This window comes from Oryctolagus cuniculus, chromosome 3, assembly GCF_051225735.1.
Source record: "Oryctolagus cuniculus isolate XC-2025 breed Fujian yellow rabbit chromosome 3, ASM5122573v1, whole genome shotgun sequence".
Lineage (NCBI taxonomy): Eukaryota > Metazoa > Chordata > Mammalia > Lagomorpha > Leporidae > Oryctolagus > Oryctolagus cuniculus.
In genome coordinates, this window is record NC_142869.1 from 166,219,582 (window position 1) to 166,287,055 (window position 67,474).

A 67,474-nucleotide genomic window follows, 5' to 3' on the forward strand; every position below is an offset into this window, starting at 1 on the left:
TGGGGACGCGAAGATGCATCATTAACCTCTGCCTTTTGGTTTTGGTCTTCTCTCTAAATCCCAAGAGAATGATAAACCAAGATAATCCTGTGATTTCTTAAGCCAGAAACATCATATGTATACTTTTTCTTTTAACCAGGGACTTGAGAATTTTAAGCCTGGGATTTAAAGTGAGTGTGGATGAAGGATTGGACACACAGAGGATGGGTGAAAACATTTTTTTGTAGCTGTTTGTGGTTGGTTCTTGTCGGGCTTAATATAATGTGTATGGGTGACCAAATATTATTAAGTATGATTCCTAAAAATACAGGTTCTTTTTTTAAATAAAAGAGATTTATTTATTTAGTTGAAGGGCAGAGAGAGAGAGAGAGAGATCTCCCATTCCCTGGTTCACTCCCAAAATGCCCACAATAGCCAGAATTGAACCTGGCTGAAGCCAGGAGCCAGGACTTCTGTTCTATGCAGGTCTCTCACATGGGTCAGGGACCCAAGCACTTGATCCATCATCTGTGGCCTGTAGGTGCATTAGCCGGAAGTTAGATCAAAATGAGAAGCAGGACCGAATCCCAGGCACTCCAGTATGGGATGTGGGCTTCCCAAATGGCAGTTTGACCAGCGGGACTGCAACACCTGCCCCACATGTGTTTTCTTGTGTAGTAAACAGCAGTGGCTGATTAATGTGGATCTAGGAAAGATTACTTTAAAAAAAAAAAAACAACTCTTTGCTTAAAAAGCAATATGTGTGAAAAAATACTCTGGGGCAGGCATTTGGCACAGAGGTTCAGATGCTGCTTGGGATGCCGTGTCCCATACTGGAGTGCCTGGGTTCAAGTTCCAGCATGCCCCTGACTCCAGCTTCCTGCTGATCTACACCTTAGGAGGCAGCAGGGGACGCCTCAAGTACGTGGGTCCTCATCATCCGAGTAGGAGACTTGAACTGAGTTCCGGATCCCTGGCTTCAGCCTGGACCAGTCCCAGCTGTTGTAGGCATTTGGGGAGTGAACGAGTGGATGAAAGATCTCTGTCTCTCCATGTCTCTGCCTTTCAAAGAAATAATAATAATAAATAAAGTCATGGCTTCTTTGAAAAAAATACTGTGAAATATAGAAAGACATTTGGAAAGGCATCCTCCGATTGGTGATGACACAAAACACTTCTTTTTCATCCAAATTTTCTATAGCAAGGACCGTTATTGTTACACCCAGAGAGACATTTTCATTTTTGGGAAAAACACAGGGATATCAATTAGGTGCAAATGCAGATGGATCACGTTAAGAGACAGAGCAAAATTGACTATTCAAAGGGCTGCTGTCTGGTTTACTATAGAGTGGGGGCTGGAATGGGCCATATCTACAGGGACCTTCAGCAGATGTGGCCTCAGTGATTGTGGTGTTTCAGGGTAAACATTAGAAAAATAAACAAACGAGCGAACTAATGGAATGTGATAGACAGGGTGCCTGACTAATTGCCATAAGTGCTCTGCGCCCCCTCCACCATTTTTCCCCCCCATCAGAGGCCCAGAAAGGACTTTCACCTCCAGGTCTGTTACTCTGCCTTCTCTCACTGCGCAAAGCCGGTGTTCTGAATCATGAATATGATTTGCCCTTGGCGTACTCTGGCAGCGCTGTTTTCTTTCCGACCAACTTTGTTATCGCACTCAAGCAATGGCAAACGGACAGCTGGGTGATATCAAGCAGGTGGATTTCTGCAGCCTTGAGACTTTCCCATGCAGGTGGGAATTTGACCATTTGGGAGTTTGCTTGAGTTCTCAGCGGGCCAACAGATCAGCCTCAGCTGTGTACCCTATAAATAAAGTTCAGGAAGGACTGAATCCTGGACTCTGGGAAAGCCTTGACCATGAGGTTCATCCTGTTTTTTGGTGCACTGTTTGGGCACATCTACTGTCGAGAAACATTTGTGGGGTAAGTTAACTGTTTCTGGTGCTTGTTTGAATTTTACTTAACTGATGCACAGGACTCTCCCTGTTTGTAACCTAATAAGGGCTGAGTGTGTTCAGAATTTTCAGAGGTGTTCCCTTAGATTGAAGGGGAGGGTAGTGGGGAAGGTAGGAGCAAGTGATCAAAAAAGAGATGCATGACATTTAAAGGGGAAAAAAGGTGAAAACCATCAACGTCAAATACAGAGACAAATCCCCAGTGGAGGAACTTTGATTTGGAAATAAAAGACCAGGATTGCAATCCAGGACATACATGCACAAGCCAGGCGGGCTCTGGGATGTCCTGAGAACAAAGGAAAAGTGAGGGGTTTGGTTAGGTCAGAGAAATCTATAAGTTATTCTGAATGACAACTCATTGCCACTTTCAGGGCTGGCCCATGCTGGCCAGCTCCGATTGGCAAGCCGTTGCAATTATTACGTGAGGTTAGACGTAGGGCATAGCTGCAGTTTCTGTTGGCCGTTGCTAAGGGAAAGGAGCCCTGAAGAGAGGGCTGGCTGCTTTGCTGGTCTGTGAGGGGTCTCTGTGTTTGAGTCCTTTCTTCCCCATGGCCCCTCGACTCCAGGTCAGTGGGTGTGACGGGACTGACTCCATTTTGTATCCCGCATCTTCATGAGACAACACACACACAGCCCTATTTCTCTCCGGGCTTCTGCATTCTTCCCTCTGATCAGAATGCCATGATGAGAGACACCAGGGAAAGTCAAGCTGGCCCCTGGCCTCTGGGGGTCACCAGGCTACTGTCCCACTGCCTCTGCAGGCCCCTGGGCTGTGTCCTCCAGGTTGGCCCTGGGCCTTCCCTGTCTTCATAGCCAGCGGCTGCACGGTGGGACCTTGGCAGTGGGAAGGCCAGGGTTGTTAGCAGACCAGCTCTTCTCTTCCTGGCTTTGAGGGCACATCCTTGTGAAGTCCTGTGGTCCCGCAAGCTGTGAAGGACCTTAGGCAGCATTTCTTTCTTCATAATTGAAATACAAACTCCATTTTATTTATTTATTTGAGATAGATAGAGAATCTCCCATCTACTGGTTTCATTGTCCAAATGCTCGCAACAACAGGGGCTGGGCTGAAGCAAGGGAGCTGGGCACTCGGTCCAGGTCTCCCATGTGCGTGCCAAGAGCCCAGCGACTTGAGCCATCACTGCTGCCCCCAGAGTCCACATTAGCAGGAAGCTACTAGAATCAGGAGCCAGAGTCAGGAACTGAACCCAGGCACTCCGATAGAGGAAGCAGGTGTTTTAATGAGGGTCTTAACCGCTAGGCTAAACATAAAGCATATTTGTAAGGAACTAAAGAAACTGAAGAAAAAAAAAAACTGTCTTAAAAAACTGAGTAGTCAAATTTGGGAGCAGAGGGACATAAATATTGTAGACTTTCTAGGAACTTGGACTAGATTAGGGTGCTTCTGTAAGAGGTGCGCTAGGTCACAGCATGGACCCCAGGTTTTTTTTTTTTTTTTTTTTTTTTAATCATGAAACTCCTATCTCTTTTTATCTTTTTGCTGAGCAACTTAAAGGACTACTTACCGAGCTTCAGAGCACACACCTGGAACATTAGCCTAATGTACTGCTTTTCCCAGGGCTTTCCCTTTTTAAAAGAGGACTCCAGGGAGCCCATGCATTAACCAAAAGTAATAAGACTCCAGTGGAAGACTTTGCGGAGTATTTACAGCAGATGGATGCGTGCAGGCAGGAGAGCCTGGAAGAGCGCATGCTCTCTCCTGTGTCTTCTGCTGTGCACTGGAATCACACGGGGCTTGCTTTCAGAAGACCAGGACTCTGGTTCCTGTGTAAGGCTTATTACACTGATTCATTCCCCCACTGCACACATGGATGCGGCAGGGACTTGGGAAGCTAGCGGCTTAGAGAAAGGGATGGAGGAAACTGGTGCCAAGAAAAGTCTGTGGGATGCACCCGGTTGCCTCTCTAGGATATGTCTGCTTGTTTTGAGAGGTCTTTTCCTGCCCAGGTGTCCTTAATATCCTTTATTCCGTGTGTGTGTGTGTTTGGGCCATGTGAATGTGGGTTTGGATACAGAGCCCTCCTACATTGTCAGTCGACAAAAACAAAAGCAATAAAAATAAAAGATCTACCTAAGTATGAATTGATTTACGAGCACTAAATTGATGATTCCACTCTCCCTTGGTATTATTTCTGAAAAATGGAGATAAGTTTTAAAAGCCATTGCTTTATAAACAGCAGGCGTTGTTTGACAAATACTCTTTAGCTAAAGGAGAGGCAAGGAGCAGGTGTACCTCTTACTGGTTATTTTCCTAACCCTGTCTTGGAGGAAAGAGAGCCATGGCGTGACCTCCTCAGGTCTGGGGATCTGGGTGAGTATGCTCATGAGTTTTTGGACCATCAAAGAGCTGATGGACTATTGCATTCACCTCTTCCAAGCAGACACTGACCGGAGCAGGAAGCTACTGAACACAGTGTTCAAGCTCCGTTCTGAAGTCATATTTGTGTTCGCTGTGTTTTAGAGACCAGGTTCTTGAGATCATACCAAGCAATGAAGACCAAATGAAGAGTCTGGTGCAGCTGGAGGCTGAAGAGCATCTCCAGGTATCCGTCCTCGCGGGGCTCTCTGCCTCCCGCAGCGAAAACTGCGGGCAGACACGACGGTTGGGATCGCTTCTGCATTGCATGCTGACCTCTCTGACATGGCGTGGAATACGAACTTGTGAAATGGGATTCTGAAAACCTGGGCTCCAGTCCCCGCTGCCTGCCAGTTAGAAGTCCCCTACTGGCTTGAGTTTCATTTTGCCATTCAGAAACACGGGCATAAATATACCATTCACCTGTCGCTCAGATTTATTGTAAGAATGAAAAGAGTTCAAATGTGAAGGTTACCTCAAAACACTACTGGGCACTTCGAGCACATTATTTCCTTCCTAAAACATTTCATAGTGTTCACATCTTATGATGAAATGAGGCAGCTTTTTAAAAAAGTGCCCTCATTTTAAATCTTTTCCTTCAGTCCATTTTAATATCTAGCTGTAGGGGAAAACAACACAACACCTTTGCTAATGCTTGATTATTGAAAAACCCTTGCCCTGTTATAGCAAAAACAGATACAAAAGGATTTCTTGAAACCTTTCCATGCTGAGCCGTCCATGTCCCCAGAATAACCCACTCATTGCCTTGGCTTGGCCTTTTATCCTTTTCAGCTGGACTTTTGGAAACCAGCGACCATACCAGGGGCAAGAGCCCACGTCCGCGTCCCCTTCGGCAGCGTGCAGGCCGTCAAAGCTTTCCTGGAGTCCCAAGGAATTGCTTATTCCATCATGATTGAAGATGTTCAGGTAATTACAGCACAGATCAGCCTCCCCGAGCTAGCTGTTCTCCGTGAACTGGCGGTCCAGCCTGGGGGCCCTGCGGGTGTCACCAGGGCCTCCCAGCAGCCTGGGTTACAGCTGCAGGGGGGCAGAGGGAGATGCCACCTCCTTTGCGTTTGGCACAACTGGAATATGGTGACAAAGAATGTAAGGGAAAGGACAAAAATCAAGCTACAGTATGCAATAGGAGTGCATACCGAGGGTATTAGTCAAAATAGGAAAAAGCAAACTGCTATTCATTTCTTTCTTTGAGAGTCAGAACGAGAGAGTGCTTCTACCTGCTGGTTCACTCCCCAGATTCCTGCGACAGCTGGGGCTGGGGCAGGCCAGGCTGAAGCTGGGAGCCAGGAAATCAGTCCAGCTGTCCCACATCGGTAGCATAGACCCAACTACTTGAGCCACTACCTGCTGCCTCTCAGGGTCTGCGTTAGCATGAAGACGGAGTGAGGAGGTGGAGTATGAATTGAACCCAGGGACTCCTGTCTGGAACATGGGTGTCTTGTTGGCTGCTGTTTAGTTTTTAATCAGAAGTCAACTTGGGCCAAGAGTTCCCAGAAAGGCAGGATGAGCCATAGGAGTGTGCCATCTGCCACGGGACTGCGCGTCTGTGTCTGCAGCATCCGACTAGCTGGAAGTCCAGTTAGTACCATGTTCCCTTTCAGAGGGCTGCCAGAATAAGGACAAGATATGACCCTAAGGCCAGCAGGACAGGAAGGGGAAGGCTTGGTACGGGGACCTAGGAGTCACTTCTTTCAAAACTATAGACTGAAATGCATGGCTATACAATGACTATCCCTAGAATTGGTTTATCTTAGGTTCTGTTGGACAAAGAGGATGAAGAAATACTACAGAATCGGCGAAGAGAACGCAGCGGGAACTTCAACTTTGGGGCCTACCATACCTTGGAAGAGGTAGGTGTTTCAAAATGGGTATTTCAACATGAACACCAGAGAAATGGGCCACTCTCTCCTCTGCTGATAAGGACTATGTGGGAAGTGATTTGATGACTTAGAAAGTAGTCTCCAATTACTTCCCGAACCTCTCCAAGTTTCCCTAGGATTTCACAGCCAGTGTCACGGTCACTGACTTAAGGCAGGACCTAAAGTCTCCCTGCCCATCCGGCAGCCACCCAGGGTTGTGGATGGTCTTACGTGAGTTCATAGGCAGCTGCTGTTCACCAAGCCAATGGAGAGCTGTGCCTTAGCACTGCCACCGAGGATGGAATCCGGGGTCACCACGACACCTCTGACTTCCAGCCAAGGTTGGGGTCTCCCAGCCAGCCCAAGCCTCATGGTAGCAAAGTCTTACTTGAGTGCCATGAACCATGCCCCCTACCTCCATGTGGGTCACCTGGTGCTGCCTGGGTTCCTGGGTGGTGCTGCATTTAACTGTGACACAGAGCACTTCTTGGGGGCCACTGGGGTCCACCTGCACTTGGGAATCGGGTGGGTGAGGGAATGGTCATGGGGGGTTAAGAAGTGGGAGGGTGGGGGTGGGGTAGCAGCTGTAAAGAAGGCACAAGTTTCCAAACCAGTAATTTAAACATTTGCAAGTGTTCTGAAAAAAATTGTTTGTGGCACAGCACAGTGTGATCTAGACTCATTTGGGGGACAAAATCTGATCTGACTGACTTGCTAACTTGTTTCACCACCGGAAATACTCAGGTGCCCGAGTATGGAGCAAGGTCATGTGTGTGCGCCATACAGTATACTTCCAATTACTCATATAGAACTCCCTCTTCAAACACAAAAGTCTGAATCTGAAACACATACGGCCCCAGAGGTTTCAACCCGGGACTGCCTGAGGAAGGCAAGGAGCGGAAGGGTGCAGCCTGGGCTGCTGGTACAGCCGGACCTGCCATTTCCCAAACGCGTGCTGCAGGTGCCTGCACGGGCTGGCTCCCAGCGTGGGCGCAGGCGGGCAGCGTCTCCCCGGACAGGAGCGAGGTCACCCATGGCTTTGGGGTCTCCGGGCAGACTCGTGTCCCAGGCCCGAACTAGCCCGGCTGCGTTCTACAGCATCTGCCTTTGTGGGTGCCGCTGCCATTTGTGTCCCTCTGCGGGCAAAGGCGAGCAGCTTTAAGGCCGGGGCAGCGCTGCCCGGAGAGGGGCCGAGGAAAACCCCAGGCAAACCACATCTGGCCGTGTTAGCTTTGCACCCAACTGCCAAGAGCCGGCTCTGCTGCGGCAAGATGGCCTCTCCCTCCCAGCCCTGTAGGCGCCGCCTGGCTCGGCCTCCGGCAGCGGGGGGCCCCAAGTCTTAGCCCACCCGGCCCTTGCCATGGGGTCCCCGGGGTCAGGGATGGGGAGAGGGAGAAGTCATTAATGTTAGGATTAGCTCATTCATTTGCAAATACCTTTTTTTTTTTTTTAACATTGCAGATTTCCCAAGAAATGGACAACATCGTGGCCCAGCACCCTGGGCTAGTGAGCAAAGTGCGCGTTGGGGCTTCCTTTGAAAACCGGACCTTGACCGCACTCAAGGTAACGGCCGCGCGGAGCGGCTCTCGCTCTGGATGCTTCTAGAACCCAGCTCCTCCCAGCTCAGCCGGCTAGCTAGCTGGTCTTTTTTTTTTCCTTCCTTCCTTCCTAACCGGTCCTTGCTGGTTTTGAGCACCCCTCCCCCCACCCCAACCTGCAAACCCTCTTTCTCTTTTTCTCTTGCGCAGGCTGACGCAGGCGGCAGCAGGGAATTAATGCGCACGTACTGATGATGGTTGCGCTCCCAGGGACCAGGGCAAGGGGGCTCACCCACGGAGCCGGGGCGGGGGCGGGGGCGGGCCCCGGGGAGCCAGGAGGGGCGGGGTACATTGTGCAATAATTAAGGTGGGCGTCCTTTGCCTCTCTCTCTCTCTCTCTTTTTCTGTATCTTTGCCTTTCTTTTCTAACAGAAAAAACACACACACACACACACACACACACACAAAATGACAACACCGAGAAATTGCCCAAGCTGCATTAAAATAAAAGACTCAGCGTGCGGGATGAGCGCCAGCTACACCACGAGGGCAAATAGATGCCTTGCACCGCAGGCAGGCGGGTCTTAGGTGATCGCCTGGAAGGAGGTCAGGGTTTTACTCCAACTTGTAACCTCTAACCGCCGCTAAGTGCTGATCACTTCACATTTTTGCACTTTGCCCTGAAAAAGAGTGAAAATTATTTCCCCAGATTTCCTAGAAAGAGTTTGTTAAAAAAAAAAAAAAAAAGGGAGCGAGAGGGAATGTCACAACTGGGCTAAATTTGGAAGCGTGTGGCTGGGAACCAACTGAGTAACTGGGGCAGATGGATTTCTCCCGTGTTTTTCCTCCAGCAGGCCTGGCAGGAGTGTTTTGCCTGCTTTATGGAGCCGGGGTACGGTTGTTCACGTTTACTCCTCTCTCTCTATCTCCTCTTCTCTGCTCCTTCCAGCCACGCGGGGCCAGGATTCTCTGCTGTGGATTTTCCTGGGCCTGCCCTCTTCCAGGTGTTCTGGTGGTTGGGGATGTCGCATGGTTTTGGAAGTTCTCTACTTTTTACGTTTGAGCTTTTTTTGGAGGAAGAGGCATAGAACACTTTGAACCAAAACTCTCCAAACCCGTGAAATGTAATTTTTTAGCAAGGATTTGCATTTCTCATTTACCTTATCTGCTATGTTTAGAATGCTGCGCCGCGATAGAAGTTGATGGTGCAAAAATAATCTTTTCCTCCCCATTTACTGATCCAATTGGCCCAGCCACTGTTCCAGATAAAACCAAGTCACTTAGATCATAAAATTTCAACTCTGGAAAGCACTCCAGAGCCTGATGTCCTGCTTTTGGTGAAGGACTCGAAAGGTTATCACAGGCGTTTTTCTAACAAAAATTCACAAGATCATTACACAAATTTGGAACAGAGAGAAAAAAAAAAAAAAACAAAAAATTGAGAAAAGGAAAAAAAAATCCCCATCATTTTAATTCTTTTACAGGATGATAGCTGGGACTATTTTGTTGTCTCTTTTTCTGCTTCTGTCTCTTTTCTTTTTCCTTTTCTCTTTCCGTCTCCCTCTCCCTCCGTTTGTATGGATGTATACATATGTGAGCATTTACGTGAAGTAATATTTTTAAAAATGAGGATATCCTGTTCTGTAACCTGGCTTGTTCCAATTTACTGCTTGTGAATGTATTTTCATATCATTACACTCTCTGCAAGAATTTTTCTTTTTTTAACAGACGTCAAAGGAGAAAAAGCCTGTGCCCTCTTGTTAGCCTGTATTTAAACTCATTTTAAAAGGGGGACAGAAAACACTCAACTTTGGGGAGAAGACACTGACAGTGTCAGCTGCCTGTGTCTCTTCCTTCTCCCTTCTCCATCGCATCGGGAACAGAAGGTGGGGGGAGGGCAGAGGAGGAGACAGAGGTGGAAAGGCTGGGGGGCACGAGGTCGGTCACATTCTTGCACCTGTCTTTCAGTTCAGCACTGGAGGTGACAAGCCAGCCATCTGGCTGGACGCGGGGATCCATGCGCGAGAGTGGGTTACCCAAGCTACCGCACTCTGGACAGCAAATAAGGTTATCTTGTCCCACATTTCTAACTTATTCTGTCTGTCTGGGGTCAGGCCCACTAAGTGTGCAGTAGTCCCTACGGTCCCAACAGCCGGCGCTCTCAGCCAAGCCTCCTCTTACCACACGGGCAGGAAATAAACCCATCCAACCCCTTTTGGTATTGCCCCATCTGGTGCCCTGGCGCACTGACCCTGGCCCGGCCACTGTGAGCTCTGTTGAAAGACACAGGGAGCTAGACAAGATCAAGATCGAAAAGGTGGCGGAGAAGGGCCCCGGAGGGTCAGAGATTTCAGCATTAGATTCCAGAGAGGTCGCTTTGCTGCCTGACTCAGAGGGCTGAGGCTTCATGTACCAGGAACCTATAAAATGGCAAAAGGGGCTCGGAGGGGAAATAGAAACAGGTGCGAAAGCAGCTTACTTGGACCTACAGGTCCAAAGTGAAATCAGTTAAGGGTGTTTGGGTTGCTCTGAAAATTTCCCAAATCTGATTTTGAAGTCAGGATGTAGCAATCGCTCCCTTCCACATGTTCCTTGGCATTGGAGTCAGGACATGGGACTGGGTGGGACCTAGTCTGGCATTTCTTAAGTAATTCCGAAATGACATGCTATAAATCAGAATGTTAATTCATGAGCGAAGGAAATCAATCCACATCAGATTATTCAAGCATGTACAACCACGTGCATACCGAGTGACACATTTTTCCCTTCAATTAAAATGCGGTTACCTTTAGGGTATTATGAAATGGATATTTAACAGTTGAATAATAATGCCTTAGGATGGCTGAGCACAGGAAATGAATAAATTTTAATCCAGCAGAAACTCCAACTCTACCGCAATTGATGGCTAGTGAAAAAAAAAATCTAATTCCCTGAATGGAATTTAAGCAGTTGTCTATATCTTTAGCAAAGTCTATACGTATTTCAGTAAATCTGATATTGGTCATGAGCTCTTTTGGAAAACCTCTATGTGGGGGAATTAAGGAATATTAAAGAATATTCCACAATATATATAAAAAATTTCTCTTCGGCTCATAGATCTATATGAGTGACCATTGCCCATCACTGCAAAATGCCTCAGTAGAGTTCGTAGGCAGACGGGAGAAGAACGGATGTGAGAGCTCTGAGTTTTACTTCATACAAGTGAATTATGCTGACCGAAGATAAAACAGGCCCAGGCCTGTTAAACTCGTTAATGTTACAGGAGACTGGATGGCTGTGTATCCAGAAAGTTCTCGTTGATCGGTAGTGGTTCCTAGCTCACATTTGGAAAAATCGCATTGCCTTAACATTTTGCCCTATGTCCCCCCCCCCCCCCCCCCCCGGCGAACGGGGAGGGGGAGGGTGATGTATGTGTTGTCACTGTTCAGATCGCCTCCGACTATGGAAGGGATCCATCCATCACTTCCATCCTGGACGCCGTCGATGTCTTCCTGCTGCCGGTTACAAACCCCGATGGATATGTGTTCTCGCAAACCCACGTAAGCCTGGACTTTTCCTCTTCTGGCCCCGGGACCTAAGATATGTAGGAACTTGAAAAACCAAATAAAAGTAGTCTTCCTGCCCTGGATTTACTCCAAACAGAATGCCTAATCTCACAGTGGTGGCCCCGAAATGAGGCCTGGAGGAGTGTTCTAATCACTTCTTAGTGCAGCCCGCGGTGTCGGTCCACGCTGCCTCAGTTGGAGCCCACTTCAGCTGTTCCTGGGCTGGCAGAGCCCAGCGTCGGCTGTGAGTCACCTGGGAGATTTGTTCCAGTTATCTTCATGTTCCTTGTGTTGGGATGGGTAGGAGAGCGGAGGTGGACGTTACCTGCCGACAGTTAGATGGCAGTAGGACCTAGGTAGGCAGGACAATGCAGCTAGCATTTAACTTCCTGTTTGTGGTAGAAGTCCTCTGTAATGTCACTAAAAAGGAGCTATGCAATGCCCCCCCCCCACCTTCAAAATCTCATTACAAAGTGCCATTGTGGCAACCGTGACCCTGCGTATATTGAAAATGAATCAGAGCTTCCAGCTTTGTATCTGGAGAGAGCTGACGACGGCGGCGGTGCTTTCAAAGAAACTCAGTAATAACCAGTGCTGGGGAGGGGGAGCTGCCGCCCCCCCGCATCAGGATTCCACAGTCAGGAGTAGGAACCACCGCCCCCTGTATCCCTTTCCCAGAGGTTCATCAGAAGCGTGACCGTACCGACAACCCTTGCGGGTTCTGAAGTAGATTTACCAACTCAGCCCCGTAGTTCCCCCAGTAGTGCCCTCTTGCAGAAACCCCCCCCCCCCCCGCCCCGGTCTTCCCTCTTGCGCTTTGTCCCCGTTGAGAGCACTTAACAGAATGGAGCTCTTTGGAACCTGGTGGGGCAGGCACATAGTTGAGGCGATGGGGGAAACCCCTACTTCTCGCCCAGGTGAGAGGCGCAGAGAAGCCCAGGCAGAACCCTGCAGGTGGGACGGGGGGAGCCCTCTGCGAACAAGGGGAGTGGGTGCAGTTCCGCAGGGGCCTTGGGACAAGGGAATGGACAGAATTCCAAAGGGCCCCTCCCATCAGGCCGAATGACCAGCATTCTCTCCCCACCCTCCACCCCCATATTCCTTTTGGGATGGATGTTAAAGAATCGCATGTGGCGCAAGACGCGGTCCAAGGTGTCTGGAAGCCTTTGTGTCGGAGTGGATCCTAACCGGAACTGGGACGCAGGATTCGGAGGTGAGCAGGGGCCCGGCCCCCAGGGACAGTCAGACCTTTGTCTGGCCAGATAGCCGGTCTGCAAGGCGCCGTAGTGCGTCAGCCCGCTGAGCCCATTCAGGATCCAAGGCATTTAAAAAGCTATTTGAAAAACACTTAACTAAATTCTCTTCACAGGAGTGCAGTGCTGTCACAGAGCTCTGAGCAGCGTTTAATAGGTTTGGTCTCACGTCTTGGTTTTCCCACAAGCTGCAGCCCGGGTTCCCCAGCAAGACTGCAATGGCGGGAGCCTCAGGAAGATCTTAACCAGCCACTAGAGGGGGTTAGGACCTATTCGGAGGAGAAGAATTACATCATCCGTGGATGCTTCGAGAAAGAAAACTGAAACGAAGTACAAATAGGATTAAGAACTGATTTTCAAAATAGTTCCAAAAGATAAACTATTAGCTTGCTTCCCTGGCTTTGTTGTCTGGGTGCTCCTAAGTGTAGGAGTTTGGTGGTAGGTGAGGTGGGAGGGCCCACTTGTTCTCAGGACCAGTTAAAACCCGATATGTTACAGTGGTTGCAGAGTGGAAATTCGTCTGGGTTTTCCTTACTGGGCCACTGTGCCAACGAGGTCAGGAGCTGTGTCTTTGTCACTGTCCTATTCCTGACGCCTGGTGCAGCATCCACAATGTAGAAGGCAGTCGCTAAGTATTTGTAAAGCAAATGAATTACTGAGAGTTAGGGAGACAGGACACACTGGGGAATTGTGACAGGATGTGGATGAGTGGCAGCTTCCTTCATTACTGTTACAATTTTTTTTTAAGGATAAGGGGAAAAAAAAAATCAAAGCTCCAGACTCAAAATACTGAACAAAGCCTACCAATTTAATGACGCTTTTTGTCCTGAAATGTTACCCTATTAAATAATTTTAACATAAGGCAACAGAGGTAGTATTTACACTTGCTGTCACTGAAATTTGGGGACTCCCGGCCCTCACCCTGCTCTCAGGGGTTCCGCAGCCCCAGAGCCCCACCAGGCCTATGGCGGCCCCACTGCAGAGTCTTGGAGCAACTACAGGGGCCCTTGTCACATGCATCCCTCATGCAGAGGATGGCGGAGGCTCCTTGCGTTTGTGGCTTTGTGACTTGGAAGTACAGATGCACACGATCTTCTACTCTTGGACTCTATGACTTGGAAGAGGTCCCAGAAAATGAACTTACTAAACTCCCACCCAGTGCAGGAATTCCATCTATAAAATTAAACCTAGCTGTTCTTCCAACAACTCTCAGAGAGAGGAGATGATCTAATTTGATAGCCCTCCTGTCATATGGAGGTACTATAATTGTTTATTAATTTTTCATTTTATTGGAAAGGCGGAGAGATAGATGGAGAGGTTTCCCATTTGCTGGTTCACTCCCCAAATTCCCCTAACAGCCAGGGTTGGGATAGATTGAAGCCTGGATCACTTCTCGGCCTTTTGGCTAAGATCAAGCATGTAGATTGAAGCCTGGAGCCCAGAACTCGGTGCAGGTCTTCCATGTAGGTGGCAGAGACCCAAATACGTGAGCCACCACCTGCTGCAGCCCGGGATATGCTTCAGGAGGAAGCTGGAACGAAGAGGAGTAGCTGGGACTTGAACTAGGCACTCTGATTTACGGTGCTGGCATCCCAAGCAGCAGCTTAGCCACAGTCCCACATACCCAGGACAATTTTTTTAAGGAAAAGAGATTTGTCTAGGTTCACTTCAGTTAAGCTTCCCGACTACGCCCTTAGGAAGACGCAGGATCCAGCACCATGACCGTCTCGCTCTGGTTTCCAGAGGGGGAGCTCAGTGGTGTGCATAACCTCCTCCCTGTAGTGTCTCCTTGAAAGCTCCTGGTCCTCACTGGGCTCTTCTGCATCCCATCAGGCCCTGGAGCCAGTGCCAGCCCTTGCTCTGATTCGTACCGCGGATCCAGGGCCAACTCCGAAGTCGAAGTGAAATCCATAGTGGACTTCATCCAGAGTCATGGGAAGGTCAAGGCCTTCATCACCCTTCACAGCTACTCCCAGCTGTTGATGTTCCCCTACGGGTACAAGTGTACCAAACCAGAGCACTTTGAGGAGCTGGTGAGTCCCCGAAATTTAACTTCAGCTCAGCCACGAACATCCGCTGGCTGTGTGGACGAGTAAGTTTCAGTCAGTAGGTGGGCCCTGGGGAGGGGGCAGGAGAGGTGGACCAGCACAAGTCACACAAACGAGTGACACGGTGGTGAAGCCCCAGTCCACGCCGCCGAGATCATGTGGCTCTCTGCTGAGTGGCGGCTTCCAGCAATTAGCCCAGGGGTACCTGGGGCCTTTGGCTGTGGGACCTCTCCCCACCACGCGCTGGTCTATGACTTGAGGGCGAAGCCCTCTCCTCGCTAACTGGGACCCTTCCATCCTCTTCCTGCTGGTGACAGCCTTGGGTCAGCTGATGACACAAGCGAGGAGCTGTCCACAGCTGAGGAGATGTGCAGCTATATCTAATTTGGCTTGAAGGCCTGGCTTCTGAATCCTGTCATTAGGGATAAGCCCTTAATTAGGACCTTTGGATCAGTTTACCTTCAAGTAGATGATCTTCAGCAGCCCCAGGCAGAAGTGGTGGTGCTGATTCCGATTAGATGTCTCTTTGGCCTCATCAGTTGAATTTCGGTCCCGTAGGACAGCTTTTGGAGTTCTGATGGTGAGTGTTACCGTGTCGGGGCCGGAAGCTACCTGAAGTGTTCTTCCAGCAGACCTAGCTGACCTCACATTATGCAAACCTGGTGCTCAGATCTGGCTGCATCCCGGCCTTCTGGGGAGCCCATTCCTTGCGGGCAAGTTTCTGTGTTAGGGCTTCTTCTAGCCAGCCAGTGAGGAGTCCTGCTTAAGGTTTTCCCAGCCAGCCCGGGTTTATCATCCGGTTTTACTGAGCAAGTTTATTTTCCTGTGAGAGGTGAAGCTAACAGTTACTTGAAGGCAGTAACCTGCCTTCTCCTAGGTCTTTCTCTGTTCCTCCCAAATCACCCCAGTTCCTTTAAGTATTCACAGCGTGGACCCCCGCTCGCTCACCATCCTGGCCCTTGCTTTCTGCACATGCTTTGCTTTGTGTTTTTCTAGGGTGGCTCGCACAGGGCCGAGCGTGACCACTGCTGCCCTTGTCCACGCCAGGCATTTGTGATAGCCCTTGAGGGTCACATTAGTTCTTTGGCAGTAGCAGAGCAGCGCCGTTGACTCACGTTGGGCTCACTGACAACTGAAACCCCCAGGCTCTCCCAGGCTTCTGCAGAGCCAGGTTTCCCCCATCTGGTGATTGTACATTTGTTTCCCTGGACCCAAGTTCATGACCTCCCATTTATCCCTAGCAAGGACGGTAAAGCCTCAGTCAGTCAACATTGGAACCCTCAAGTAACAGAAAATATTTTGCTGAGCTCCACTTCTTGGAAAAAGACAATCACAGGGAAATGGGCCAATGTAGGGATATAACAAAAAAAAAAAAAAAAAAAAAAAAGTCAACTTCCTAGACACCTCCTGGAGTCAGCACACATTCTCTTAGATGGTCCCATTATAGCCAGCTTCTTTCCATCCGCACTCCTGAGCTGGGAGAGCCCATGGCAGAACAATGGACCCTAGAGTATTGCACACACCTGGGTGATCAAGTAGACAATGGGGACTCCATGCTGTGTTTGCAAATGTGCTCATTTCTCAGTGAAGTCCTTGAGACAAAATAGGGCATGCCCCTCCACCTGGAGTAACCAGAGTCTAGCTAGCCAGGACTTTTCAGTCCAGGTTCTGTTATTGGGCAGCCCATCTCCTGGGAGACAAGTGTTAACCCTTCACCTTGCTTTGGTTTCCCCACTCTAGAATGAAGTAGCCCAAAAGGCTGCCCAGTCGCTCGCGAGCCTGCACGGCACCAAGTATGAAATAGGACCCATCTGCTCGGCCATTTGTAAGTACCTGATGTGCAGGAAGTTTTTACAAAGGATCCACTAAGATGGTAAGATGGCAGGCACCCTGGGAGTCCAATGAAAGCTTTTTTTTTTTTTTTTTTAAGATTTATTTATTTGAAATGCAGAGTACAGAGAGAGAGGGAGAGACAGAGAGAAAGGTCTTCCATCTGCAGGTTCACTCCCCAAATGACCACAACAGCCACAGTTGGGCCGGTCTGAAGCCAGGGGCTGGGAGCTTCTTCTAGGTCTCCCACGTGGGTACGGGGGCCCAAGGACTTGGGCCATCTTCCTCAGCTTTCCCAGGTACATCAGCAGGGAGCTGGATCAGAAGTGGAGTAGCCAGGACTTGAACCCGTGCCCATATGGGATGCTGGCACTGCAGGTGGCTATGTCACAGAGCCAGCCTCCACATCAAAGCTTTCAAATGCCTTGGTCTGAAAGAGATAGGCCTTCATGCCTGGAATCCAAGCTTACTGAGTTTCCCTCAGTAACTCTAGACTCCTCCATGAGATACTTACTATGGATGTCTAGAACGAAGAACTTCTTCGGTAGATGAGTTTGAGAGCTTTCTTAGGCTTGTCCAGACCCTTACAACTAACTCTCACCATGTGAAATTTCTTTACTTAAAAAATGAGTTCTTTATCAAGACCTGCTTCTAAGCCATGCTCTCTTACTAATTTTTTTCTTTCCTGGCCAAGAAGATCTCGTGTCCTGAACAATCCAATGGACTGTGCTAGGGGACACAAAGGGTGTGCCTCTTCAGGAGGACCGGATGGCTCTGTGGGTGCACTGTGACAGCCATTTGTCCATGCCGTGTGTGGGGAAACAAGGAGAGGGCAAATCAGGGGTCCTGAGTGCGGGGAGGCTGCCGTCAGATGGCAAGATGTCCTCCTCCCCGGTGGGCGGGAATAAAAACAGGAAGTGTTGTAGTGTGGGAAATCCCAGTGCACACTTGTGCGGATTCTGAATCCCACAGAGGCACAGTCCCTTTCTGGTGGACAAAGCCGGAAACTGAGGCCCACACAGTCGAATGAACAGGAGTTCCCTAGTGCTGCCATGTTCAAGGATCCTTCAGAAACCAGTGTCTCTAACAGGCATTTGTTCTGCTCAACACACTATCATGCCAAATACTAAGAGAGATACAGAATGATCCCACAAAGAAGTCACTTTTTAGTTGAGGTGCACAGAGAGAAGACTTTTATATGAGCTGTGCAATGGTAGGCTATACGTTTTACAGAAGTATTAGAAAGTTAAGGGGATTTGATGTGGCTGGGTCAGGAAAGGGTTCAAATAGGAAGAAGGCTGAGGCTTAGGGTTGATCACCTTGTAGCTGGGGGAAAGGGGTGGGCATTCTGGCTACTCAACAGCACGGGCGAAGGCCCAGTGTAGGAAACTGCGCATGAGCTCTGGAACTGCCGGTCGGTTTGGAATTGCTGGAAGGAAAGAGGGAAGAGGGGAGAGTTGGGGGAGTTCAGGCTTTTGTGTGCCGTGGGAAAGAGTTTAGATTTGACCCAAAGGATTCTGGAAGCCACCGCCAGTTTCAGCAGGGCAGGGAGTGAGTTGAGGCACGGTGTGGAGATACACACGCTACCTGCATGGAGGATGGAGTGAAGCTGGCCAGGAAGTAGGGACGTCTCCTAGGAGAGTAGGAGAAACTGAGCGGAAGAAGATGGGCTGAGCTAGAGTGTGGCCAGTGAGGGTGCAAGGGGCTGAGGAGGTAATGCCAAACGGCCTTTGGCATTTACTGGATGTGGACATTTTCTCACTAGAGGCCGTGAAGATGAGCCACTAATGGAGAGAATCCAGGACAGTGGCAGAGGGGTGGAGTTGGAAAGATCACAAATCAATTGTAGACCTACTGAGGTTGAAATCCATATTAGGTGAAAGTGGACATGGCCTGTGGCCTTTGAGCTACATGGCCTGAGATTCTGCAGAGACAGATGTAGGAAGAATGGACCGAGAGAGTGTGGTTAGAATGGAAGAGCAAGGAGATACTGGGAGTGGGGCAGCAGTGGGGAGCAAGGTGTCAGACAGCAGAAGGGGTTAAGAGCAGACAGTGAAGCTGAGAACCTTGGATTTCAGTAAGTGGAGAAGTTGCAATTGTTAAAAAGGAGGCCGTGGTTAATAGTGATGAAGGCCATGAAAAGGACAACTAAGGCAAAGATCAAATGTGTTCCATTGGATTTTCACCACTAGTTTATTGGTGCCTGTAACAGAGCAGTTTCAGGAAAGTGGATTAGAAGTCAAATGGGAAAGAAAGAAACGGAAGGCTTTGCTGTTCTTTCTTTCTCTCCTTTCTTTCGAGATAAGAGATGTATTTGTTGACTGTGGGAAAAGAACCAACAGAGAAGGAGAGGTGGGAGAAGCAGGAGAGAGAAATGATCAATGAAGCTTGATTCCCCAGCAGGGGAAAGACGGGGTCACCCACAGGTGCAGAGAAGCGCGATCAGGCTTGATCAGAGCACGGTGTCTTTGGACATGCTGTGGGCCTGGACATAGCTAGAGCCACAGGAGGGGTGGTGGGAGTGGCGGGTGGAGGGCGCAGTGGTGACATGCATACCTCTTAGTCATGGTTTCCTTATCAGGGGTCTTAGAGAGAGAGGAGAAACATTTCACTCACGAGATCCAGAATGTCTCATAGAAATGCAAAAATTACTCATTTAATAACCTACATGTCACAAAGGTTTCTCTATTCCCAGGATATAATTGTTGTTTTTGTTTACATTCTATTTATGATGCATTTTAAAAACTGTGGGAAAAAATATCCAGGGATCATCATGTTTTACTTTAATTTGCAATCACATTGGTGATTTTTGTCAAGGAACCCACCTTATCTAGAGGCATTTACAAATCAAGTAGACCTTGGAAGGCTGGGATTGAGTGTTTTCCTTGGTGAGGTCAGAGATATTGCAGCTATTTCCAATAAGCAAATATCACACAAGTATAGGGTTTGCTATCTGATCTTTTGGAAACTGCCCATCAATCGCCAAGCAGGTTCTGGCTACCTCTCTGTCCAGAACTGATCTTGTTATCCTGCCTCATTGCAGCCCGGACAAGCAGTGCCCTAAGTACCTTGTGCCTCTTGCCCCAGGCCGGTGTGCTGCTCTGCAGGTAGCACCTGTGCCTCTCCACCCGGGAGGTGGCTCATCTGTCGGGGGTGAGACATTTCCGGGAGAGCTTCCCACACAGAGAGCTTGGCCCAAGAGGAGTTGTTCCTGGAGTTCATTCTCAGGGAAGTGTAATGGAAAAAACCTAGACCTTGAGGCTAGAGGCTCAGCTTTGGAACTGAGTCACCTTGGGCAGCTCACTTCTCCTCCCTTGATTTCTTCATCTGTGAAATGGGTTGTCAAGAATTTTAAAAGATAGTATATGGACTAAAAGTGTTTGCTAATGCTCATGCACTTAGAAACATTGTTAGTTTCCTGGTGAACTGCTCTGCTCTCGATAGCGCTGATCTGTAATGTGATCCAACTTTTTGGATAGGATCCTAGTCATTTATTGATAATGATATTTATAATCATAACTGATGCTTATTGAATGCCTACTGAACATCATGTTATCCCAGCTCCTTTACTTAATCTCTCTGAATCCCAACTGACTCATTTTTTAAATATTTATTTATTTACTTGAAAGTCAGTTACACAGAGAAAGAGAGGCAGAGAGAGAGAGAGAGAGACAGACAGACATCTTCCATCCGCTGGTTCATTCCCCAGAAGGCTGCAATGCCTGGAGCTGTGCTGATCCGAAGCTAGGAGCCAGGAGCTTCTTCCGGGTCTCCCATGTGGGTGCAGGGGCCCAAGGACTTGGCCATCCTCTACTGCTTTCCCAGGCCACAGCAGAGAGCTGGATGGGAAGTGGAGCAGCCGGGACTCAAACTGGTGCCCATAGGGGATGCTGGCACTGCAGGCTACGGCTGTATCTGTTACGCCACAGCGCCAGCCCCCCAACTTCCTCATTTGTAAAATGGGAATACCACGAGGAGACTTCAAAAACTTTATGGGAAATGTAAATAAAAGATAAGCTTATTTTGGTGCAAAAAAGTTTGAAACCCATGAATAGCTTTGTCATAGTACACATTTTCTTTGAATTTGTTGAAGATGCTCCCTTAGCCCCCACGCGTGTTAGCAGTTGATCATGCCTGTTTGCCGTATGATGCATCTGGAACTCAGAGCAATAAATGACTCGCCGTGGGTCACCCAGCTGACCCAGGCAGGGCCAGGATTTAATCTGGAGCCTGTGTTATGTCCTTTGGGGAACCTCATAGTGGGACTGGCTGTGGCAGAGGAATTGGCTCTAGCCAAAGTTAGTAATTCTGGTACCCAGGGAAGATTCAGTCCAGGGGTGCAGCCATTTAGTCTTTGTTATTCACCAGGTGCTACCATAGCCATCGTGAGTGAAGGCAAGGTCTTGGGGTTCCTCAGCATTACAGATTGAGGACCCCTAACCCCCAAATCCAAAATGCTCCAAACCCTGAAACCGTGTGTGCCAGTGTGACTCCATGAGTGGAAAACTCCATGCCTGGTCATGTTGCATGCAGGTGCCTGGAAAGTATTATATAAAATTACCTTCAGCCTTGGGGTGAAAGTTATCTGAACCATAAATGAATCTTGTGCTCGGACTTGGGTCCCATCGCTGGATGTCTTGCTAAGTAAATGAAAGGACTCCAAAATCTGGAAAAATTCGTAATTCAAAACACTTCTGGTCCCAGGCATTTCTGTTTAGGGGTGCTCATCCCATAACTCACAATATGTTTTTTTTTTTTAGTCTATTTTTTAGACACTGAGAGAGAGAGACAGAGAGAAAGGTCTTGCTTCCGTTGGTTCACCCCTGAAATGGCTGCTCTGGCTGGCGCACTGCGCTGATCCAAAGGCAGGAGCCAGGTGCTTCTCCTGGTCTCCCACGGGGTGCAGGGCCCAAGCACTTGGGCCATCCTCCACTGCACTCCCAGGCCACAGCAGAGAGCTGGACTGGAAGAGGAGCAGCCGGTACAGAATCTGGTGTCCCAACCAGGACTAGAACCTGGGGTGCCGGCGCCGCAGGTGGAGGATTAGCCTAGTGAGCCGCGGCGCTGGCCCATAACTCACACTATTGACCTCAAGGCCTACTCTCCTCTGGCCTAGTCTCCTTGCCCGCCCAGCCCTGTTCCTAAGAGCCAGGTGGCTCCCTCCAACTTTGCCCTTGCCAGGTCCTCCATGTGACCTCCACCTGCCCTCCCTGGGAGGGGCCTCAGGGCAGACTTCTGAGTCACACCTGCCATCATCCTTCATCACTGTCATGTCAGCAGCCACACGTGTCTCAGGTGTGCATTACTGTGTAGGTCTAAGCCACCTGCAGAGGTGTCAGGCGTGCTACTTGTGTCAGAGCAGAGTCTGCTCCACCCTCTGGCTGAGGGTCGTCTGAGGGCAGGGACTTAACCTGCGCTCCATTTGCAAGCCCCCCTCTCCCACTACACATCCCCCTCTGAGCTGGAGGAGACGCGAGTCAGGAGCGCAGGCAGAGTTCCGGGCGGGTGGGTGGAGCAGAGACCACCAGAGGAAGAGGAAGCGTAGTGGCCACGTGCAGACACCTTTTGTTTTTCAAATTATCAAGTTTCTCACGAGCATGACTTTCTCCTAAACTCTGTTGTCTGAGTCCACGCATGTAGGGGCCTGCCTTACGTTTGATGATAGAGAACTTGACATGGGGGCCATGTGGCCGTGAGCGGCCGTGGGAAAACATAACCGGACTTTACTCCCATGTGCCCTTCAGACCAAGCCAGCGGCGGAAGCATCGACTGGTCCTATGATTCTGGCATCAAATACTCCTTTGCCTTCGAGCTGAGAGACACAGGCCGCTACGGCTTCCTCCTGCCGGCCTCGCAGATCCTGCCCACGGCCGAAGAGACCTGGCTTGGCCTGGAGACCATCATGGGGCATGTCCGGGACCATCTTTATTAGGGCTCTGGGGACGCGCGAACACCATTAAAGTCTTGTTGGTTTGAAGCAGAGCTGGGTTGTGCTGGTTTCTGTTTTGAATCCTCATCTGGGGGCAAGCCCCTGCCCCGTCCCCCTTCATTTTCCAAAACCAAAAAGATTCATCCTAAGCAAAATGTTCCCAATTTCCTTTAACATTTTTTTATTGTGATAAATTATACATAATATAAACTTGATCATTTTGATCACTTCGCATGGGCTGGCATTGTGGCATACAGGGTGAAACCCCTTCCTGCAATGCCAGGATCCCTTATGGGCACAGAATCAGGTCTTGGCCGCTCCACTTCAATCCAGCTTCCTGCTAATGGCCTGGGAAAGCAGCGTAAGATGGTCCAAGTGCGTGGGCCTCCACACCCACGTGGGAGACCTGGAGGAAGCTCCTGGCTCCTGGCTTTGACTGGACCCAGGCCTGACTGTTGTGGCCATCTGGGGAGTGAACTAGTGGATGGAAGACTTCTCTCTAGAACTATTTCAAATAAAATAAATGTAATTTTTTAAAGAGCATTTGCAATGTCACACCACTGTTCATCTCTAGAACGTTATTGTCATCCCAAACTGAAACTCTTTCCCCATTAAACAGTAACTCCCCTTGCCCTCTCCCTCCTGCCTGCGGTTAGGACGGCTGCACTTTCTGCCTGTCTCTGAATTTGCCTGTTCTTGGTGCCTCTTAGAAGTGGGATCATACAGTTTGTCCTTTTGTGTCTGGTTTATGTCTCTAGGCATAATGATTTCAGGATTTCAGCCTGGTGGTATGCAGCATAGGTCAGCTCCTTCATCCTAAAGTTGATGAGCAGCGTTTTAGAGCAAGCAATGCACTTTTGAGTTCACTTATTGGATAAATACTAATGAATCCAGCACAGGTACCAGGCATTACATTCTGTGCCGCCTCCTCTGGGTCCATCGTTGCCACTGGCTTTTCCATTTCTGGAATGCTGCATTGTGAAAACTGGTAGGAACCCAGACCTACAATCTTCCTGTCTTTATTTTTTAAAAAGATTTATTTTATTGATTTGAATGACAGAATTACAGAGAGAGAGGGAGAGACAGAGAGAGAGGTTTTCCATCTGCTTGTTCACTCCCCAAATAGCCATAATGGCTGGGGCTGGGCCAGGTCGAAGCCACGAGCTTGGAACTCCATCTGAGTCTATCACATGGGTGGCAGGGGCCCAAGTACTTGGGCCATCTTCTTTGCCTTCCCAGGTGCATTAGCAAGGAGGTGGATTGGAAGTGGAACAGCCAGGACTTGAACTTGCACTGTGATACAGATGTTGGTGTCACAGGTGGCAGCTTAACTCTCTGTGCCACAATGTCAGCATTATTTATGATGGTGATTTTAAACACGACTCAAGAGGCTTCTTGTCGAGTCAGAGAGTCAATTTTTTAATGTTTATTTGTTTTATTATTTATGAGAGAGAAAGAGAGTTTGTATTCGCTGGTTCATTCATTCCCCAAATGCTCACAACAGCTGGGGTTGGGCTGAGCCAAAGCCAGGCCTAGGAGCCGGGAACTCAATCCTGGTCTCCCACAGGGGTGGTAGGGACCCAACTACTTGAGCCATCACTGTTGTCTCTCAGGAGCTTGGGCATCTTAGCTGCTAGGCCAAATGTCCACTCCGCTTACCATTCTAACAAATGTCAGAACAATTATTTGTTAATGCTTCCAACAGTGGCCCTCAGTTTTACCCACTCCCCTTAGGTAACTATGGAAAGAACGGAACAGCGAGAGGGGGAGTTCTCGTGGAACTCCCAGGACAGACTCAAAGGCCCCAGATCTGCCTGAAGAAATCATGGAGATCAAGGATTTCTCCCATGTGTTCTGCTGTGGCTCGGCAAGGACACCAGACTCGCAGTCTAGCAAACCTAAGAAAATCTTATCAGTGACTCCATTAAGCCTTAGCCGTACTTTTGACCCCAAGGAAAACTGATGGTTTATTCAGAGTAACAGGACCTTCCTATCATGTTTATCTCATATTTCTGTTTTCTTAGAGGAATCATTAGAATTGGGCCTGAGATCCACAAATGCTCCCCATCACGACCCACACTGGTGGGCTTCTCTGACGAGGCTTGGCAGGTGTGCGGTCTGGCACTCGCTCTGCTGGTCACCCCAGAGGTATCTCCATCCTGGGTCGGCACGGGGCCTCTCCCATCGGTGCAGATCCCACCCAGCTCTCTGGGACTGTCTTACTTACGGAAGCCACACGACTGAGAGGCCAAGAGATGGCCCCCTGAAGCAGCAGACGTTCCCAGCTCGTGGAACAAGTTCCTGACCTTGTAGATCAGGACGCCCAGCCTTGATCACTGGAAAGGAATGGGAGAGGCTTAGCTAGGGGCCCGCCTCCTGTGCCCTCAGAGTCGCAAGGGTGCTTGGGAATCACGTTAGCATTGCTGAGGACGTGAGTCTGCCTCACGCTCCCTATAAATACAGCTTGACTCAGCCGCAGGGTGACCGACACCTTGGGACATGAGGTGGCTCCTGCTCGTCGCGACCCTCATCGGGTCCAGCATCTGTGGCCGAGAGAAATTTTTGGGGTAAGTTCCTTTGGACTTATTAATTGGTTGTTTCAGAAATGTGGGAGCCAGTGGAAATGAGGGCAGATGATGCCTCGGGTAGTAGGGCCTAGGGAGAAGAAGCCTTGGGTTTTCGACCTGGCTTTGCCTCCGTGTCGTCCTGGACAAGTCGCTTCCACTCTGAGCCCTGCTTTCATCTGTGAGATCTGGACAAGGTGGTCCCCCTTGCCTCCTCCCCACCTCCCCGATCTCCTGTCAGTTCTTCTTCCTGATTCTTATTTGTCAGTGTCGGGTATCTCTGACGCCCTTAGTCCTGTATTTGTTATTGTTGCTGCTCTTTGCCATGTTCAAGGGGAAGACCTGGGTGATGGGCTTCCTGGCTTCACTTGGTTTTCTGGGACGTGAAGATTTAGTAGGTCCTGCCCAACTACAGTCACAAGAACTGACATGAGGGGACGCAAGCCGGGCCACCTGTGCACACGGAATGCTCCGAGGTTTGCAAGAGAGACGGTGCGCAGGTCGCGGAGACGAACGCATGGCATGGCAGGGTGTGCTGCGGGCAGACTGAATGCTGACTGCTCAGCACTGCCTAACACGGTGCCATTTGCAAGGTGCTTCAACTTGTGGTTCACGCAACAACTCTGCCTGGCAGGGCTGTTCTTTTCCTCCGCGTAAACATGAAAAAACTCAGCCTTAAAAAGGCTAAGGAACCCGCCCAAGGCTACTTAGCTGGTAAGCAGGGGACCAGGAACTCTGAATGCAAACCCTGTTCTCCTGCTGCAACCCAAGTTCACCTCCACATAGAAGCCTCTATCTCCCGGGTCTGTGCCTGTCTGTTAGCCTCCAGTATACCACCTGGCTAAAGGGACTTGGGGTTGTTTATTGAGGTAATTACTTAGATGAGATTGAGTAATTTTCATGGGGACGACTTCTGTTCACACCTGTCTCTCTCCTGCTAAACAGCTCGGAGGGGTGAGGCGTAGCCCGTGGCCAGGGAGGGACAATTTTTCGCTGGCAGCTCAGCAGTAGGTGCGTCATAACTACACCTGCCGCTGCGTGGGCCGGAGCACGGAGCTGTCAGCTCCCGCCGCAGCTTCTCACGCAGCTCCACAACCTCTGTTTCTCAGGATTCCTGCCCGTCGTACGAGGTTGCGGCCACCTGGGCTGGGCCTTCGAGTTGACCGCAGAGGTTTTGAACAGAAAGAGCTGAGGGCCTGAGTGGATGATTTCACCCAGTGGCGTCATCCTTACCCCGCATCTCTTCTCACTCCACAGTCGTGGACCTAGCAAACGTGGTGGCATCCTCCCTGGGGCCAGGGACGTTTCAGTGAGCAGTCGGGGCGAGGGGAAGCACCCGCTGAGCACTCAGGTGGGCAGGCGGCCAGGACGCAGGATGACCGAGTGCAGGAGGATGTGCCCTCTCGCCTGTCTCCCTTCATCCCCTCTGTCTCACGGACCTCCCCGGTCCTTCTTGCTCTGCTGGTGTCTTTTGGCCTGACCTTTAGGCTTTTTTTTTTTTATTTATTTATTTTTTTTATTTTTGACAGGCAGAGTGGACAGTGAGAGAGAGAGACAGAGAGAGAAAGGTAACCTTTAGGCTTTTTAAGGATGGGACGGTGGCCAGGATGTCTGGAGGTGCTGGGCAGGCAGAGAACAGGAAGTAGTGGCAGAACCGGCTGTGGCATCTGCAGCAGCTGGCAGGTGTCGGAGCGCCCTGGGCAACCGCCTCTTCCTTAAGCGTCGCTGCTCGTAGTGGCTGCCGAGCCTGGCTGGAGATGCAGAGGAGGAGACACAGAGGAGGGGTCCCCAGTCACCTGCCTGCGTGGGAAAGGCAAAGGACAGAAGCTCAGTCCAGGGGCAGCTGTTGCTTGTCCAGAACTTGGCACAAGGCAAGGACGATTTCCAAACAGAGACACAGGCTGCCCTGCCCTTCGTACACCAGCCCCTCGCAACCGCTCTGCTTTCAGATCTCGGCGTGCTTCACGCCTAAGAACGTCAGACCGTGCTTGCTCTGGTTGGGGAAAGCCTCACGGCGGACGGGAGTGGGTCCTGAGAGAGACCGCCAGGCATATCAGGGAGGGGACTGGGGCTGCAGGCGCAGGGATCGGCCCGTGGGAAGTCAAACAGGAGTGAACGTGCATGGTGAACTTGGGGCTTCAGGGGCACTGGAGCCAGGCGGAGGTGGGAGTGAGAGGAGGGGAGACAGAGACGGACAGGCAACGTTCCGCAGCAGCCCTTCCGTCCGGCCCCCTGCACTCTAGGGGTGTTGCCTTAAGCCTGGAGCTTGGCGAGGAGAGCGTGAGTGAGTTGTGGATTTACTCTTCTTCAGGGCCTCTGAGAGGCACTGTGTCCCTGCCGTGGCCTTGCCCAGGAGTAGGCAAGTTCTGCTTCTGCAAAACCAGAGTGCGTGTGCTGGATGAATGTGTGACGTGGTCTCCACGCTTGTCCTTACGTCCCCGGTTGTTTCCCCTGCTCCTCCCCCCACCCCTCTGTAATTGCTTATGCCTAATGTTGCCGCTGGAGGCGTCCACACACAGGATCTTTCTAGATTGCCCACTTCACTTTTTTTTTCTTTTTTTTTTTAATTATCTGCTTATTTGATGGTGAGGCAGGGAGATGGAGAAAGAGAGAGATAGCAAGATACAGAGTTCCCGTCCATTGGTTTACTCCCCCAGGGCCTTCAACCATCAAAGCTGGGCTGGCCCAAATCTGAGAACTGGGAATTCTACCCATGTGGGTGGATGGAAGGGATCCAAGTACTTCAGCCACCACCTGCTGCCTCCCAGGAAATGTATTCGCAAGACGCTACAACTGGGAGCAGGGCCAGGACTCAGGCCCAGGCATTCTGGTGTGGGATGTTGTGGGTATCTTAACAGCTACCCCAAACACCTACTCCACAGGATGCCCATATGGAAAATATATTTACTTAATTTATTTGAGGGGGGGGCAAAAAAGATTTCCAATATGTTGGTTCATGCCCTCAAATGCCTGCGATTCCCAGGGCTGGGCCAAGCCAAAGCCAGGAGCCTGGAACTCAAGCTAGGTCTGTGTGGGTGGCAGGAACACAAGTACTTGAGCCAATATCCGCTACCCACAAGGGTGCACATTAGCAGGCAGCTGGGATTGGAAGTGGAGCTGGGAGTCCAACCCAGGCACTTTAACCACTGCGCCAAATGCCTGCCCCAGAAAGCCTGTTTAAAGCACCCCTTTGGGGCCAGTGCTGTGGCGTAGAAGGTTAAGCCTCTGCCTGCAATGCTGGCATCCCATGTGGACGCTGGTTCACGCTCTGGGTGCTCCACTTCCAATCCAGCTCCCTGCTAATGCTCCTGGGAAAGCAGTGGAGATGGCTCAATTGTGTGGGCCCCTGCGCCCATTTGGGAGACCCAGAAGAAGCTCCTGGCTCCTGGCTTTGGCCTGGCCCAGCCCCAGCGGATGGAAGCTTGCGCTCTCCCTTCTCTCTGTATCTGCCTTTCAAATAAATAAGCCTTAAACAAAAATAAATACAGCAGCTCTTTCTCTGGTATCTCGGAAGCAGGTTGTGACAGAACATGGGTTTGGCAGGCTGGTCCTTGTTCTCAATCAGGAATAAGGCTTTCCCTTCTGTGTTTTTTTTTTTTTTTTTTTTTTTTTTTTAGATTTATTTATTTATTTGAAAGGCAGAGTTAGAGAGAGGAAAAGGCACAGAGAGAGAGAGTCTTCCATCTGCTGGTTCACACCCCCCATGGCTACAACTGGTTCACTCCAGACGGCTGGAGCTGCACTGATCTGAAGCCAGGATCCAGGAGCTTCTTTGGGGTCTCCCACGTGGGTGCAGGGGCCCAAGGACTTAGACCATCTTCTACTGCCTTCCCAGGCCGTAGCAGAGAGCTGGATTGGAACCAGCGCCCATGTGGGATGCCGGTGCTGCAGACCAGGGCTTTAACCTGCTGCGCCACAGAGCCGGCCCCGCCCCTTCTGTTTCAAATCCTCCCTTTGGCAAGGCTGCTTGCCCATGCCTGGGGAAAGTGGTTTGACTCCCACCTGCCCAGGGCTGCAATCCCACTTTTTTTTTTTTTTTTAAAGATTTATTTATGTATTTGAAAGTCAGACAGCGGGAGAGGCACAGAAAGAGAGAGAGAGGTGTCTTCCATCTGCTGGTTCACTCCCCAGATGGCTGCAATGGCCAGGGATGGACGAGGCTGCCCTGTCTCTTGGGCATCTCATGAGGGCTCCCTTGGCCACACATCAACACGGCAATGGCACCGCGGTGGGAGTGTGTGCAAGAGGGAGCGGTCACAGTTTGACGAGAAGCCGGATGGTGAGAAGGACTCAGACTTGTTCTTTTATGAGCACCTGCTCCTGTGGGAACTAACTCGGGCCCCCTGAAAACTGTGTTCATCCCCGCCAAGAACCCAAGGGCCTGCGTGCTTGAATGCTCCACCACTGCCCAACACTGCCCTCCAGGGACTCAGCTTCCAACTCAGGGACCCTTGGGGAGCCCTCTCAGGCCCTATCCCAACCCCCAGCCAGCCAGGCGTGTTCACCTGGGCTTTCAGCCACTCTGCTGGAGGCAGTTAGCTGCCCACCCCTCAGCCCTGGTGGGGGCTGGGCTGGTAGGCGAGGGCAAGCCTGGCAGGGGAACAACTCTAAAGTGGATCTTGCCTTCTTAGGGGCTGGCCTAGGCCCTCCTGGAGAGTCCCCAGAACCTTCCCGAAGCAAGTGAAGTCCTGAGGGTCTGTCTGGATGGAACTGGTTTCTTTCTAATGAGGCGCTGCCCCGTGAGCCCACAGCCCCCCTGCAGCAGCGCGCCCCGCATTCACTCGTGTCAAAAGATGACGCATGTGACAGTGTCGAGTGCGGATGCAGTTGGGCCGTCACTTAGCAACGGGCTAATGGCTCCCCTGGCTGCCCGAGCGGGCTAGGAGCACAAAGGCAGCTTTTCAGGCCCGGCCTTCTCCCACCCACACACGGGACTCGGGGGGCCTCTCCCCCTGCCGCTGCTGCGGAAGTGAAATAAAGTATATGAGACAAGGGCAGGACAAGCAACAGAGGAGGCCGCCCCGGCGGGCAGGGTGCCTTCTCAGGGCCCTGTGTGGAGGAGCCATGCCCAGGGTCGGCCCCTAGCACCCGGGGCCACTCGCTGTTGCTGGCTGCAGTGTGCACTGGTGTAGGATTCTGGGGCTGGCAGCCAGGCAGCGAGCCCCCGGCCTCTCCCGAAATAGGAGGAAGGCAGCCAACCTTCCCCGGGACGGAGCCTCTGCCAGGGTTTCAGGCCTCACCCTTGACAGTGAAGAAGTGCTTCTTTATGTCTCCAGTTAGCTTTGCGTGTAACTCAGGAACATTCCTTTCTGTAAAATATATATGTTTTTCATTATAAAGTAATATGACTACATTACAAAAAACAGATACAAGGAAAAAAAATCAGTCATCCATAATCCCACGACCCGAACTTGAGCGCTGTCAGCATTCGCTATATTTCCGTTGTCTGTTTCTCTTCCAATGCATCTGCTTTTTCCATACTTGTGATCATGGCATGCATACAATTTTGGATCCTGCTCTTTCACTTACTATTTTCCTTAAAGTTATACCATAAGCACTTTTTCATATTTGCCACGTAGTCTTATTTTTAATGGCTATACATTATAACCAAAGACGCGACCATTTCCTCTCGTTCGGCCTCGTTCTGTCTGGAATTGTAGGCTTGGGGTTTTATTTGCCAGCTGAAAGCTCACCATTATCTTTTGTGTGTGTGTGTGTGTGTGTGTGCGCGTGCACGCGCATATTTTTTTTTTCTTCTCCAGGGACCAAGTTTTTAGGATTAATGTCAGAAATGGAGACGAGATCAGCAAATTGAGTTGGCTGGTGAATTCGGACAACTTTAAGGTACGTGGTGTTTCGTGGTTGTCCCACGTATCTTCTGCCATTGGTGGGAGAAGACCCTCGCACTAAAGGGATTTTTATTTTTTATTCGAAAGCTCTTTTATGTCCAAAGGTTCTTCAAAGAGCTCACGAAAAAAGGAACATTATGAAAAACCACACATGAGTTGAAAAAGTTTTTTTTTGCACCAACATAAGCTTATCTTTTTATCTATTTATTTTTTTCTTAAAGATTTATCTTACTTGTTTGAAAGGCAGAGCGATATAGAGAGGGAGAGACAGAGAGAGAGGTCTTCCATCTGCTCGTTCACTTTCCAAATGGCTGCAGGGGCCGGGGCTGGGCCATGCCGGAGCCAAGAGCTCCAAACAGATCTCCCACCTGCGTGGTAGGGCCAAGGGCTTGGGCCACTTTCTGCTGCCTTCCCGGGAGTATTAGCAGGAGGCTACATGGGAAGTGGAGCAGCCGGCACTTGAACTGGTGTTCTGTTACGGGATGCTGACGTCGCAAGTGGCAGCCCCTAAACTTGTCCTTTCAAGTCCCCTCGGATGATCCTGTACTAGTCAACGTGCCACAGACACAGCTGAGAATGGACAGGATTGATGGGCAGAAGAGGCACTGTGGTTGACAGCAGTGCCGTCCTGGGAGGCGCGGCCTGAGCAGCTGGCTCTGTCCTTCCAGCTGCTACTGGACTGTCTCTTCTTGGCTGCTGCTTGCCGGACAGGCCTGGCCAGATGCAATTGTGAAATGGACAAAGTTTGTCCTTGGGTGGAACCTGGCCCCTCGGGTATCACCCTGGCTTTTGGCGGTAGTTCTCGAAGAATGAGTTCATTGTGCCTTTTACCTGAACTGCCCTTTAACCTGGTTTTATTTCTGTTGCCTTCAGCTCAATGTCTGGAAATCTCCCTCCACCTTTGGTCGGCCGGTAGATGTCCTGGTCCCATCTGTCAGCGTGCAGTCAGTCAAGTCCTTCCTGGCATCCCAGGGCTTGGAGTACTCAGTGACAATTGAAGACCTACAGGTGGGTAGCCCATGGCTCCTCACTGGTCTTGCATAGGCCCAGGCTGCCGGTTGAGAATGGACCTATTTCACAGAAGAAAAGACTGAGGCAAACAGAAGAAGAGTAGGAACAATGTGTTGTGGAAGAAAGGGCACCCCTAGTTTAGGGAGCTTCACAGATCCGGATCCAAACCCCCGACTCGGCTAACTCCTAGCACTGTGTCTTCAGATAAGCTGTTACCGTCTTGAGTCCCCATTTCGCCAGCAGTGACATGGTGAGAACTAAGAGTCCTCCTTCGTGGGATTTATGGAGAAGACGCAGTGATTAAACGCATACAGGATGTCTAACAGTGCCTGGTACATCCTAGATGTGCCATTAAGGGAAAACTGCCTCTCGCTTGCTTTTTTTGGAAGCCAGGAGGCAAGAGCAGAGTGGGGGTGGGCTTTGGAGAGCCGTCTACGAAGCCCCCTTTGAGGAAGGGAGGAGGAGTGTGGCCAGCAGCCCCCGGCCGGGGGGACTTCCCCGTGCAGTAGGGACTGCCCTCTCCTCCACCGAGGTGGGTTGTGGACTAATTGGTGATTTGGCCCGGGAGTCTCCTGATGGCGTGAGCAGCTGTGAGCGTATTAATCATCCTCCCGTGTCACAGACATCTGCCAGGAACCTTCAAAGTATGAGTGGTTATGAGGATTTCTTTGTTTCAGAGTGGTTTCCCGAGCTGTGTGTTTCAGGGGCCCTGCGTACCAGATGCAGGCGGATTCTGCAGGGCTCCTACCGTAGAATAACCAAATAGCACGTATGTTGGGTTTTAAATGGAGGGATGTAAATCGGGCATCCAGGAGTAAAATTTTACAGATACACGAAGGAAACCTGACCCCCTTGTAAACCTTGGCATTTGTGCCACTTGACATGCTGAGGGCACGGCCATTTTGGCCGGACCACGTACCAAGCTGTAGCAGGAGGCCCGGAGCCTACATCTGCAGTGGGTCACTGGACGACACTGCTGTGCGTGTGTTTTTAGGCCCTGTTAGACAACGAAGATGAAGAGATGCAACAGAACGAAGGGCAGGAACGGAGCGGCAGTGACTTCAACTATGGCGCGTATCATTCTCTGGAAGCCGTAAGTGTCCAAGGGCAGGTTTGGCATCTCGCTCCTCTGCGCCCTGACCGTGCGGCCCCTCTCCTTACTCGCAGGGGGTATTGGTCTCCAGCGTGGGATCGCTCCACTGAGGGACTAACATGTGCAAGTGTCAGTTCCTTTCTCATTCTTGCATTAACTGCCACCAGCACCTAAGAGCGCAGTAAAACCCGAACTAGCCATTTTCTCCCACACGCCTCCTTCTTTTCTTAGGCAAAGCCCTTCAGGAAAACCGTGAAATAATCGTAACCATTTCCAGTCCTTGTAATTCAACCTTCTCCCACCCCACCACGATCCCTCACCCAGAATAAAATGTACTTATTCCAGGCAAGTAGACAAGTGGTTATTTCCAAGGTTAACCAAATATTTCCACTCATTGATCATGACTACTTATAATGTATATTTGTTCCCTAATGCATTTTGGTGCTGTGTTCAGTTAGAAACCACTTTATAGAGATGACTGACTTTCAAGGGAAGCCAAACCTATAAATGAAAAAGTTGGAGCAGAAATAATTACACACGATGCTGGAACCTGAGAAATCCCAGGGGACTGCACAGAGCCCGGTGCGTTTCTCTTACGCCCTCCGGGATCCTCTGTGTTCGTCTGCAAACTCGCCACTGGTTCACGAATAAAGGACCAGGCTCCGTCGGTATGCTCCCTCCGACACCTGAGGACAAGCTGTTCTGGGCGTGCAGACACCGTGTTCCTGGCATGCTTTTCCCAGGACATAGACTTTGAGCTGCTTTCTTCTGCATGAGGGATTATTTCAAAGGTTGACCGGCTCTTTCCACTGCTTTCCCATGCTTGTCAGTAGCTTTGTTTATTGTGTACACTTCCAACCACGCTGCCCCCTGATCCCGCTTGAGACCAGGGACATACATCTGCAAAACAGCTGGATAAAGTTAGGAGTTCAGGCTCAGGCCATGGACGAAAGCAGAGCTCGGGGCCCACACAGGGATCAAAACCGTGACGCTAGCCTCATTAACGTGGGGCCCTCCCCAGCTGATCTAAGCGGTTGCAAATGTCACCCGTGACTCCAGAGGGGCCCGGCTCTGCCTTGCTGGCTGCTGCAGCTTCGCCTTCTCACCCACTCACCTTGGTTTCCCTGGGACTGGGTGTCCTCCGGGATCCGGTTCACGGCTCTCTCTTGCTCGCAGGAGGCCTCTGGCTGGGCACCAGCGTGCCATCTCCCTCTTAGGTCTCTAGTGGGAATTTCATGCATGTCCCTGCCAAGGTTTCTGGTTCTAGATTCTTTGTGCGTGTCCCTCTTGATTTCTCTAGATCCGTTGTGGTTGGCAGCGTGCGTCTGGGTGCCGCATCGGGACACAGCTTGGTGTTCTGACTTTTCCTGGACGACTTTTTCCTCTCATGGCTCAGGACAGCCACCCTGCTGCTCCTTCACCCTCCAGGGCCAGCGGGTAGAATTGCCAAGCCCTTTATGAGGCCAGAACTGCCAATTCCCAGCTCCTCGCCTTGCACTGGTCCTGTGCCTTGTACTCTTCTCTCTGGTTTGCTTCCGCCCTGAAAGGCCCAGTGCAGCTCCATGGCTTGGTTTCCTGCACTCCACCTGCTGCTAGCTCCCTCTTCGCTCTGCCACCTACACTTAGCCCTCCTTTAGCAGTTAGGCTTGGCTGGGAACCATTTGTGTCGTGTGCTATTTGCTTGCCTGTGTGTTTTGGGGTGAGGTTTCCTGTTTCTGCTCAGTGTGGAGTATCCACTGCAAGTCTGATAAACTCTTTAAGCTTGACTTTATTCTCTACCAATTTCACATTTTCCTCTTCTGTATAATACCTTCTTCCCATCTTAAGGACAGAATTTTGAAATCTGAGCAACAAATATGGGTAAACTCTATTTAAATAATTTTTTTTCTTTTCTTCCCTTTTTCTCCCCCAAAAGCAAATGGGTGTATTTTTAGCCATTTTTCTAGTTCTTTGCTTATTTTCACAAGCCTTTAAAGAAATCATTTCCAAAGTCGTGTGCCTATACCCCAGGGTGTAAGCAAGAGGGCCCACCAGGAGGGAAGAAACTACTACGCCTTCTATTTATTTCTCTGTATTTATACTTATTACTAATGCAACCATTTTCATAATATACATAATACATTTGTGTGGTAGCATATTAGTATGCATCTGAGGGTATCTCAAAATGTTTGTGGAAAAAAATGGAATTAAAAGTTAAACTTATTTTGGCATACAGATTTTGAAATCCATGCAAAGAAAAGTGTTTTCAAAAAGGTCATTGGTAATGCAGACTATTTAAAAGCTGTACATAGATTTTTTTTTTTTATTTGACAAATAGAGTTAGTGAGAGAGAGAGAGAGACAGAGAGAAAGGTCTTCCTTCTGTTGGTTTACCCCCCAAATGTGATCCGAAGCCAGGAGCCAGGCGCTTCCTCCTGGTCTTCCATGCGGGTGCAGGGCCCAAGCACTTGGGCCATCCTCCACTGCACTCCGGGGCCACAGCAGAGAGCTGGACTGGAAGAGGAGCAACTGGGACTAGAACCTGGCGCCCATATGGGATGTGGCACCGCAGGCGGAGGATTAACCAAGTGAGCCATGGTGCTGGCCCTGTACATAGATTTTAAAATTTCAAAAGCAATTTACTAAATTAAAAATAAACTTTATAAAATTAAAAAGGTAAATCTCTTTAACTCCATTTTCCATGAACTTTTTGAAGCTCTTCTATTTATGGTCCATGCTATAATTATGATCTTATTTTTTTGGTCTGGTGTAGAAAGTAGTCACAACATTTTGAAAAGTCTTGCCACAGACAGCCTGGGCAGGTGGGCACGTGGCACTGCAGTTGGGACGCCCGGGGCCCACGTCAGAGTGCCTGGGTTCAAGCCCAGCTTCCTGCTGATGCAGACCCCGAGAGGCAGCAGGTGCCACTCAAGTGCTTGGGCCCCTGCCTCTCTCACTGGAGACCTGGACTGAGTCCCCAGCTCCCAGCTTCAGCCTGGTCCAGCTCTGGCTGTTGGGGGCATCTGGGGAGTGAGCAAGTGAATGGAGCTCTCTGTTTCTTTCTCTGCCTTTTACATAAATAAACCAACTTAAAGTAAAAAAGAGCCTTGGATAAGCGGAGATATTGCAAAGGCCCACATGGTTAACACAGTATCTTGTTAAGACAGGGTCTGTGCAAGTCTCCCCACTACAGTTTCGTGAAGTATAATTTGGTGGACACATGAAATATGTCATACCCTAGCACACTTAGGAAAGGACTGTCCAGGCAGTTCCTTGTGATAAGCACTCCAGGCTAATAACACATGGTCAACCCTAAGGTTGAGAGCCTGGAAGAAATCTTTGAGATCAACAAAATAAACAGACATCCATCCAGACCTGGACACATTTTCCAAAGGTCCCTGGGTTCCCTTTTGTACGCTTCAGATTTACCACGAGATGGACAGCATTGCCACGGATTTTCCTGACCTGGCAAGCAGGGTGAAGATTGGATGTTCGTTTGAGAAGCGGCCCATGTACGTCCTGAAGGTGAGGCCCCCGTGCTTGTCAGGGTCCTGATGAGACACGCGCCACAGGGTGCTTGCGCCCAGGATTCCACCCTTAGAATGCTGGAGGGGTAGCGGTTTAGACCCCTTACACTCCAGGAGGCTCCCCTGGGGTAGAGTTGGTCTGGCAGAATCCCTTCCTTTCGTCTAACATGAGGGGAGTTGGAAGGAGCACATCCCATTCAAGTTTTGACTGAGAGACAGAGTCAGAGGGCGGGCAGGCAGTACCCCAGAAAGTTCTCAGAGGAGCCAGAGTCCTGCCTTCTTCCAACTTCTGCAAACAGCAGGTTGGGCAGTGACAGGTGTCTACGTTCCATTCTGCTTTTAGGAGTGCTCACTGGAGAAGCAACCAAAGGAGCTGACGTTAGGATTGATGTAGTCCTGAGCCCAGCCTCAGATCACTGGCTGCTCAAAGCCCAATTTTTGGATATTTCAAACAGATTCAGATCTCTATTGGCAAAAGAGGTAGAAAACTATGACAATGACAGAGATAAGCCAGCTGATGAACAAAAAGGAATTTAGCCATGGAATAACGATGGTGCTGAGAATTTGTCAAACCTTTAGCTTCACATAAGCCCCAAAGAACCTAGGTTTATAGTGGTGGGCAAATGCCCAGCAGGAGGGGGGGCTGGCAGTGAGCTGCTTGCTCGGAAATAATTCTATTTAGTCTATTTGCCCACATGATGGAGACTCTGGCTTCATTAGCACCAAGCCCGGACCCAAGGGGCCCCAAAGGCAGGAGCCGGAATTCATTACTGCCACTTACAAAGAGTTATAGTGGACCCCCCTCCCCCGCCATTTAAAACCAGGTTCACTTATTGCAGCAGCTAGAACAGCCTGGCCTGCGTACCCCTGCATCTCTCTCTCTCTCTGTTGGGATACCACTTGAGGTCTTTCAAGAGACATAATATTCTCTCTAATCACACGGGCATTCTAATCCACAATCACAATTATTTCTCCTTCCCATTTCCTCTGAACGCCGGAGAGGCTGAGGCCCGGCAGCTGAACCCGCAGCCAACCAATTAAGCTCCCTGGTCACGGATAAGCCTGAGAAATAGACGGGGCCCTCAGGAACATTTGGTCTCTGCATTATCTTAAATGAATTAAATGAATGGGAGCGAGCTGGGGAGAGGGGAGGTGAGGCAGAGCAGGCCGGCGGGTCACTTTCTGGCCTCTCTCTGCTTCTGCAGTTCAGCGCTGGAAGAGGAGGCCAGCGGCGGCCGGCCATGTGGCTGAATGCAGGCATCCATTCCCGCGAGTGGGTCTCCCAGGCCACGGCCATCTGGACGGCGAGGAAGGTCATGTCACCTGGTATTAGCCAAGGATTCGGGTGGGCCCGGGGGCCCTCGGCAGGTCCCATGTGGCTGAGACCCCAGGGGGAGGCGGGAAGGGGCTCTGCACAGGCTGGGCCTTTTCAGACTGGAGAAGCAAAAGGCCAAAGCCCCTTGATTGGCCTGCTGAGGTTAAGTGACAAGGTGTGTTCATGGCGGGGAGCAAGGTCCTGAGGCAGAGGTGGGCCTGACTTGCAATCTGCAGCCAACTCCCATGAGCCTTGCCCGTGGCTCTTGCCACACCTCACAGGCCTTTGGGGACTTCCTGCTGGCTCAGATCCTTCTAGAAAGTCTGTCTGAAGCCAGCACTAGGAGAGGAAGGGTGGTGCATGTGAAAGATACACCTTCCCTACCCCTTTGTTGGGGGCTCCCATTCCTACTGTCTGTGATGTGGCTCCGCCCTCTTGGGAGGAACGAATGAGGTGGGTACCCCAGGGCTCCCTGAGGCTGCTACTATCGTGCAACTGTGCTCCCCAGGGTTGGATGAGTGAGCTGAGCCTCGTGGGCCCCAGGGTGGTGTCGCAGGGTGGGTGCTATTCTTCAGACATCCACTCTAGCCAGATGCCTGCGTGTCAGGAAGACGCGGCTTAGAGGGAGCCACCCAGCTTGCACGGCCTGCCTGACAAGCCCCTGTCTCTGCTTAGATTGCCTCCGACTACCAGAAGGATCCAGCCCTCACCTCCATCTTGGAGAAAATGGATATTTTCTTGTTGCCTGTGGCCAATCCCGATGGATATGTGTACACACAGACTCATGTGAGTAACCCGGTAGGTTGGGCTTGAGCGAAGACTTCCTTGGACTTCCTTGCCTTGCACTAGCTGTCTGACCTTTAAGAGAATTTCTACCCCACCATGTGTTATGAAATCCCCTGGGAGCGTGCTTTCTAGTCATTCTCAGCACTGGGTCTCACCGGGGAGTATCTGTTCTTAGAGAGACTTGCGTAAGGAACTCCCTGTTAGGATCTTGAACAACCACCAACACCTTACCAATCTCCTTTTCATCTTTCTCCCTCCCACACATTTTTTCCTGACATAATGTTAAAGCAAATCCCAGACATCATGTTATTTTACCCAGAGCTACCTTGGTATGCATCTCTAGATGATAGTTTAAAAAAAAAGAACCCAAAAAAAGCACTATATCACTATTCCTTTAAAGGATTACTAGAAGTTCTTTAACCTCATCAGACACCCCCAGTTGTCTTAAAAATGTCTCTTAAGAGTCAGTTTGTTCAAGTTATGATCCGACTAGGCCCACATACTGCACACTCACCTGATTACTCTGTTGAACACCACCACTCCCTCTGCACCTTTTTGCAATATCATTCTTTTGTTGGAGGAACCAAGTAATTTCCTGTACAAGGGTTGCACATTCTGAACTTGGCTGATGATTTCTTTGTTGCACCATTGAATTTGTTCCCTTTTCCCCGTATTTCCTATTCACTGGTGGTCAGAGCCAGGGCTTGATTGCATTCAGGTGATTTTTATGTGAGACTAAAATGCTTGGAGATGCTATGCACTTGGGTTGCACCAGTGAGGCACCTGGTGTCCATCTGTCCTACCTCCCCCAAAGCCAGCCATGCCCCAGTGGGTTCAGGTGCTGTCAGCCTGGTCCTCGCATATGAAGTTCTCATCCGGGTGTCTGCGGGGGTCCCTCCCTGAGAGCCAGAGGGGCTCACCCTCCGCTCTGGGGAGACTGCTCTGCTGGTGAGGACAGAGCTGCACCCACTGTGCTCTCCACCACGTTAGCCTCCCAGAGCAACCCCTCAGCCCTCTGTGGCCTGACCTGCCATGTCTTTTACAGAACCGGATGTGGAGGAAGACACGGTCCTTCAATCCTGGAAGCCCCTGCGTTGGCACTGATCCAAACAGGAACTGGAATGCAAGCTTTGCGGGTAGGCGGCGGAGACGGTTTTCAGATCCTGCTGCTACTGATGAGTGCGGCCCACCTGTGCCCTGAGCTGGCGCTCAGGGAGCCAGCTGCACCCCGGTTCTATTGCTGGACCACTGAGGGAGGGGGCCGTCCCGCAGGACTCCATGCCTCGGGGCTTTGTGTTTCAGTTCTGTTGTGATAACTACAGTTTTATTTATTTTCACTTTATTTGAAAGGCAGACACACAAGTTGAGGGACAGATAGATGACAGATAGATTAATCTTCCACCTGCTGGTTCACTCCCCAAATGCCCACAACAGTCAGGGCTATGCCAGGCTGAAGCCAGGAGCCTGGAACTCCTCCTGGGGTCTGCCACATGTGTGGTAGGGACCCAAATGCTGGAGCCATCACCTGCTGCTTCCCAGTACACCCGTTAGCAGGAAGCCAGAATGAAAAGTGGAGGAGCCAGGTATTTGAGCAGTCTGATATGGGATGCAGATTCTTAACTGCTGTGCCCAATGTCTGTCTCTGTTGCAGTCTTGAAAGGGAATATGCTTCAGGAATTCCTGTCCTCCTGAGAGCCATGGGACACAGCATCTTTCCACTGTGGTTACAATCTACACGAGTGTTTTTAAAACCAGATGTGGTCACCTTGTCCTTGTCCTTGTCCTCGTCGTAGTGTTACCTGGACATGTTGTGGACAGATAGGAGGGTCACTAGTGGCAGCTCAAAAGAGGGCCATCAGCTCTGCTCCCCTAATAGGCATGATGGTGTGGTGAACAGTATGCCTTGAGATGTGTCAGTGTGGACCTTGGCAGCCCACTGTCATGGACAGAGAATGGGTTCTGGGTTCCAGCTATTTGAATGTCAACCCCTATAGATGTGTCAGTTGTGTGCAAGGATTTCCCCGTATATATTTTTATTCTTAGCCAGTGAATGAACTTCATCATCTGAGATGAGGCAGCTGATGGTCAATGTCAAGAGTCTGTGACAAGGCCGGCGCCGTGGCTCAATAGGCTAATCCTCCACCTTGCGGCGCCGGCACACCGGGTTCTAGTCCCGGTTGGGGCGCCGGATTCTGTCCCGGTTGCCCCTCTTCCAGGCCAGCTCTCTGCTATGGCCAGGGAGTGCAGTGGAGGACGGCCCAGGTGCTTGGGCCCTGCACCCCATGGGAGACCAGGAAAAGCACCTGGCTCCTGGCTCCTGCCAGGATCAGCGCGGTGCGCCGGCTGCAGCGGCGGCCATTGGAGGGTGAACCAACGGCAAAGGAAGACCTTTCTCTCTCTGTCTCTCTCTCTCACTGTCCACTCTGCCTGTCAAAAAAAAAAAAAAGAGTCTGTGACAGCCGGCGCCACGGCTTACTAGGCTAATCCTCCGCCTTGTGGCGCCGGCACACCGGGTTCTAGTCCCAGTCGGGGTGTCAGGTTCTGTCCCGGTTGACCCTCTTCCAGGCCAGCTCTTTGCTGTGGCCAGGGAGTGCAGTGGAGGATGGCCCAAGTGCTTGGGCCCTGTACCCCATGGGAGACCAGGAGAAGCACCTGGCTCCTGGCTTCAGATCAGCACAGTGCGCTAGCTGCAGCGCGCCAGCCATGGCAGCCATTGGAGGGTGAACCAACGGCAAAGGAAGACCTTTCTCTCTGTCTGTCTCTCTCACTGTCCACTCTGCCTGTCAAAAAAAAAAAAAAAAAAAGAGTCTGTGACTGATTAGACTTAGGGCCCCAACTCACCTTCCAATCCCAAATCCAGGCTCTCGTCCTACGCTGCAGCAGTATCAATGTCTTGTTTTGAGCGTACAGCCTTCACTTACATAGAGATACCACAAAAAATGAATGACTGTGGGAAAGGAGCTGATAGAAATGTGGGAACCGAGGCCATCAAAGTCAAGGCAGAAATTCCCACAGCTTAGGTGGTTTCTCTCACACACCCCACCCTGAAACCTCGGGGAGATATCTTGCGAAGTAACTCAGAAAGTAGTATTTCTAAATACCTGCCAAATAACCAAGAGATTTTAGCCACAACAATATATTATTTTTGGCAGCAGCTGGCCATTAAAATCTGAACCTAGAGAATAAGTTGACATCAGAATAAATGGAGTCGTTTTCATTATTTATTGGTATTCATATTAATTACCTAGAACACTTATTAATTACAACTCATTCTTAAGTATGATATTAATTATTTATGACAACTTCTGTTGGTATAATATGAGGTCAACTCCATCCATTTTTTTTTTAACTCTATCCATTTCAAGAATACCTCACAAGTCTCCTCCATGCTGGTGGCAAATCCAGCCCCTGATCACCAGTCCCCTTTGTCCCTTCCTGCAGTCCCCACACAGAGCCTGGACCAGGTCTCAGGGGCATCCAGCAGTGGCCTGCCTGTGGCCAGTGCCTCCAGTTCCTCCTATGGGGTGTGTGTCCTGCATTTCTGTTTTCTTGGCTTATGGGTTAATGCTTCTCCATGCACTGTCTCCCCCAGGACAGGGAACCAGTGCCAACCCTTGCTCCGAAGTGTATCATGGCCCCCATGCCAATTCAGAAGTGGAGGTGAAATCGGTGGTAGATTTCATTCAAAATCACGGGAATTTCAAATGCTTCATCGACCTGCATAGCTACTCTCAGCTGCTAATGTATCCATATGGGTATACTGTCAAGAAGGCCCGGGATGCAGACGAGCTGGTGAGTGATGGTGCCTCTATCCATCCCTAGGCTGCTGCCCAGGGCTTGTTCTGCAGCATTAGAGCGACAGCTGGGGAGCCCGGGCGTGCTTCCTTGGGGGTTCACTCTTCTCTCCTTGCCCCTTGGGATGCACCATCAGCCCCACCAGGGACAGGAAGAAGACCGTGCCCTTATTTCTGCCTTTGCTTTCTCCTGGTTTTCCTGATTGAAGCACATTACAGACCGGCTGCTTGCACCTGGCGCTGGGGTGGACAGGGGTAGGTGCTCCTCAGGCCGGTCAAGGCAGACTGGAAAGAGGGTGGAGGCCACAGTGTAGGGGTGCTGTGTGATGTCCAGAGACTCACCCCAGCAGGTGCATCTGGGGTGACTGCTGCCTGAGAGGGCCCATTATCTCCCCCCCGCCGCCCCGAGGCCCTGTCTGTACCTCTACGCCAGCAGACAGCTCTTCCAGGGCCTTCTCTTGGACATCCTTGGCCTTCCCTCCCTCAGGGCGGACAAAGGTGCCTTTGCTGCATTCCTAAGGGGCCGGTGAGCTGCCCACAGACCACTGGAGAACTTGACTCCCTCTCCTGCAACTTGAGGACATAACGCGTGCACTTGCAGAATGCTTGTCCGTCTTCTTCCTCTTCTCTCTTTCCATCCTTCCCCAAACTGGGGATGTGGCAGGAAGCAGACCTGGGTGACACACGCCGTGTGCCTCAGGTCGGAGTCAGGCTTCAGCTCTGCTTAGGTGGAAATGGAGACACCGGAAGGGAGACTCAGGGGATGGACCAAGAATCTTTGGAATCATCACAGTGCAGGACCAGTGGGGAATGTCTGGCTTCAAGACCCATTCTTTCTCTCTCCACCAACTCCTTTCGCAGGACGAGGTGGCGCAGCGTGCGGCCAAAGCTCTGGCTTCCGTGTCGGGCACTGAATACCAAGTGGGTCCCACCTGCACCACTGTCTGTGAGTACTCTCTGTGTGTATTCGTCACTCGGTGCTTTGAGAGGAACCTTGAGATGCAGAGCAGCAGGGAAGACTTCCTACATTGCAGTCTGCTTGTTTCTGTGACTGGCAATGGGATGACTTCACGTGCAGCCCACGTGATAACAGCCGTTGTGGGCAGCTGTGTCCACCAGCGTCATTAGCACTCTCGTGCGAGTCATCCTGTGTGCATGACAGGTTAAGTCCCAATAGCGGCTGGACTCTGCATTCTCTCTTACGCTATAGACTTAGACATAGTGTATTAGAGATTCATCCGGCTCGTTCTCCTGGTTTCAAAGGAGACTCACTGTGGGACCGGCAGACGGAGGTGGTCGTGGTGGGGGGTGAGGAGGGCCCGTCACTTTCCAGGAGACTGAGCAAGTGCTGGAGTGTGGCCACCGGGAGCTGGTTCAGGGTTCCCAATAATACGGGGGCTGGGGCCAAAGGAAACACAATCAAGTCCCCAGAACTAAACCTGGTCTGGAGGTTCACGACCCACCACTTCGTTTTGAGGGAGAAACCTGTGTGTGTTTCCCAGTGATCTGTTACATCTGCACAATCCCTCCATTCCTGCTGCGATCCTCCATTCCTTTATGCTGTGAGCCTTTGCTTCTATTGGGGAAAAAGTGTCCCATTTCCAGGCCACTGGCTGCAGGTGGGAAATGGAGGTAAAAACATGGAGGGCAGAGCTGTGGTCCCGTAGAAGGCAGGGCTGTCCTTGTCCCCCTCGTGCTTCCCCGGTCAGCAGTGTCGTGCAGGGTTCCCGCTCAGAGCCCCTGAACTCTCACTGATCAACCTCTTTCCTCTGCAGTCCTGCGTCTCACCTCCATCCTAGCTCACTCCTTAATCACTCAGGAAGATGCTCCAGACCAGGCTCCAGCCTCCTCTGAGCTCAGCCGCAGACAGCAGTTAGGGGACTTGGCATTTGTGTTGCTAATCGCAGCGGAGAGTCATTAACTATTCCTGGTTTATTGTTATTAGTGTTGTTAAATGGGGACTCCTGGGGAGCACAACAGGAGATTTAGCCCTCCTCTGTGTAATTAGCCAGAACTGAGTCAGGGCCCAAGGAGAATGAAAGGAGCCTTCTGAGGAGGTCCTCTCCCTCTCGGAAGATCTTGGCGGGTCACCAGGGTGCCGGCTTACAGGAAAACACCAGTGTTAGTAGTGGTCTCGTCCTGCGACATCACACACATGGTGTCCACACCGTGCTACTCATTAGATTTGCCCAGCGGATTCTGGACAGCCTTCCCGAGGGTCATCCAAGAGACGTGAAATTGCTTACCTCTTTCCAGAGCCCATCTTCTGTGTCCTTTCTAGGCCTGTCTGCTCGCCCCAAGAGCCATCGATTCTTGTCTGATGGCATCCTATCTAAACTCCCGGATTATGGCAAGCGCTACGTAAAGAGCTGACGTTGGTTCCCTCAAGTGTTGGACTTCTCCTTAGCTTAACTCTTTTAGATGAAAATCACTTTAAAATTGATTTCACACTTTCCTGCTGTCTTAATCAGAGTGTATGGAAGGAATCTAAGCCCCTTCCGTTGTGACCTCACGGTTTTCCGACATCCTGATGGTCTGCTGTGCCGTACCGGACTGTCCCTCTGCTCAGCAGCCCAGCCTGTTTGGGTTAATCCTCCTGTCCCCTTTGCAGTGCCTTTACCCCCTCCCTCCTGTCAGAGGTGGCTTGTAACTGCCTATAGCCCAGCTGCCTCTAGCAACCTTCTCACCTCCTCCTCAATGATCCTGCTGTACGAAGGGTTTGCAAACTAAGACTTTGCAAAAGGTCTTTGAGTGCATCTGACTCATCAATCATGAGTACGAAGGGTGTTCACGACAGCATTATTTACAGTCATAAAAGACTGGTAAGCACTGAAATGTCTACCAGGACGGCGCTGGATAAATACACGTAGTGCCTTCATGCAGTGAAACACGATGCAGCCCTTAAATGAATGCACTGGATTTATTTGTGCTAATAATCTTCGCTTTTAAAAAGGAAGCTGGAGTTAGGAGTAGGAGCTGGAGCTGGGACCTGAACCCACAAACTGCAAAGCAGGATGCAGGCTTCCTAACCAACCACCGGGTCAAACTTCACCCCCAGCTCCGCCATTTTCCATGTGACTTTGCTCAGTTAAATTAGCCATTCTGAGCCTGGATGTCCTCATCCGTCAAACACGGACAATAATCCCTACCTTATTGAGTTTTTAAAGATTATGAGATCATAAATGCAACATTTCTAGTGTAGTTACTGGCTCATGGCAGATGCTGAAGGAATAGCTGCCATTGATAGCATTCCTATATCATTCAGTATCATCCATACTTTGCACGCTCAGCCGTATCTACCCTAGTGGAGCTGGATCTGGAAGTAACAGAAAACAGGTCTCTTGTCTTTCTGAAGCCTTTTGGCAAAGGGAGGCCCCAAGGATTGTGTTTCCTTTTCTCTGTGTATCTGTTATCGCTTGCTATGTTAAAAGAAATTCCAAAACTTAGCAGCTTAAAACAATAAACATTAATTTTCTTGCGCTGTTCCTTAGTTCAGGAACCCGAGAGTGGCTTGGCTGCTGGCTCTGGCTCAGGAGCTTGTGTGAGGGCCCAGTCAGATGTCCTTCAGGGCCCATTCACTAAAGGCTCCACTGGACTGGAGGGTCTGCTCCCAGGCCATGTCACTCGGGGCCTGGCTAGTCAGAGCTGACCATTGATGGGATGTCTCGGGTCTTCACCCTTGCGCCTCTGGAGAGGGCTGTTTGAGTGCCCATGGCTTCCATCCAGAGCGAGTGCCCCAAGAGAGAGAAGGCAGAAATGACAGTGTCTCCTGTGACTTAGCTCTGAGGGTCATATGGTTTAGTTTCTGCACTATCCTGTTAGTAACAGAGGTGGGGCCAGCCCTGTTCCACACAGGACAGGACTCGACAAGGAGGCAGCCTCTGGAACACCAGGGTCACTGGGGCGATCTTGGAGGCTGCCTCTCACACTCTGTCCCTGTAAGAACTGACTAGAGGCCGGCGCCGCGGCTCACTAGGCTAATCCTCCACCTTGCGGCGCCGGCACACCGGGTTCTAGTCCCGGTCGGGGCACGCGCTGGCCGCGGCGGCCATTGGAGGGTGAACCAACGGTACAGGAAGACCTTTCTCTCTGTCTCTCTCTCTCACTGTCCACTCTGCCTGTCAAAAACAAACAAACAAACAAACAAACAAACAAAAATTCTGCCTTTCAAAAAAAAAAAAAAACTGACTAGAGTCACCTGCAGGAAGGAGGACACAGTGAGTGAGGGCCAAGGGGAGGGTGAGGATTTCACATCTCTTGGTAGCCCTGACCCTCCAGGTGCAGGATGGCCTGAGGCCTGTGGGTCAGGCCAGTGTTGATGTGTCATAGGCCTGATGATTCGCACAAAGAACCCAGGATCCCTAAGAAACTTCAGGCAGGCAGCACTGTTGCCCCCCCACCCAACCCCCAATCCTATGGGAACTGGGCTTCAAGGGGGTTTTCTCTCTGATTTACAGACCCAGCTAGTGGGAGCAGCATCGACTGGGCATATGATAATGGCATCAAGTACGCATTCACATTTGAGCTGAGAGACACCGGGCACTATGGCTTCCTCCTGCCGGCCAACCAGATCATCCCCACTGCTGAGGAGACCTGGCTGGGGCTAAAGACCATCATGGAGCATGTCCGGGACCATCTCTACTAAACGGGGCGCCCCTCCCTGTCTACATCTCTCTGTGCACACACGGGGGCCACTGTTAAAGAGCTCATTGCTTCGCACGAGTCAGAGCCCTCTGGGTATGTGGAGACCTCGGGCCAGCCCTCTCCAGCCTGACTCCTTGGAGCTGGTGGGTCCTGGTGGTGTACCTGCGTGGAGGTCTCTGCCAGCCAGCTCTATCCTGGTCCTGCTGTTTCTCTGAGCCTTGGACACCTACCTTTTCCATATGGCTGGTCGGGCAAGCTCTGGTCAGAATCAGCCCCTGCTGGGTGACTTATCTCTACCTCATCTTTAGAAAAAAGAACATCTCAGATGGTTCCCCGGCCCCTGCACTTCTTGCCAATCCAGGGATCTTGCTCTGGTGGGAGCCATTCGGGGACAATGAGTATCTTTCAATCAGTCTCTTTCATCTTTCTCATTCCTTCTCGAACAGATTTTTCTTTGAGCAACCAATCTTGTTGGGTCATCAGTATGGGTTTCCCTCTTCCCACTTTTTTTTTTTTTTTTTTTTTGTGTGTGTGTGTGTGTTTGGCTCACATGCCTTCATTAAGTTAAGGATCTACAGATACTACTGTTCGTATCAACTTGTTCTTTTGTTATTTGGCATAACAGATCCCAGCAGCCAAGCTGTGTCCCTGCAGGTGCTGTTTGTCCAAGGGTGTGGGGTAGAGCCATGATGCCATGCGGCATTGCTGACCTCCCAGTCTGTTCTGAGGGGCTCACCTCCACTTCACCTTTTGAACTCACTTCAAAGACCTTGCCCTCATCCTACACGTCCTAAATCACTCTCCAGGTCTGGATAATCTTACTGCCCCGGCACATTCCTGTTGGCTCTGCTATGCCCTGTGTTTCTTTCTCCTGTCTTTGTTTTGTTATTGTTTAATTTAGGTTTTATTGATTATTTTTCGGTCTCTGAGGTCACCTTCTTCTGTTTTGCATCCTGGACCACGAATCCTCAAGTGTGGCAAGAATTCACAGTCAGACACCCCTCATTCCATTTCTCCTCAGTGGGAACCATCTGTCCTTTTTTTGTTCTTTTGTTTTTGTTTTTTGCTCTTCTCAAACATGTCTGTAAATCTTAACCTTCTGCCTAGGATTTGTGCAGCATCTGGTGTGTGCTCAAAGGCCAATAAATATTCAATATGAGTCTCATGATCAAGCCCTATTCTTCGTCTTCACCTGAATGGAAGCAAACCATGGTTTTGAATATGCAACTCTTTATAATGGCAGAAGTCAACTTGAATCCCGGTCCGTATCGCGTGACACGTAGGAAGGCCTTCTCCATCAGGCTGAGGGCCTCTTGGGCAATGTTACCTTGGTGATTCATTCTGGTCCTGGGTTTAGTTCTTCGTTTCTCAGCTCAGGAGTTTGATATTCTCCATGTCTCTGTTGATGAGACTGGGGGATGCTGACTCACGCCTACCAAGCTTGGATGAGGCAGATGATAAAATCAGAATACGAATTTATTAATTTACATCATGGCATGTAACTGTTTAATGGATTGGATCCTCACGTCAGCCTGCACAGTACATTCTCTCCCCGCAGGCAAGACACATGGGAAGCCAAATTATAATCAGAAGGTTGCTTAGCGAGCGGGCGTCGGAGCAAGGAAAAGTTAATTACAGTCTATGATTAGAATTTTTAATGGTTGCAGCTCTGCTAGCATGATGTATCTAGTTCTGTACCAGAACACACCTGCCAGCCAGCCAGCTGGTCACTTGTGCTGGCTGCTCAGGGCTGTCTCAGATGGGACAGTGCTTTGGTAGTCATGACAGTGTTGGCTCCCTTTGTGACTGCCCCGTCTCAGAGTGAACCTGTCCTTCCAGTTCCTTAAAGGAAGACTTCCTTATGAAAGAAAAAGATGGATAGCTGTGACTGTAATAAAGTCAAGCACTTTTGTTCATTGAAAGATACCATGGGGGAGGGCACCTGGTTTGGTGGTTAAGCTGCTGGTTGGGACACCGGCATCCCACACTGACGTGCTTGGGTGTGTTCTCAGCCCTCCTCCCGATCCCAGGTTCCTACTAATGTGCACCCTGGGAGACAGCAGGTGAAGGTTCGAGTAACTGAGTTTCTACTGGATTGGGTTTCTGGCTCCTAGCTTTGGCCAGGCCCATCCCTAGCCACCGTGGGCATTTGGGGGATTGAACCAGCAGAAGCTTGTTCTGTCTGTTTTAATGTTTGTCTCTTGAATCAATGAAAAATAAGGAAAGAAAAAAGAGGCACCATAAAGTGAGAAAACAAGTTATATGCTAAAAGAAGATATGCACAATATTGATAATATACACAAAAGGCAAAGAATATACAAATAACTTCTACAAATCAATAGAAAAGCACAATAACTTATAGAAAAATGGGCAAAAGATATGAGCAAGCAGTGCACTCCGGAGGAAGCAGGTGTATCTGATGAACACATGAAGGGATGATCAGTGACTAAGGACGTGTGAATTGAGACTGCAATGCAATGCTATCATATCCTCGCACAGTTCACAACGATCAGGTTGGAGAGGAGGCGGACAGCAGGGTCGCAGACGTTAGTGCTGAGCAAGTAAGTGAATGAAAGCACTCTGGAAAACGGTCTGACATTGTTTTTTCAAGCTCACACCTTACGCTGCAGACATTCCACCCCAGCCGTACACTAAGAAATTCTTGCAATTCTACACCAGGGAACATACATGAGCAGCACTGTTTGTCACAGCAAAGACCTAAAGCCAGATCAAAAGACCACCAGTGGGGGAGTGGGAATAGAGCATGAATTAGTATACAGCAGTCGGAACAAAACCTCACTGGTTGCTTTCCTAAAAAGTTCCAAACATCTGTATGCTTCTTGTATTTATTTTTTAAGATTTACTCATTTATTTGGAAGGCAGAGTTACAGAGAGGCAGAGGCAGAGGCAGAGAGAGAGAGAGAGAGAGAGAGAGAGAGAAGCCAACTGCATGCTTTTATAGAAGACATACAAATCTTGATAAAACTGTATGAAGGGGGAAACAGGACCTGGAGGACATACCCGGACCCCCCTTCCTCGTCACGTGCACAGATCCCCAGCTTCCAATAGTTCAAGGCTTTCTCCCTTTCTAGAGAATTCTCCCTGCCCCAATGGGGGCTGGCTCACCCAGGAGGCTGTGCCCGTGTTTTCCTTCTTACCTCCCAGAATGACTAACTGCCTGAGGGCATGAACAGCTAGTTCCTTGCCTCACGTTGGGGGCGACCCCTGCAGCTCCCCTGGGGGTCAGGGTGAGGCCCAGTCATCCTCGCAGGAGCATTTCCCCTCTCCCCAACCCCCTCTCCCTTCTCCAGAAAACTCTCCCTCGGCAGGTCATTTGTACAACAACCCTCACCTCAGGTCCTGCTTATAGGGAGGTGGTTTGGGACAAGAAATGAAAACCCTGAGATTCCAAATGACAGGGAAAGGCGTGGGAATGAGCTGGGAGGCAGGGCCTTTGGTCAGATGAAGGACCTTAGCTTTGTTTCAGGTTCTGTTTTGTCATGTATTTATGATATGATTTTTTAAAAGACCTATTTAAATAGCCAAATGAATAAAAGAGGGCTGTGCATGGATCAGTGATGAGTGTGCCATTAACCAACAATTATGATTTATCTTTTCTATGAACCTAAAATCTAACTTAAAATATTTATAGAGGTGTGTTTTAATAGAAATATTTAAAAATATTCATAAAGATATGTCTTGATGCAAATATTTTAATCATTCAAAATGCACTTATTTTCCATGTACCAGAGATGTGTTTGAAGGCAACACTGCAATGTCAATCAGGAAGACAAAATCCCTTCTTGCAAGGTGTCGCTCCCCCTCTTTGCGGAGGAACGACACAGGACCCTGCGCTGTTCTTTCGTCTGCTCGGCCCTCCCCGGGTTTGCTGCTGGTTCTTCCCGGGTTGGCTACCGTCCCTTCCACCTCCGTGGAAGGGCGGTTCCCCCTGCCACTTTCCCCACTTCCGCGGGGGAGCGGCACACCGCCGGCCGGCTCTCTCGGGGGCTGCACAGGTGTTCCTTCAGATAGATGTTCCTGGTGCATGTTGTCTCTCTCCTCCTTTATAGTCCTCTTCCACCAATCCCAACTCTGCTACCCACATGCCGAGCACGCTGCTCTCCTCCAATCAGGAACAGGTCCTGCTGTTTATTGGTTGAACTGGAGGCAGCTGTGTAGAAGCTGTTACTCCCTTCTCAGCGCCATATTGTGGGAGAGCAGATGCATAGAATAAGTCTTAATTCCAGTAACTTAGTCTAGTCCAAGTTGCTCCCAGTTGCTCTCCACAGCAAGGAATTTCATTGTTGTTGGAGAGGCGGGCAGTACTTCAGGAAACAACTTAACTAAAAAGTTAATTTGGGAAATGAGAGCTGCTATAAATAAAAGACAACCGGCTGGTCTAAGAGAGTGAAGGGTGGTAGTAGGCCTCTCTAGACTGGGAAAACCAGAGAAGACAGTACTTGGGCACATATTTTAAATTACTCCTAACTTAATTTTTGGTATTCTCGGTGTACATTCCCTAAACCATGTGAAACAGGTGGGCTCGATTTTATTATTCAAATTTCATGGATGGAAAAATCTCAAGAGCAGTATTTCTTGCCCAAGATGAATAATTAATGTGTTCTCGTCTCTAAGCGAAGGCCCCATGGACAAAGAGAAAACTGGAGCCATAAACATTTGTGGGTGTTACCTACATTTCTGAAACACTTTAGGTTTGAAAGCTTTTCATGCCTTATCCTTTGATGAGTTATGGAAGCAACTGTAAGGAATTTCCTACCAATGAGAACACCACGGAGGTTGGAAAAAGGAGAATCCAGCAATGATGGGAACAGTGTGTTTTGAATTCTTTCTGCAGTCCTGGGAGGGGTTTCTCTGAGTCATCCCCACCTCTCCTTCTGGGTATCAAAGTAAGAATCTGGGGCTGGCATTGTGGTACAGTGGGTTAAGCTACTGCCTGTGATGCCAGTATCCCTTATGAGCTCTGGTTCAAATCCCAGCTGCTCCACTTCCCATACAAACCCCTGCTAATGTGCCTGGAAACGCAGCAGAGGACAGCCCTTGTACTTGGGCACCCCTGCCACCACACGGGAGACCAGGATGGAGTTCCAAGCTCCTGGCTTGAGTGTGGTTCAGCCCTGGCTGTTGTGGCCGTTTGAGAGAGTGAACTAGTGGATGGTAGGTCTCTCTCTCTTATCTCTCTGTAATGTTGCCTTCCAAATATATACATCTTTTAAAAAAAAAAAAAAAGACCTTCATGAAATGGCTAGTAGGCTAAGGAGCAGAGGCTGGGCTGTGGGTGGGCTTCCCTGTCATCCTGTGCTGCCCCCTGAAAGCACAGCCACTCACTGAGAAGGCACCGGTGAGCGGGGCACGCCCGCGTCTGTCCTCAGGGGCACAGGCGGAGTGGAGCAGCACAGAGGCCCTTGCCCTGCGGTGTGAACTCTGTGAGCCTCAGTTTCCCAGCTTTAGAATGAGAATAATGACAGCATCTGTGATGATCTGTCGGGAATTAAGTAAGCTGAGAACGGGCGGGCGCAGTGCTTTAGCTGGCCGGGAAAGCCCTCGGTGTGGGTGAGGGCTCACCAAGCGGTAGACCTTTATTTATGAATCAGGTTGTGGAAATAACCCGAAGTGTAAGATGTGCATGCTTTACATTTTCCACAAAACTTAATAGCAAAACCTCAACTGTTCACAGAAAGCCACCATCACTAACTGCATGTGGTGATTCTTAGTATTATTTGGGTTTTGAAATTCTGAGCTTCTTTTGCTGGGCACTTTCCCGGGTTGTTTTGATCGTGATGCCCCTTTAACCAGATGCAGACAAAGGACCACTGCAGACACTTTTGCAGGCCCAGCTTCCAGGCACAACCGCGTCAGGCTTCTGGGCTCACCTGGGAGTTTTACAGGCCCTGAAAAGGCCCTGCCGTAACTATTCTGGGTGAAGCTGAGGCTACGATCCAACATGGGAACGTCCTGTGTAGATTGCACTTCTTTTATGCTAGTATATAAAGACCAACTATGCAGAATCATTTTTATCACTCTCATCATCATCCTTATCTTTTTGTTTGATGAGGTCTGGAATTTTGCCAAGCCAGGCAGCTTGTAAAATAAATTCTCCCTGCTGTTTGTACTGAGCCTTAAATCATGAGCACCAGCTGTTCCTTGTATGTGCAGGAAAAGCTCCAGGTGCACGGGGGCATCCAGGGAGCACAGGCAGTGAGCTCCTCCGCTGGGAAAATGGGTTCTCTGGGGTGGCTGGGCACTTGGCTCCTTTAATGCAGAAAGTGGGGCTTAGGCTTTTTTTGTATCGCCTACAAGGCTGAGCTCAGCAGCTTGTAAATATTTGTTGATTTGATTTGCTGCAGGGCAGCCAGTTAACAATCCCATAAGCTGCTGTACTCACAACAAGTTAGGGCAGCAGGAAAAGAGGACTTTTCCCAACAAATATCATCAGTGGAATCCTGGAAAACACATTGGAATGTATGTCCCTAAGTTCTAACAGAGACAGAGCATAAATTAAACGTTCAGAGATAAGGAAGACTCGATACTGATTAAACTGCTTGCAGTTTTGCAATGATTTATAGTTTGTAAATGCCTTATAGATAATGGATAATTAAATTATCACAACCACCTGGTGATAATGCATACTGAGCATTATTGTCCTTTTTTTTTAATCTAAGAAGGAACCGGAGTCTTAAAGGGCCCAGGAGGTGATGTGCCAGAACTTACATGGATGGAAATGGTGAAGCGGAGAGCCAGGACCAGCTCCAGAACTGCTGAGAAAGCAAAGAGGCAGGCAGTGTGGTGTTGACTTTGGTTTTGAATGAGAATTTCTTTAGAATACATAGACGTGGGGAAGGGGTATGCAAAAAGCTCATGGAAAATGAAATTAAAAGATAATGTACTTTTATAAAAAAGATTTATGTATTTATTTGAAAGGCAGAGTTACAGAGAGGTAGAGGCAAAGAGAGAGAGAGAGAATGAGAGAGAGAGAGTCTTCCATTGCTGGTTCATTCCCCAAGTGGCTGCAACAGCCGGAGCTGAGCCAATCAGAAGCCAGGAGCCAGGAGCCAGGAGATTCTTCCAGGTCTCCCATGAGGGTGCAGGGGCCCAAGGACTTGGGCCATCTTCTACTGCTTTCCCAGGCCATAGCAGAGAGCTGGATTGGAAGTGGAGCAGCCAGGGCTTGGACCGGTACCCACGTGGAATGCTGGCACCACAGGCAGCGGCTTGACCCACTATGCCACAGCACTGGCCCCAGATAATGCACCTTTCCTTAGGAACTTCTGGACCCCTTGTACTTCCTGCTGCCTCTGTGGTCCCACACCTCTGTGTTATCTTCCTGCCTCCTGCAACCCTGGAGTTCTCAGTTTTGCAGTCCTAAGAGGGGGTGTCGTGAGGAAAACAGGAGCCAGGTCTGTCTTCCTCAACAGCTGCCAGTGCAGGCTGAAGACATTCCATGGACCGAGGGTGCTCCGCGGCTCTCCTGGGTCTGCACCCCGGGGGCCTGTGCGCAGGCTCGCCTTCCAGGGAGAGTTATGAGAAAGGTTCTAATATGAACCCTCTGGCATGGGGCAGCTCATAGAACCCCCTTTCCCCCATGGGTAGCTTTTAGCCTCTCACACCCTTGGAGGAAAAAATGTCCACTTCTCTGAATAAGCCAATGCCTGTATTCTGTCTGAGCATGTACACCATTTGTCCTAGCCTTAGAAAACCATTACCTCAGGTTTAGGTTTGTAAACCCTTCACGGGCAGAGCCAGGCTGTTATTTATTTTGGATGCCCAGCGCCTAAGCACATCACAGTGTATCACAAAGACGTACAGGACACCTGCCTCCCTCGCAACTCCACATCCAGGGCAAAAGGAGCCAAGTGCCTGCTCTCTGCTGAGCCAACTGGTGGCCACAGTCTTCCTCCTTTAGCTCTGAGGGCCTTGCAGGGCCTTGTTCTTGTCTGATGGGCGTGAGAAGTACAGAGGTCAGGGAAAGTGAAGACCTTTTGTTCCAGGTTCAGCAACAACGCGGAGAAACCAGGTCTCCTGGGAAGGGGTGACACGTTTCCTCATTGCCAAGTGGTATTTCTAAAACGCTCCCAGAGGCAGCAGGTGGCTGGACAGGTATGAACTTGTTCAAAGAGGCATGTCAGAAAAGCAGGCATCTGATCGTCCTCCTTCCCAGCTGCCCAGGGCCATCGGTGGGATCAAGATTTAGCGGGCGTGCCTCTCTCTATCCTCGGGGCTCCCTGGCACCAGCCTCCTGTTTGCTCTCCTGTAGCCAGAGAGATGTTTGTTCATGCTGGGAAGTGGACAGACCGTCAGGCTGGAGGGGCCTGTTCGGGAGTCGTCCTGGCCCAGGGAGAGGAATCGTCCTCCACGCCTGCCGAAGCAGCACCGGTGTAAGGGTCCTGGAGCCGGTGCTGAGAGGAGGCTACCCTGACCTTGGGAAGTGGAATCGGAAGCTTGGGAGGTGGTTCAGAGTTCCCTTACTTGCAATAGGAGGAGAGATAGAAAAAAGTAGAACCATGTTTTCTTGAAAAGTTCATGCCAAAGGGACTTTTGACTCCAGCAGAACCAGGATTCTCCTGTTGATTTCCCTGACATTTGGGCTTAAGCTTGCAGACCCTCCTCCAGCTGCTGCCACCCGTGTTTTGCCAATGTAAGGTTTGTAGTAAAGCTGTTGCTTAGCCTGAAATGACCCTGTGTTCTAAATCTCTATTTTTCAACATCCTAAAGTGTCTTTCAAACGTATCACGATCGCTACACCCAGGGTATTCCTGTGGTCCCAGGAAAGGACAGGCTGCATTCTTTTTTTTTTTTTTTTTTAAAGATTTATTTTATTTATTTGAAAGAGTTACAGAGAGAGGCAGAGACAGAGAGAGAGGTCTTCCATCCCCCGGTTCACTCCTCAGATGGCCGCAATGGCCAGAGCTGCACTGATCCGAAGCCAGAAGCCAGGAGCTTCTTCCGGGTCTCCCATGCAGGTGCAGGGGCCCAAGGACTTGGGCCATCCTCCACTGCTGTCCCAGGCCATAGCAGAGAGCTGGATCAGAAGTGGAGCAGCCAAGACTTGAACCGGCACCACATGGGATACTGGTGCTTCAGGCCAGGGCTTTAACCTTCTGCACCACAGCGCCGGCCCCAAGGACAGGCTCCATTCTTACTGCAAGAACCAGGTTCCACAGTCAGGCTACCGCCTCTTTTCAGAGAAAATAAATTCCTGAGCCAGTATTCAAAATTTGAAGCATGAAAGTCTAGTGGTAGACATGGGTACTAGGGAGAAGTCCTTCCCCAGTGAGCCAAGGTCTTGCTGCTCAAAGTGGAATGACAACACCAGGCCACACCTGGGCGCTTGTCAGAAACAGAATTTGCCCTACTTTAGACCCACAGAGTCAGAATCTGCACTGAACATGACTCCTAGATATTTCACATGGACAGCAATGTGTGGGAAGCGCTGAGATGAAAAATATATTGCTAATGATACCTCACCTCATCATCTTTTAGCCAGGTGGCCTCCACCCTGGCTGTGTGTCAGAATTACACAGGAGCTTTTTTTTTTTTTTTTTTTTTTTGACAGGCAGAGTGGACAGTGAGAAAGAGAGACAGAGAGAAAGGTCTTCCTTTGCCGTTGGTTCACCCTCCAATGGCTGCTGCGGCTGGCGCGCTGCGGCCGGTGCACCACGCTGATCCGATGGCAGGAGCCAGGTACTTATCCTGGTCTCCCATGGGGTGCAGGGCCCAAGGACTTGGGCCATCCTCCACTGCACTCCCTGGCCACAGCAGAGAGCTGGCCTGGAAGAGGGGCAACCGGGACAGAATCCGGCACCCCAACCGGGACTAGAACCCAGTGTGCTGATGCCACAAGGCGGAGGATTAGCCTACTGAGCCGCGGTGCCGGCCCACACAGGAGCTTTTATAAACATCTAATTCTTGGGCTCTACTCAAAACCAATGAAAACAGAATCTCTGGACTTTGGTTTTGTAAAAACCTTCCAAGTGATGCTGATGGACAGCCGGGGGTGAGGACCACTGTTACAAGTTCAATTTCCAGTCCATTTCCCTAGTGTTTTCATACATCAGTGGGGAGACAATTCTCCATGTTTTTTTTTTTTTTTTAATTTCTGCATGTCCAGAGTAGCCCTCATTATCACTCCAAGGATGGCAGAACAATAAACAGCCTTGGAAGACGGAGATAATGTTTCCCTGTGGAGTGAAGGGCAGATATATTTATTGTCCAGTGTAATAAAAATCATGTCTCCTTCGGCAGCAAAGGGCAGCTAGGTTCACTGCCTGTTATAAAAGGTTCAGGGGCTTCTGCTTTCAGCTCTGACATGTAAAGAGCCCGGAAACTCTTAGACACTTGTTCCTCCTATCTTTCGACAAGGATAATGCTGAACACACTACAAATCACTGACTTTTCTTGGACTTGTGGAAGAATGGTCACAGGGCAAGCTGCTGGAGAGACAGGTGAATCCAAGTCCAGCCATGATCTGTTTACCGGGAGCAGAAGTTTCTGGAGCTGAGAGCTGATAGGAACATTTACATGGTAATTCTGATAAAGTTGGAGGCTCTTCTCACCCAGCATCTTCCCAGTCCCTGCTGCAGCACCGTGTTGCCCAGGGAGGACAGGGGAGCCAGCAAGTCCAACTACTTCCCTGTGAGAGACCCGGAAGACGCTCCTGACCCCTGGCTTCGGATTGGACCAGCTCCGGCCATTGAGGCCATCTGGGGAGGGAACCAGTGGATGAAAGACTTCCCTCCCTCTCCCTTTCTCTCTCTCTCTCTCTCTGCCTCTCTGTAACTCTGCCTTTCAAATAAAATAAATAAATCTTTAAAAAAGGTCACCCAGCTTTTGGCTGATTATCCAAAATGCTTCACTGTGAAAGCAGGTGCTATGGGCTTCAAGCAGGTGCAGCACATTCACACAACCCTCTGAGGGACACCTGAACATATAAGGCCGTCTGAGGGCCTCTGGGAAACAACCCAGCCCCACAGAAACAGTCGCCTCCTATCTGGGGGAATGTGGGCTTTCTGTTCACCAAGGATGACCTCACTGAGATCAAGGACATGCTGGTGGCCAATAAGGTGTCACCTACTACCTGTGCTGGAACCACTGGCCCCTGGGAAGTCACTGTGACAGCCTAGGACTCTGCTCTGGGGCCAAAGACCTCCTTCTTCCAGGCTTTAGACATCGCCACTGAAATCTCCAGGGGGTACCAGGCAATGCTGAGTGATGTGCAGCCGATAAAGACTGGAGTCAGAGTAGGAGCCAGGGAACCCACACTGCTGACTGTGCTGAACATCGGCCCCTTCTCCTTTGTGCTGGTCATCCAGCGGGTGTTTGATGGAAGCACCTACAGCAGTCTCACTTCCTGGAGGGTATCTGCAGTGTTGCCAGCGTGTGTCTGCAGATTGGTTACCCAGCGGCACCAGTCTCCCGTTCTATCTTCAGTAGGTACAAGTGGGCCCTGGCATTGTCTGTGGAAACCCACTACGTATTTCCACTTGCTGAAAAGGGCAAGGCCCTCTTGGCTACTCCCCCTGTGGCTGCTGCCACTGCCAAGTTCAAAGCCAAGGAAGAGTCTAAGGAGTTGTAGGAGGATATGAGATTTGGTTTCTTCATCTATCACCCAAAAGCAACCAATTCAGGCAGCTTTATTTGAAAAACAAGGAAATAAAGACTCCTCGTTAAAAAAAGGAAAAAAAAAAAGGGAGGCCTAAGTGTGGAACTGTACGAGAGTGAGGAATTTTAGGGGTCCGCAGTCCTCCCTCTAGGAACCCGACCAGATTCTCATGGTGAAGAAGCAAGAAGGGGAGAGGAAAGATAATCACAACAAAGAGCCACTCTACTGGGAAAACCTTTTCTGCGCCTCGTCGGAGGTAGGGGATGGGAAATTACTCAGCTCCAGCCTCCCCAGGTAAGGAAGGGCAAACAGAGGCTAAGCAACTCGTGGGACCCACCAAAAGACTCTATGTAATCTTAAGATCTGGAACACTTTCCTTCCCCCACACCATACCACCCACCAACACGGCACTAGCGTAGCAATGGTGGGTCAAAGCCGGAAGAGCTTCAAGTACTGACTTTCTCAGGGAGGGAACATCAAGGGAAACCCGGAGACAACCAGGGGGACAAAAGCAAGGATGCTTGAGGACTTCGAGGCTTTTGGCACCTGTGCACACAGCCAATATTAAACACAGCCCAGCTCCCGGTCAGACTAATATAAAACTTCACACTAAAGGATTATTCACCTTGCTTCCTATTACTTGATACATCATGTTCTACTTTCAACAAAAAATTATACATCATGCTAAGACAAGAAAAAACACTGTCTGAAGAGACAAAGCAAGCATCAGAACCAAACTCAGATGTGATGTACTTATGGAATGATCACATAGGGAATTTAAATTACACTGGTTGCTATGTAAAGGGCTCTGGTGGAAAAAGTAGACAAAATGCAAGAGCAGATGGCTAATACAAGCCAGAAAAAGGTGGGAATTCCAAGAAAGAATCAAAAGGAAAGGCTAGAAGTCAGAAACACTGAAACAGAAATGAATGCCTTTGATGGAGTCATTCTTAGTAGACTGAACATGGTCAGGGAAGGAGTCAGTGAGATTAAAGGTATGTTCATCAAACTTCTCAAACTGAAATGAGAAAAAAAGAATGAAAAACAAAAGCAAAACCAACCTGGAACAGAACACCCAAGAACTGTGGGACGAATTTCAAAAGGCATAACATACTTGTGGATGGAATCCCAGAGGAGAAGAAAAAGTAACAGAGCAGAAGACATGGCTGCAGTAATAGGGCCGAGCATTCTTCAGGCACCAAACTACACGTCTAGAAAGCTCTGAGACCACCAAGCAAGACAGACACCAAAAGTTGTACCTAGACATGCTGTTATCAACCCACAGAGAAAAAAAGTCTTGAAAGAAGCTGGAGACAAACATATATGTAAAATTAGAGAAATATATATATATATAAAATTGGAGAAATAAGAGTGAGAATTACAGTGTACTTCTTAGAAACTATGTAAGCAAGAAGAGAGGGCAGCATTTAAGCAGGGGAGGGGAACATCTGGCCTGCAGGCCATAGACGGTCTGCGAAATCATCTAGTCTGGCCTTGTCGAGGCAACTGCAGGTAGGACTTGAAATTCAGTAAATCTGTAGCAGGCAAATTTTTAAGTTGCTAATTTTATATGGTCCAGGAGCGATGTTATAATAATACAAATGGCCCTTGGCAGAAAAAAGGTTCCCATCTCTGGTTTAATGTATTGGAAGTAAAAAGTCAACCTAAGGGTCGGCACTGTGGCATTAGTGGGTAAAGCTGCCACCTGCAGTGCCGGCATCCCATATGGGTGCCAGTTTGAGTCTAGGCTGCTCCACTTCTGATCCAGCTCTCTGCTATGGCCTGGGAAAGCAGTAAAAGATGGCGCAAGTCCTTGGGCCCCTGCACCTGCATGGGAGACCAGGAAGAAGCTCCTGGCTCCTGGCTTCTGGCTTCTGATTGGCGCAGCTCCGGCCATTGCGGCCAACTGGGGAGTGAACCAGCAGATGGAAGACCTCTCTCTGTCTCTCCCTCTCTCTGTAACTCTACCTCTCAAATAAATAAAATCTTAAAAAAAGAAAAAGTCAACCTAGAATCCTCTGTCTGGTGAGATTATCCTTCAAGAGTGATGGAGAATTCATCACCGGACTTACTCTACGATAAATATGAAAAGAGGTGCTTCAAGGTGGGAAAAGGATAGAAGTTGAAACATTTGGCTCTACATAAAGAAAGGGAAGGAGAAAGAACAAACAATGGTAAAATAAAATATTTTGTTTTCTTATAATTAATTGATCTTGAAGATAACTAAAGCAAAATGGCAATAATGCATTATGTGATTCTAGCATATGAATTAATGAGACAAATTTCAGCAATGTCATAGGCACAAGAGAAATGAACTGGGAATAATAATCTGGTATAAATTACCTGTATTACATGGAAGTAGCATAGTGTTATTTGAAGGTGAACTTAGATTCAAGTGTATTGCAAAGTCTAGGGCAACTATTAGTTTAACAGTCATAGAGGGACCGGCATTGTGGCATTGTGGGTAAAGCTGCCACTTGTGACATGGGCATCCCACATGGGTGCCAGTTTGAAACCTGGACGTTCCATTTTCAATTCAGCTCCCTGCTAAGCACTTGGGAGAGCAGTGGAGGATGCCCAAGTATTTGGGCCCCTGCACCCAGCTGGGAGACCCAGAAGAAACTCCTGGCTCCTGGCTTCGATCTGGCCTAGCCCTGGCCATTGCAGTCATTTGGGAAGTGAACCAGCAGATGGAAGATCTCTCTCTGTGTCTGTCTCTCCCTCTCTGTAACTCTGCCTTTCAAATAAATAAAATAAATCTTATAAAAAAAAGAGTGTCATAGAACATGAGGCAAAATTCAACTGCAAGTAGAAAAAGACAAATTCACTGTTAGTTACAGTTGGAAACTTCAAAAACCTCCTTTCAGTAATTTATAGGCGAAACAGGCAGAAAATCAGTAATAATATAGTTGACCTGACTAGAACCATCAATCCACATGGTCTAATTGACATTTATGGAATAATCCATCCAACAACAATACAATACACATTATTCTCAAGCTCACATGGAACATTCACTGAGATACTGACTCTTGAGCCATAAAAAATAAATTTTAGATTTAAAAGAATATAAATCATGAAAGGTTTCAGTTCTCCATGCTCAGGTTTCCTTTCTTATAAACCAACCCACCGCCCAGGCAGACATTATCTGGCCCTCTTTGTGTTGTCCTGTGGAAAACGGGGCTCAGCGAGCAAATGCTGCCACTGCCGTCAGTGCTAAGGTTCTTTGTCTCTGACGCAGCATGGTTGTGTCTTCTGCTGGCATTCATGAAACTGTGGCAGACTAACTTGTTTCCTTTTAGGGGTAACTCTCTGACCCTACAGTTTTGACGACATCTTCTACAGTTCTATTGTTTTCTTGTTTAATCAACACCCAGATACCTGAGTTAATCCAATGAAGGTCCAAGTGAAGTGAATGATTTGCTTCTGGCATGTTTATTTCACCTTTATTTCAGTTGCATCAAGTTTATCTCAACAATGTAGTCACTCGCACTAAAAATTTGAGTTTTCCATTTTCCAGTAATTTGTGCAAACATGCAAAAATATTGCTGCTTAGATGAAGACAAATGAGGTGAGGAACTAAACTGGCAGGCAGAACTCTCTAACTTGTCCTTTGCTGCACGAAAGTTGGAAAGTTGGCTGTTGCACAAGGCTGAATTCAGCATAGACAGGGGTGTTACCATATAATTTATATAAGTTAAGCCCAGCCTGAAGTCAGCCCAGTAATTTGAATTCTTGATCCCAAAGGCCTACCTTAGGGGAAGATGATTAAGACTCTCTACAACAGTAAGGAGTAGCAAAAACTCCAAAGTCCCAAACAGATCCAGGCTCCAAAGGTAGAACTTTACTCACAGTAGTGCTCAATACATAGCTTTTCCCCCATAACATAGATTTCAAGGATAGTGAAATTCTTCCACATCTATCAACATTGATTTAAGTAAGTTTTACTTTAAAAATTCAGATTGTATCACCCACTATTATGTGAGAGAACAGGTACTTACAAAAACAAAAGCATGACGGTGTGAAGCTTTTCAAGACAAATTGATGTGAGATCATTAGGCCAGCATTCTTCAGATTTTTTTATCCTGTACCCTATAATTAAAAAAAATAGCATGTCACTCTCAACATATGTAATTACATATTTTAAAATTACGTACAAATACCTTTTTATCGTGTGCATTTTATAAACTATAAGCAAAGATTGATATTTAGAAAATGAAAAAAATGTGGCATAGAAGTCTTTTTAAAAAATATGTTTATTTATTTGAAAGAGTTAGAGAGATAAGGAGAGACACAGAGAAACCTTCCATTCACTGGTTCACTCCCCAAATGGCTGCAACAACTAGAGCTGGGCCAAGCCAAAGGCAGGAGCCAGGAGCTTCTTCCAGGTCTCCCTGTGGGTGGCAGGAACCCAAGGACTCCTTGGGCCATTTTCCACTGCTTTCCCAGGGAGCTGGATAGAAAGTAGAGCATCTGGGACTTGAACCAGTGCCCATATGGTATGCCGGCACTGCAGGTGGCAGCTTAACCTGCTGTGTTACAGCCCCGGCCCCAGCATAGAAGTCCAGTAATTCCTTCTTTCACCTTCCAAAGAATGAATGCCTCACTGTGGGGATCACTGGATTTGGTTGAAGAATGTGTCTGACTCTTGTCTGGTTTACCTCGAGCTTTCTACTAGCTTCAAATAGTCTCATGAATGTATGCCTGCCTCTCAATTAGGCCAGAGGCAGGCGAACTACAGCCTCTAGCTGTTTTTGTATGGCTCCATAAAGTAAGATTGATCTTTTTTAAAGACTTATTTATTTGAAAGAGTTACACAGAGAGAGAGGGAGATGCAGAGAGAGAGAGGTCTTCCATCCACTGGTTCATTCCCCAATTGTCCACAACGGCTGGAGCTGCGCCGATCTGAAACCAGGAGCCAGGAGATTCCTCCATGTCTCCCACATGGGTGCAGGGGCCCAAGCACTTGGCCCATCTTCTACTACTTTCCCAGGCCATAGTAGAGAGCTGGATCAGAAGTGGAGCAGCTGGGACTCGAACCGGTGCCCATATGGGATGCTGGCACTGCAGGCAGTGGCTTTACCCGCTATGCCACAGTGCCAGTCCCAGGATTGATTTTTATACTTTTAAATGTAAAAAGGATTCTTCAGTGAGAAAAGTTGCTCTATCTTATCTCATGGTCCCCCTCCATATCCAAAGCCCAAAACATTTATTCTTTGGAACTTTCTAGAAAAAGTTTCTTAAGCTCCACTCCCCTAGACAGGGAAAGTGTGTGGGCCACCTTTGTCTCTGTTTCACGCACTTAGCAGGGACCTCATGGGTTTCTCACAGGTGATATAGGGTGCCTGGGTGAGGAGAGTCTTATGGCCCCAAGAGCCTTTCATCAACTCCTGGGCCTAGTCCTGGGGGTGTGGGTGGGGGACTGAGGAAAGCAAGATCCTGGTGTTGGAGGACCATATTTAAGGGTGAGCCCACGTGGGGTCTCTGGGTGTGAGTGGGGAAGCGGTGTCCGGTAACTGAAAATGAGAAGAGCGAGCACGTTTTAGGATTTCTGAGACAACGCATGCAGAGCTGAATAGAACGGGCCAAAACCTACGGAGCAAGGCTTGTCTCCCTGAGCCTTGGGGAGTCATTCCAATGACTGAACCAACAGATCAATCAACAAATACATCCCGGGCAGTGGCCTGGGCTCCTGGGACCACACAGATGAGGATGACACAGCCCCAGCCCACAAGCGGTTTGTTTCCTGTCAGCGATAAAGAATGGGAATCTACAGTGTGTGATGACAGACAGAGGTATGAGACAGGATTAGCTCAAGTGGGGAGGAAGGGTCACCAGCTCTGGTTTTCCCAGGGGAGTGGCCCCTGTGTGGGCTTCTCAATGAGGATGTAGACTGAGAACCTCCTAGACGAACTTGAACTCATCTTTGGGTGGCTCATTGTTTCCTCTGAGAGCACCTGTTTGGCATATTTCTGGAAGGTGGGCTAAGCCAGTTTTTTGTTAATTAAATCACATTTTTGAATGTGCTGGAGGAGCCGCTGTTTTAAGAAACCATGCTAAATCCTCTTGTTAATCAAAAAATCCTTCTGGAATGTGAATGATGACTCTTGTTTTTCTGGTTTCTTTATTTTTTTAAAAAAAGATTACATTTGATGTATTTATTTCCATAAAGAACCCAAAGGGGACTTCTGAAGATTAAACATAATTTAGTTTGGGAGTTTTATTTGTGCATGTTGGAGTGCTTCATGATCTCCGAAGACCCTCGGGGTGGTCTCCAGCCAGAAGTGGGAATTAAAACCTTTAATGAAGATGGGATTCAGGGCAAGAATCAGATTTCCTGCACCCTCCTGGGGGTGCTGCTTTGTCTAGTTAACTCCTTCGTGTCTCACTTAGCTCAAACACCATTTTTAAGCATTTTTTAATGTGTAGCAAAAATACTACTGTTTTAATTGGGTTTTATGTGTACAGTGCAGTGGTGTTAAATTAAGCACATTCACATCATTATGTATCATCATCATCCATCTCCAGAACCTTTTCATTTTCCCAGACTGAAACTCTGTCTGCCTTAAACAGTAATTTCTTGTTCCTTTTTCCTCCTGGCCCTTGGCAACCACCATTCTGCTAGCTATCTCTATGTCCTTTTTAAAAACATTTATTTTATTTATTTGAAAGGCAAAGAGACTGAGAAAGGAGACTAGAGAAGGAGAGGGAGGGAAGAAGAGAGAGAGAGAGAGAGAGAGAGAGAGAGTCTTCCATCTACTGATTCACTCCCCAAATGGCTGCAACAGCTGGGCTGGGCCAGGCCAAAACCAAGAACCAGGAACTCTATGCAGGTCTCCCACATGGGTGGTAGGGACCCAAGTACTTGGGCCATCATCCACTGTTTCCCCAGATGCATCAGTTGGGGGAGGATGTGTGTGGAGGAGCCGGATGGGAAGGAGAACAGCCAGGACTTGAACTGGCCCCCTGATATGGGATGCCATTGTCACAAGCCTAGCTTAACCTGCTGTGCCATAAGGTTGACCCACTGTCTCAATGAAATTGATGCTAAAGGTATAAAATGTCACTTTTTGGTCTATTCATTAATTATTTGAAAGGCGGGGAGACAGTGGGAAAGAGACAGAGGTATCTCCCATTTACTGTTTCACTCCCAAATTGCTCACAACACTCAGGGCTGGGCCGGGCTGAAGCTGCAAACTGGAAACTCAATCCAGGTGGGTGGCAGGGATCCAAGTACTTAAGCCATCATCTGCAGCCTTCTAGGGTGTGCATTAACAAGAAACTGGACTCAGAACCCGAGTCAGGACTCGAACATGGACACTCCAATATGGAATGTGGGTGTCCCAAATGGTGTCCTAACCACTGTGCCTAATATCTGCCCCAAACATCACATGTAAGCTTCATTTTTATTTTATTCATCTACATCGTACATTGTTTGAAGAGACAAGTTATTCTCCAAGCCTTGTTATAAAAAGCTGTGGAGCTCCACTGCCCGTGGCCTACTCTCCAGCGACAAGTCTCTTGAAATCTTTTAGCCTTGTATTCATGAACTGAGTCAAGTGTTTCAATGGCAACTTCTTGATTTTTCAGTGTTTTTCCCTTGATTCCTCACTATGATAAATAAGAATCCCACTTTTCAATGCATATATTTCACTTCAAGTAAGTTTTACTGCAAAGTGGAACATGGGTACAAGAGCCTGTGTGAAACTTGGATGGCCTGTTAAACATAGAATTCACGCTCTAACCCGCCAGTCAGCGCAAGATCAAGAAATCACCTGATCCGAGGTGGGCAACTGGCCTGCCAGTCAAGCTGCGGGTTGTGATGCCCACATGCCATACCAGAGTGCTGGCTGGAGTCCTGGCTCTGCTGCTGACCCCAGCTTCCTGCTAATGTGCATCCTGGGAGACAGCAGGTGGTGGCTTAAGTAGTTGGGAGACTCAGCTTGAGCTTTGGCTCTGGCTTTGGCCTGACCCAGCCCCGGCTGCTGTGGACATTGGTAGTGAACAGCACGGAGAGCTCTCATCTGTCTGTCACTCAAATAAATATGAAAGGAAATAACATTACCTGAGTAGCCTGTATGTGACCCTCCAATGCTCTCTTTCCCCCTTTCCAGACAAAACCACTAATCCATGTCTGTGCTAATAATTTCCTTCTTTTTCTTATAAACACCATGTACGTACATCTTCCTAAACACAGTATTGTTCTGTGGACGCCTATAAATGGAAACAGTATGTTCTGACTTGCTTCTTCCACCCAGCATTATGCTTCAAGGTTTGTGCACGTGGACACATGTAGCTGTCATTGATTGTCATTTTCTCTGTCTTCTGCTATAGGACTGCGTAGATTTGGTGCATGTGTGCAGGAATGTCTCCGGGGCATATAGGCAGGAGTGGAACAGGGGCATGGAGTGTGCAATGCTTTTTTTTTTTCAACATTACCAGATGTATTCATCTGTTTTCTGTTCGTATGACAAGATACTTGAGACTGAAAATAGAAGATAAATAGAGGAGGTTTATTTAGTTAACAGTGGTGGAGGTTCAAGGGCACGGTACTGGCTTTGACTTGTTTCTGGGGAGGATCTCACTGGTCATCATTACATGTGGGAGAGGGAGAGATCACAGGGTGGAGATGGGAAGTCAGAGAGAGACTGGGGTTGTAAGCGGACTGTGTGGGGCCAGTGCTGTAGCATAGTGGGTTAAGCCTCCGCCTGTGGTGCCAGCATCCCATATGGGCACCGGTTTGAGTCCTTGCTGCTCCACTTCCGATCCAGCTCTCTACTGACAGCCTGGAAAAGTAGTGGAAGATGGCCCAAGTGCTTGAGCCCTGGTGGGAGACCTGGAAGAAGCTCCTGGCTCCTGGTTTTGGCCTGACCCAGCCCACTGCAGCCATTTGGGGCGTGAACCAGCAGATGGAAGACCCTTCTCTCTGTCTCTCCTCTGGCTAT

The 67,474-nt window shown here is 49.4% G+C and overlaps 2 protein-coding genes and 1 pseudogene across 3 annotated transcripts; all 3 read left to right on the top strand.

The window, feature by feature from the left end:
• The first annotated feature begins 1,835 nt into the window (after positions 1 to 1,835).
• On the top strand, positions 1,836 to 22,404 carry CPA2 (carboxypeptidase A2). Of its 2 annotated transcripts, none has more exons than XR_016231042.1 (11): positions 1,836 to 1,922; positions 4,434 to 4,515; positions 5,121 to 5,255; positions 6,104 to 6,199; positions 7,670 to 7,771; positions 9,715 to 9,813; positions 11,175 to 11,285; positions 12,414 to 12,504; positions 14,378 to 15,172; positions 16,333 to 16,417; positions 22,167 to 22,404. XR_016231042.1 is itself a non-coding variant. In XM_051848960.3 (11 exons), exons 1-11 carry the CDS (start codon positions 1,858 to 1,860, stop codon positions 22,352 to 22,354), a joined length of 1,254 nt encoding a protein of 417 aa, XP_051704920.1. In that variant the 5' UTR covers positions 1,836 to 1,857; the 3' UTR covers positions 22,355 to 22,404. The 2 variants fall into 2 exon arrangements, 1 of the variants encoding a protein (XP_051704920.1); XM_051848960.3 differs by having other exon boundaries at positions 14,378 to 14,577.
• Positions 22,405 to 24,833: 2,429 nt separating this feature from the next.
• Positions 24,834 to 48,077, top strand: CPA4 (carboxypeptidase A4). Its single transcript, XM_002712079.6, has 11 exons — positions 24,834 to 24,918; positions 30,678 to 30,759; positions 31,638 to 31,772; positions 32,770 to 32,868; positions 36,270 to 36,371; positions 37,579 to 37,686; positions 38,364 to 38,474; positions 39,520 to 39,610; positions 42,067 to 42,266; positions 43,130 to 43,214; positions 46,726 to 48,077. Exons 1-11 carry the CDS (start codon positions 24,851 to 24,853, stop codon positions 46,911 to 46,913), a joined length of 1,269 nt encoding a protein of 422 aa, XP_002712125.4. The 5' UTR covers positions 24,834 to 24,850; the 3' UTR covers positions 46,914 to 48,077.
• Positions 48,068 to 58,536, top strand: LOC103348713 (putative ribosomal protein uL10-like pseudogene; annotated as a pseudogene).
• The last annotated feature ends 8,938 nt before the right edge of the window (positions 58,537 to 67,474 follow it).

Coding starts and splice junctions, on each gene's coding strand:
- CPA4 (XM_002712079.6), top strand. CDS start 24,851: ATGAGGTGGCTCCTGCTCGTCGCGACCCTCATCGGGTCCAGCATCTGT. Junction 24,919..30,677: donor GGCCGAGAGAAATTTTTGGG/GTAAGTTCCTTT, acceptor TTTCTTCTCCAG/GGACCAAGTTTTTAGGATTA. Junction 36,372..37,578: donor GGCCCATGTACGTCCTGAAG/GTGAGGCCCCCG, acceptor CTGCTTCTGCAG/TTCAGCGCTGGAAGAGGAGG.
- CPA2 (XM_051848960.3), top strand. CDS start 1,858: ATGAGGTTCATCCTGTTTTTTGGTGCACTGTTTGGGCACATCTACTGT. Junction 4,516..5,120: donor AGGCTGAAGAGCATCTCCAG/GTATCCGTCCTC, acceptor TATCCTTTTCAG/CTGGACTTTTGGAAACCAGC. Junction 7,772..9,714: donor GGACCTTGACCGCACTCAAG/GTAACGGCCGCG, acceptor CCTGTCTTTCAG/TTCAGCACTGGAGGTGACAA.